The sequence below is a fragment of the Dromaius novaehollandiae genome, chromosome Z, assembly GCF_036370855.1.
Source record: "Dromaius novaehollandiae isolate bDroNov1 chromosome Z, bDroNov1.hap1, whole genome shotgun sequence".
NCBI lineage: Eukaryota > Metazoa > Chordata > Aves > Casuariiformes > Dromaiidae > Dromaius > Dromaius novaehollandiae.
The window spans coordinates 38541042-38613130 of NC_088132.1; the positions used below are offsets into that span (position 1 = coordinate 38541042).

The 72089-nt window shown below is 38.6% G+C and overlaps 1 protein-coding gene across 3 annotated transcripts; it reads right to left on the reverse strand.

The window, feature by feature from the left end:
* Positions 1-2175: 2175 nt before the first annotated feature.
* On the reverse strand, positions 2176-38212 carry LOC135324948 (sorting nexin-2). Of its 3 annotated transcripts, none has more exons than XM_064502124.1 (15): positions 38047-38212; positions 29175-29292; positions 20775-20938; positions 19427-19493; positions 19171-19214; positions 18908-19049; positions 16224-16302; positions 12924-12999; positions 11469-11582; positions 11148-11241; positions 9104-9309; positions 7942-8085; positions 5079-5159; positions 4897-4968; positions 2176-2205 (listed from the first exon to the last, which is right to left on the reverse strand). In XM_064502124.1, exons 1-15 carry the CDS (start codon positions 38152-38154, stop codon positions 2191-2193), a joined length of 1524 nt encoding a protein of 507 aa, XP_064358194.1. In that variant the 5' UTR covers positions 38155-38212; the 3' UTR covers positions 2176-2190. The 3 variants fall into 3 exon arrangements, with proteins under 3 accessions (XP_064358194.1, XP_064358193.1, XP_064358195.1); XM_064502123.1 differs by lacking the exon at positions 2176-2205 and adding an exon at positions 3711-4201; XM_064502125.1 differs by lacking the exons at positions 2176-2205; positions 20775-20938; positions 29175-29292 and adding an exon at positions 3711-4201.
* Between the last annotated feature and the right edge of the window lie 33877 nt (positions 38213-72089).

A 72089-nucleotide genomic window follows, 5' to 3' on the forward strand; every position in this document is an offset into this window, starting at 1 on the left:
CAGGCAAAGGAAATGCATATAAAAATTCTAATCAAAGTGATAAGTTAAGCACACATCAAAACATGAGCCTGGATTAAAAAAAAAGAGATAGTCTTTAATAAGAACACAGTCAACCTTGGTTTGCTGACTTTCCAACTGCTAACAGAAAGATTGGTTTTAAATAAACCAGTTTTTGTGACCTTGGTGCACTCCATTGTAATCCTACAGATACTGATTTCCTAAGTAAATAGTAGCAAAGTTCAACACACGTCATAATCCCACAGGTAAAACAACATTTGCTTATTAAGGCGTTCACCTCTTCCTCTCTCTTCTGTGAAGATTTAGCTTCAACTTTTTGGAGTGCTGTAGTTGTTTCTAAAGCAGCACAAAGCACTTTAAGCATACAGTTAGTACAACTTAGACCATCTTGTGTAAGCATGTGACTTCAGAAGATAGAAGATGGGAGAAAGACAATTCTGGAAAGGTCAGTCAGGTTTCTACATATAAGTTTTTCACGCCTTGGCTATCACAGAATCAAACATGAAGTTACTTACCTCTCTTAACAGCCACGATGTTGGAAGCTGATGAGGAAGTGGATCTCTGAAAGCAGGGGTAGTAGGTAGGTAGGTAAGCAGGTGGGTGGGTAGGTGGGTTGGCGTACATACCTGGAGGTTCCACATGGGATGTGAGGCTAAGGTGCAAGTATTTCCTTTCTCACAATTCGTGCATCTCTATTCCTGTTTTGATCATCTCTTGAACCATAGATATGGTTTATCTTTTCTCCCCTTTCCATTTTCACTGTGCATTTCTTTTACTCTAGTTTTCATGTAACTATGCTGTTAAAAGAACACCTCCAAATTCTGTCCAAGCTGCCTCCCACCTTCTTCTGAGACCCTTTTTCTAAATGATGTTACCACAGACAACAGATTTAGATTATTTTGTCTCCCCTTCATATGATGGTGGTTTCCTCACAGATTTGGGAGGAGAAAGGAAAAAAAAAGGTATTTTTAGTAGTGCAGTCAAAAGTTATTTTGCTGGTTAGCAAGTTCACCTCTCATTCAACTATGGAAGGCAGAAGAATAAAGAAACTGGAGGAACCTCTTAGTAGATAAGAAGTATGATCTTGAACAGCCCTGAAAATGCAGCTCCTTATATGTTTAATATTAAACTTGTTTTCTTTGTACAGTTATAATAGATTCACATTTTTCCAGGGGTACAAATCATTACACAGACTCTTCTACCTTGCAAATGAAAGGCCAGACAGAATAATGCCCATTTTAAGATAATCGTTTCACCATACACATAATTTTACCATATGTTTACTGTTCACTTGAATGCACAGGATATACTAATCAAAGAATGAAACAATGACTAAGATTGGCAAGGCACACACATCATTTGCTGTACCAAAAAAAGGAACGTAAATAAATCATTCATCCCAGTTTTGACCAAGATAAATACCCTAAAAAATAGCTGTGAAAACTGGAAGCCTAGAAAGAACACATGTGAAAGCGAGAATGGCAGAAGACTGCAGGTGAATGGAGAACTTCCCATTAAGAGCCAGCATGTCATTGCCACCAGAATCTGAAAGCAACTGACATATTTGGGGCATGAACTCCAGATATGTCAAAACACAAACTCCCAGCTGAGGTCTTCAGAAGGAAATAATTTGGGAGAGATACAAGAAAGAATAATTGACAGGGAAAGCAGAATATTCTGTCTTAAAAGGACAGTGACTAAAGAATAGATGAGAACACTGAATGCAATGTAAGAAAGAGGTAACAATGCCTTCAAGGAAATATTAGTCTTCAATTTGAAATACATCACCTTATCATCCAGTGGCTATACATTTTCAATTAAAAAAAAAAAAAAAAAACAATGGATGTGATACACACAAGAACAAGGATAATGTAAAATTCATGGCTGTAGATGTCTCAGGTTATTTTAACCTGAGACACTAGACTTCAATAGCACCACAACTTACCTTTTACACAGCACTACAAATGTATTACATTCCTCACCTGAACAGTAGCTCTTCATTATTTTGCCAACATTCATTTTGTTCATTCTAAGGATTCTTCTGCACTAGTAACTTGGAGTTTCAGGAAAATGACACTTACAAATATAGTATCTTGCAGTGAGCTCCACAGTGAAAACAGTTCAGCGACACCTCCATACGCTTGGTTTGAATAGTATCTGCTAGTACAGATGTTACTCCTTCTTGTACTAGGAAAGATGATTAGCAATCACTCAGTCTTTATGGTGTAAGGGAATATAAGCAAAACAAACAGGTCCTAGAAATACTCCTGTTCTATGCAAGCCAAAAGTGACAGTTCATCAGGTTGGGTGTTAAAATTAATCTTGTGATGCTAAAGACTATGAAACATTTGTATTAGTAACTCCCTGCCACTTAATTCCAGAAATGTTATCATGCTTTTGTTCTCCCACAGGTTTTGCTTTTTTAAGGAAAAAAAAAATCCTTCTACACTACTCATTCTTGTTTTTAGCCGTCTAGTATAATCAGACAGACAGAAAGTTACACTAATCCCTACTAGAAGACTAAGCAGCTCCACACCTATGTGAAAGCTACTGCTCCTTTTTTTCCCCCACTCATTACAGAGAAAAAAAATGAATCTGGAATTCATCTCAGTTCAGATCCTGATGCAAGCAAAAAGGATCAAGAACAAAGAAATCTGTAGAATATGCTTAAAGAAAAGAGATCATGAAAGCACGTTTAACCATTTTGAAACTAGTCTTTAATTCTGAAGTACCCACTCTCATCGTAACTAATTTCAGGTTTAATGATGAGCTGCCTTTCAATTTTCATTAGTGCTGAGCAAGCCAAAGTCAAGTATATTACAACACTCAGGGTGTTATGCCAAGTTCAAATTCTTCACAACAAACCTGTTATATACTTGAGCTGGTCAAGACCACTTATAGGCAAAATGACTAAGGCTGATGCACAAGTTACTACAAGCTTAAGGTTTTCGCATTTCAGTTTTTTTTTTTTTTTTTAATAGTGCTTGATGAAGACTTGATAAAGGCTTTTTCAAATTGCTTAGCTTCTGTACTAATTTCCTGGAAAATTCCTAGAAATACTGAGTCAACAGAACTCTGTGCAGAAGTAAGGGAAGGCACTGATCTCAAAAGATTAAACTAGTTTCCTTGTGTAAATCAGAGTGCGTGATCTTTCAGCTGAATCTAAGTTTCCATTTTGCTCAGAAATGGTATTGAGTGTTTCTTTATTCTTGACCAAAGCCATACAAATTCTATTCCTCCCGCGATTACCAGAATTAATGAAAGATTTTTTTTCCTTTTTGTATCCTGAGACCATTCAAGACAAGATTAAAACTGATTAAATTTATCAGTCCTATATGACATCTATATTTGACCAGCAGGTGAACTTAGCCCTTCAGGAGCTTTGTATGATATTCAGAAAAGATTTCAGCTGATGCATGTCTATTGGTCAAGCTTCAGTCTTTTGATCCTAACAGTATTAAGGCATTACAGTTTACCAAGGCAAGGTGATAACTTCACGTGAAAAGAATACCTATAGCAAAGAGAATCAAATTTAGAAAAAATAGTTTACCACAAATACTTGTTCGTGAATCTTTAGCACTGTCTTTGACATTCTTTACCAGATGGTGTGTTTCTGCCTTGGTTATAACCTCAGTTTGTTATAAATGCTACTTCTAAGAATATGCTAAACATCTGAAGAGAACAAACCAGACTTTAATATTTCACAAGGTACATCCCTTTATTATTGTAATCACAAAAACATGATTTTGTACAGGAATGTGTAAGTGAACATTAATCAATGCAATTAAATTTGTTTCATAAAGATAAGGTAAACATACTACAGAACATTGTATTGTAAAGAACAAAAATATCTGCTTTCTGGCCTTGCAGTGCACATTTTAGTGCAAGTATTAAGACACAATAGTGTTCAATTCAGCAATGTATTGCAGAACATCATGCCACAGTCCACTTTAAAGAGAGTCAGGACATGCAGCTTGTTAATAAAATGCTGTAGTATATAAAAGAGCCACATGTTAATTCATAAAATATATAGTGGTTTATTTGGATGATTTTAAAGTGATTTCACTGTGGAATTTAGTTTTTTATCCAGGACAAACATCCAGAGTGTCTTGTTATTTGGAATATTCTTCTTTTAGGCGATGGCTTTGGCTTCAGGTAGGAATGCCTCCCAATATTTTATTAGCTTGGAGAGAAGGAAAACACCTCACTGTTAAGTACTGAATGTTGGAAAAGAAAACACATACACCTTCCTCCTTGGGTGCTGAACTTGTCCCCACAGGACAAAGTAAGAACACAGATGCTTCTTATTATCCGTTAACATTGTTACATGATGCAAGAAAAAAACCACAAGTAACAAATGCACACATCTGCTCATGGTAACAGAGCTACTCTTACATATTGAGCACTGTGTCACGAGATATAGTTATACAGAATTTGTCTGCCAGCTCAGTTTGCTACTCTTACCTTTAACGGAAAGTTATTTTACTGCCGTAAAATATTCAGCACATTACTTTTTTTGATTAAAAGAAATGAAGTATTCACATCTCTTCAGTAAGTTTAAGCACACATTTAATACACTTTACTCCCATTTACAAGTGAAAATATTAATTCAATTTCAGAGGAAGAACAGAAGACACTACTCCCTCACGCTTCCCCAAGAAAGCTTCTCCTTTGCTCTCCTAAATTAGAGCTATGCAAGTAAGAACAGTAATAGCTAGGTGACAGCAATCACTACGTTCAACAATCTAGTACAGACTAGAATCAATTCTCTATGTTTTAGTAACTGCTATGCTTAAAGCCTGTCTTTTTAAATTAACCTAATATGGAACATACCAGAGTATTAGCTTGTACAAGAATTTTAAAAAAGGTTTCTCTTACCTGCTGTTGTGTTTGCACTAATGATTCTAAGTACTTGACGATAACAGTTTTAAAGTCTTTCACTCGTTCCCTCTGTTAATAGATAAAGTAAATTAATTATGGCAGATTAAACTCTAAAGCAATTTTGCTTGGAATGTTGATATTAAAGTAAAATTGTCAGTTAGTTGAACAATTATACATGCCTCAAATCTTCCCACTTCCTTGCGAATGGTTTTGGAGATCTGTTCAAAGTCTTTTTCCCCTTGTTGAACTTTTGTCTCCCACTGGCAAAGGAAAGACATGCAGAGATAAGGCTTTGTGTTCTCCATTCAGTCTATCAGTATCTGTGGTTGGTTTGTTTTTAGTATACTAGTGACAGTCATTCAAGAGCTGAAAAGCAGCTGTTTGGTTTTAGGCATACTTGAAGGAAAGTCTTAGTATAAGAATTTGTAGAGAAGGATCTGTCATCAGATCAGTTAAAGTAATGATACCACCAAAGGCAATGATGCCTACATAGCATTTATAAAAATATCTTAGGTTTGTTATCACAGAATACACAGTAAAAATATTTCAAAGATTCTGTAACAAAGAAAAAAGATTTCTAAAGCTATGTTACTTAACAAACACTACTGTAAGAGGAAGCTAAACCTGTAAGCTTTCTGTGACTATGTGTCACAATCAAATGCGAGAGTCTCCGAAAAGCAGTAAGTTCCCTGTATTTTCCTATTGACGGAAAAGGTGATTAAATCTTCATCTTTGCTTAAGGTCACATATATGCTTATCTTTGTCATAATTCTGCTGTAGATGGCAGGTGACAAACTAATGAGGATGTATTTCTTGGTTATGCAGTCAGATTGCATGTTGCTTGGGCAAGCCAAAGCACATGCTCTCTTGCTCACTGGGGACTGTTTAAAGAGACAGTGGGAGTAGAAAAGTTACTGCGAGTAAGAGCAGCACGGAAGGACAATTCAGAGGAAGAGAAGCTGCTCATAGGGTTTTGCCATACTGGGAACATGGCATTAACATATCAATACTACATAACACTAAGTCATGTTTATGAACATTCAGTTTATGGCAAAAGGGATCCAGCTACACCATTGAGAATGCATCACCAGCTATATTACCTTATCATTACTAGGCTTCTTTTTGCACCTGCTTTTTCTAAAATTGTTAAATTTAAGCCACCTGTGTAGGTATATTATAAAAAACCTATCAGTTCTCTGGAATGCCTGACACTGAGACACACATAGGCTTACAGACATTTCTAAAATGAAACTGCATCTGTTAATCTCAACAGACTGAATGACAACAGCTCATATACATGGCAACAGTTATTTTCCTAAGAAAAAGGCAGCCAGGAAGCAACGTACACCAGTACAATATATTCCTGTCAGCAGTCCAGTGATGCTGTCTATTGCCAAGAGCATTCTGTGGTGCCATGTAAGCTTATTGTTGCAATGTGCAAAGAACGTTCAAGCAAATACCTAGATATTTATATTTTTAGTTTATATTTATTCAAAATTCCCATATTGTCTCTTCAGATGTACATTTATGAAGCTGTGCAATAAGCCATAACAGGATGTGTTTCAGGGAAACACTGGTAGGCACACAGCCTAGAGAGTTAGCTAATAAATAGGACAATATAAAGCTCAGCCCAGGAAAAGGGAGATTAAGACTGCTTTGAAATAACCTGTGCCTTCCTACCACAGCAGCTATAGCTGTCTTAGGTTTCAGTTAAAGCCTCTGTAGGCCTATGCACCCAACACTCCAGTTTCATGATGTGCAAATACAAGGGTTTGCAGGAATTATCACCGCATTAGTCTGCAATCTTATAGTTTCTGAAAAAGAGAAATCTTTCCCTTGCTCAGTATGGTGTTTCTAGGACTACTCTGTTACCTTTTAGCAGCAAAAAGGAATGAGTCATGGATGAAGCTTAAGCTGCATTAGCTTCCACTTTGATTTCTCTGCCAGAAGGATTATTGTTATACATTCCCAGTTGCTGAGTTCTATTTCAATGGCAGCAATAACTCACCATCATCATATTCAAACTGTGGGTTTACTAAAAACCTTCTCTAATCACCCGAAGTAAGAAAAAGAAATCCTCCAGAAACATCATTAATTCTTTTTACATTAGGAATGAGAAACAGTCACTGAGTATTTCCTACAACTCCAAATATTCAGGAAGTATTTTTGCCAGGGAGTTTCAGCTCACTTGTTGTATGGTGGATGGATGGGTGACATCAAGAGAGCCAACCAACAAGAATGTGGTCACACAAAACTCAGGTTTTACCAGTCAACAAGGGCTTTTTTTTTTTTTTTTTAAAGTAAAAGACAGACAAATTAATGAGTAACTTTAGCACTATATGCAAAATGTACTGAAGTTCAGAAAGAACAAAGCAGCTTGTGGTTAGTGATGAATGAGGCAGCCAAATGAAATAATAGCATAATATAGCTTGAAATCTGCAATGATGTTCTCCCACTATTTAATGAGAGAATACTGATGCATAACTAGAATATGTGCATTAATGTTAAATAATTAAGTTGTCCTACCTCTTCAATTTCCTTAGTGAAGCATGATAGAAAAAGTGTATAAATTATGACACTTCAACATGTTAGATTTATTTTTACTGAAATTATACCATATATACATACACACATATATATGGGCAGAAATGCAGCATCATTAAACAAAACATGGGAACAGCTCTCCATTAGTCTTTTTAGATAGACTTTAGTTTTAGAAGCCTTGAGATGCTCCTCTGCCTACCCAAGCCACCTGTAACAGTTAAAAGCATTTTAAAGCTTGCCCATATTCCCTTCCTCCCATCTCCCAGACTCTGTAGAGACAGAATTCAACTGCCTTACAGATCTTAGAATGGATAACAACTGTGCACATTTAATATTTTAAATAAATTCCTTTTAACAATTTCAGTAAATATGGAAAACAGCAAATGAATAAGTGATTTGTAAACAAAAACCATATAAAGTAGTGCATTAATGTGGAATGAATGAACCAATGCAAAAAAGACTGGACTCCAGGATAACAGAAATGTTTGATAGTGTTACCTCTTTTATCTCATCTTTAGCTTGCTGCAATTTATCAGGTTTGTTGGCGAGCTGGAGCTTTGCTTCAGCTTCACGTTTTTTTTGTAAGGTGACCTGAGCATCTTGCCATTTCTGCCAGCATTTCATTCGATGATCAAACACACCCTGTAAAGATGGACAAAGTTATTAAGCCATTGGAATTGTTAGAGCTGTCTACATTCCTACTAAGGAAATATATTTCTGGATAAAACTGCAGCAAGTGTACTCAAAGAAACTTCACTGTGCCTACCACAAGTGGTCTTGCATTTAATTTGGCAGCATGATTACATAGCTAAATATTGCCTACAAATAAAGGAGAGCATTTAATAAGCCTCCTCACAGGAGACACCTTAGTGCCCCACACCATTTCATTTTCGTTCTGTTCCTTGTCCCATCACAACACTACCAAAGCAACCACTACAAAGTGCTGCATTATATGAACGCTTCTCTAAGCACAGATTCTATTAAACCTTTTCACTGACTATATACCTATCCAGCAATACATTTTCGTTAGCAATGGACTGAGGTAGCAGAATTAAAGTGTACGCATGCACAATTTTTTTTCCCCGAACAACCTGACAAGTTCAAAGATACTTCCAGATAAAATCTGTCAGACATCACTCCCCATGTCAAAACCAAATCATGCTGTACCACATGATTTATACCAAAACTTAATACTTTAAATGAGATGCAGATCCCCAAATGATATTTGTTGCTTACTTACTGATACTATTGGCTACCTACCTGATACAGCCAAATTATGTTCTTGAAAATATTTTATGGGGGGAAAAAAAAATCAGTTACCTGAAAAGAGTACTGCATGCTAACTAGCATGGGGTCCCTAAATACTGCACACAGTTAGCATTGCTCTGATTAGAGGAAATTCACCATTTGCATTTTGTCTGGATCCTGTTAATCCATGCCCATTTTTGATCACAACCATTTTTATTGTGGGATTGTGTGTGTGGATTATGGATTCATTCATTTTACTCAGTTGGAATTCAGGCAAAAGCTCAGCAAGTCTTAACTGCATGATCAAGTGTATAAATGCACATGGACATGCATGTACTCCAGATCTATAAATTAAGGAGCGTGTGAAGTGTGACCTTAAACAAAAGGTAGCATTTTTCCTAGTAGTACTCACTTTGACTGCAGCAATGAGACGAATGTAGTCACCAAGCAGTTCCGAGAACACATAGAAATCAGCAAAAGCTTGTTCTTGATGCAACTGATCTATCTTCTCCTCAACCTCTGCAAGCTGAGACAAAGCTCTAGACAGAGCAGTGTGGTCCTCAGAGTTACCTAACATGGCAGCACTTTTAGCAAAGGCAGCTGTGTTGGCGGAAAGCTCTGAAATACAGAAGTAACAGTCAGTATAACATAGTTAATATCTTATGTTACGCTTCAGTATAGATCAGCTTACAACCAGTTCTTGAGCAGACACCTCTGCCCAACAACAACCTTGACTTCACCAGATGAAAAAAACCTGTATTTCCCAAACCTCATGATAACACACATGGCCATGACACAAGGAGATCACAATGAAGCCATGTTTAGGAGAACACAGTGCACCCAAAACTCCCCAATAGTAGTAAATAATTTGCTGAATCTCTTATGTGATGCCTACCCTGTCTGGCAAAAGACATGGAAGAAACCGTCATTTCGGTATTATCCAACTGCCCAGTTCAGAAAAACCCATGCTCACAAAACAAAAGCCAAGTCACCTACACAGCAAGTTCAAAACACTCTTAATTGATCTGTAGGGTAGCTGCCCCATGCAGCTGAACGGGCAAAGCAGCAAAAAGCATTCAATGAGAACATCGACACCAGAGGGGAATTTGCTTCCGTTGTTCTCTTCTACTGACTAAAGCATCTTAAACAGGACTGTGTGTCCTGTAATGTAAGACATGTATGTAAGGTATGTTGTAAGGCATATTAAAAAAAAAAAAAAACAACACACCAGCACGACTGGCATCCATGAAGCCAAAGTTCTGAGCTTATTCACTAACAAATACTTAGACGATTGTCTCATCAAATCCCATCTAAGTCATCCTGTATGAAGTTGACACTTATGAAACACCTTTGAACAAAATATCATATTAATCAAACTTACTTAAGGATTGAAAATACAAATTTATTTGTAACTGTGCTGGCTTTGTAGAATTGCCGGAACACCAGAAGTGTTTGTAGAAGAAAAAAAGCTTCAGATACATAATACTCTCACGATTTAAATACAACTCTAAAAAAATCCATTTCTTCAAATCTAAGAGCAGGCATCAAATCCACAGTAATCAAACACATTTATTTTCCATGTTCCTTACCTCTTAAAATACTCTTTAACCCTGAGAACATCTGTCCAAAGATTTTTTTTTTTTTTTTTTTTTTACTACAGAGAATAACTCCTGGTAGAGATTTGAGAAAGCAGCTTAAGATACATTCATGCATTTTTGAAAGTGCAGAGTTGAAAGGTGACCCCATACTTTAAAATTAAGCAGTAATGTCAGAAGGCACATTTATAGTCTTCCATATACTACCAAATCAATGTTTGATTTTTTTTTTTAATCATCTGATGGAAAACAGTCTTTGACAAAACAGCTGCACAGGTGATTAAAACATTAATTTTATGGACATTTCCTCACTCTGAAATAAGGAAATCTAAAGCTGATATTTTAAGTCTAGTTATCTTTCCAGAAACATTTACCTCAACTGTATCTTTGATGAAATATCACTATGTGGACCAATTTAAGATCAGCAAATCCCTGATTAAGGGCTTAAACTCAGTTAACAGAACAACACTCTGCCACAAGATGTTTAAACAGATTTGTGCAGCCACTTTTTGTTTGAAAGGAAATGCCTCTTGCCATGAGATTTACAGATACATTTATGGATGTCTACTGTAGCTTCACTTGTTACTTATAATATTAAAACTCTTCAAGAAAAAAAGTTCTACACTAATCGATATAGTAACTTTCAAGTTCAACAGAATATCTGGGATATATAAAAAATACATATCAGAAATGCTAGAGTAGTTTAAAGCAAAAGGTACAGTTAGAAGATTTTTTGCATTAAAATTTCCTGTAAAACTCTGACTGTTACTTTAGAGCTCTAACATTATTAAGTTCCTGCTTCATTAAGATTTTTTAAAGCTCTGAACACTTACGTTCACACAGTCAGAAAAATAAATTTACCTTTTCTGTGGTAGACTAATGCTTCAACACTGGCATGAAGTTTCCTAAGCTGCTGATCCAGATTCTCAAATTGCTGCTGTTTTTCTTCAAACCACTGACAAAAGATGAAAGAGTCAAGCATTACAAATTAGATTACCAACAGCATTTCTTGTTTTAAAGAAGCAAATTATGCATGTACTACCAGGGTGGTCAACTGCTACAGCTAAGAATCCAAGCCAATAGGCAAATTAATATCCCATTTTCTAGTTCTACAGCTTTAAAATGCAATTGGTGAGCCTCATTAATTCATCTCATTATTCAAGTCGAAAAATCAGCTCTTACTGCATCCGATTCATTCATCTTGATTGTCATTTTGTTGACAGCGTCGGCAGCCTTGTTCACCATCCTCAATATTCCTGCTCCACTCAGAGCCTGGGTGTTAACCGCTCTCGGCAGCTAGAATTGAATGACAAATAGGGGCAAACAGACTGGTTAAAAGGCTGGCGGTTTAACCGGGCACAGGGGGGAAAGAAAAGGATATAGTGTTTTCTTTACTCCTCTGTGTTTCAATATAGTGGAATCTAATTTCTCAGATTTACTACTTTTACATTCTCAGAGGAAAACTTAAAAATACAGACTATTTACTTTTCTTCTACACCTTTACATTTAAATGGAACAAACAACCTACTTGTCAAAAGTTATTACAAACTAGCCAAAGGTCCTAGCTAGCCACCTATACATTACAGAGAACCAACTGGCACTATAGAAACAGAAAAGCTTACATTTACAGTAAGTTAAGATACAGAAATTCTGTAAATATAATGCAAGATTCATACTATGGATCATAAAAAAATATTGATGTCCTTACTTTTAAATATAGGCCAGATTTCAAAACCTACCTCCAGAATATTGTGAAAACTGTTTATTTGCAAGGTACTTAGAAATCCTCCGGGCAAGTTAACAAACTTTAAATTTAATTGATATTATTCTTTGTTAAAGTTAGTCTGAATATGCCGTATGAGATGGCCCCTACGTCAAATCATTTACCCCTCATATCTGATGTTTTCTGTGTCGGCAGCATTGATAAATCCACTTTAAGTTATCTATCAACGATGCTTTTGTCAGTAGTAAGGCCTCTGTTACTTATTAGTAGAACTAAGATATTGACATTGGCCAAAAGACAGTTCAGTATTACAGCAAATCCACTACGCACATTTATAAGATGACTGATGTTTTTAGAGAAGCATAACAGACGATCTTTTTGCAATATATTTAATGTTTGTGAAAGGTGCCAGATTGATAGCACTGGTGACTGAAGTCCTCTATCCACACAACATCTAGCATGGCCAGCAGCACTGCAAGCCTGTTCACATTATCCCACCAATAACCCTGAAGCTTGACTCCTGGAGGCAAACTGGCTTGGAAAAAAGCTCTCTTAATTCCTGACCTTACTTAACCATTAGTAGCAACAGTTATGGATTTTCACTGCGTATATGACAAGCTTTGCTCACAACTGGGCCAATCAGAACAGGACAGACCAACTAACCCACTCAGGAGAAGTCGCTGAACAGTAAGTAAGTTTTAGTCACTACCAATCTAACATTTAACAGAAGTAGAGGCAAAAGACTTCGCAGGTCATTACCTAAGTAGCCTTCTGCCATTCTGTCCCGTGAAGGGCACAATCCAATCTGATTTCATATGAATTTAGGAGATTAGGTCTCAATACAAAGAGAGCATATTATTTTGTATGTTACCATATCTGAAAACAAATAGGAGAACTTAAAAGAACTTAAATACCTCAGAACTTTCCAAGAACTGCCTTAAATCTGGATCCTGTAACAAGGTTGGGTGTTTTACTGTTCGTTGTAGATACCTATGATTTTAAAAATTAAAATATTAGATAACAAAACAGATTTAATGCGCCTGACAGCATTGGAAAGTGGTCCTTTATCTAAAGAACGGGTACAATGCAGGCAGCACGCAACCTCCCTTCATTATCTAATGGGGCTTGAGCACTCTTGTAAAGTCACCTCTAAAGGGTCAGAGGATAGTTCAGTCTCCATGCCCCTTCAATCCTTTGCCTCTCTGCTGAGTGTTCAAATCGTACTTATGCATTTTGTCACCTTCCCCCAACACACAAGTCCTGCATAGAGTCAAGAGATAGGACGAATAAGCAGTTTAAACATTCACTTAAGTCTTAAATCCGCAAGGCTATCACAAAACCAGAAACTTTTGACTAAAAATAACGCAGCCCCATGCATCACATACCACAGTATTAAAGCCACAAGTTGCTGGCCGTGGTTTCTAACCTACTTTGTTTACATCATAAACTCCTTGAGATGAGAACCATCATAACTATGTTGCATGATACTGAAATATAGTAATACATTTGATACTTCCAACACCTCAGTGACATCTTCCTGCTCTAACAACAACCAATTTAAGACAGAAAAGAGATGAGCTTGTTTAAACATTCTTGCACCGTGCAGCGAACAGGCTTTTTTGCCACAGCTAATTCTGGCTGGCCTGCTTTAGAATTACAGGAAGCTTTGGAGAAGCAAGCTGATCATGTTCTAGGTATGAACTATTTATTTGCTGGCTAGACTAAAACGTTCAACTTATATTAGTTCTGCAGACCTCATCCACCCAAAAGTTAAAGTAATGCAGCTCCTTCCTTTTTAGAGCTGAGCAAAAAACACTTAAAGTCTCAAAACTATTGTCTGAACCAATGTGAGTTGAAGAGGGAAATTTCTACAGTACTCAACCACTAAAAACTGCAGCAAGCTTATCACAACTGATTTTAATATTATGTATTCAGAAAGTGTACAGTGTTTACAAGAATGCTTTATAGAAACTAAATACCTCAAGAGATCACAGGAGCATGAGAAAGTATGCAACATTGCCAATTAAGATGCACTGACAGAACACTATCAACAGTGCTCTGCAGCTGAGGTTTGAGCAAAACTGAAGCTTTGCAAAAATTGCAGAGTACCAGAACTGCCCCATTACAGTCACAATTACATGAAAACTGCCCTGGAGTGACGCAGACTGGGTCTCTTAACTGAAACCCTGAGTATTTTGATATTGTAAACACAATATATTTTCTCCATCCCCCATTAGATATCATCACCAGATTCTTATTTTTCTTCCTAAAGGAGCTAAGAGTTGCAGTGAAACTATTTCACATATTAAATTGCTCAACTTTTCCTTGATTGTTCTGACCCTCAGTAGCAAGTAAGTACAAGTTAAAATTGACAATGCAAGCAGCCAAAGAGATTTTTCTTTCGAACACTGCTGCTAGAGACTAGCACTTTCTCCAAGGGAGATTACTAACTTTTTCACTGAAGACGACTAGAGGTATGCTTGAGGATGCCTGGAAGACTTATAGTATTTAAGTTCCCTGTTCTAAGGCATAAACTTCAGTAAACTCAACTAAAAGGGCACACTGCTTCCCTTCCCACTCAGCCCACAGCTCTGGGCCAAAGGGAGAGCAATTTTGAATTAGATCCCTTTGATCTGACTTTCTGGTACATGTAAACATGTTTTCCTCAGCTTTATGAAACAGCAACAAACCCACTGCCTCTAAACATCTTTTGAACATCTGGGTAGGTAAGAAACTTTTTTGTTTCTGAAAGGAAAAGCTAGCTAATGAAAAAGTTACCCCTTGCCAGATAAGATTTTTATGGTCTTTCTGAAAAAAGAAATGAAATACACTGTGAAGCTTTCCCAACATTGTCAAGAGTATTGAGGAGTCCATTCCCCAGTACAAGAGCTGTGCTCAGCATCCACCAGAAGTGGTATATACTTTATCACTTTAACAAAAAAATGAAATGCAGCACTTAAAGCATGCACACAAGTTTGTCAACTAGCTTTTCCTAACCCTAGTTATGTTCTTCAAATGAGCAACGAATAGGGAAACTAGTCATCTCTATCACAGAGATCTGAAGTTGTGTAAAAATGGCCGCTCGGTTAAGTCCAACGACTCCAATCTGGCTGTTATTCTGAGCCTTTATATCTCATAGTACCACTTCTTTGGCAGTAGGCTTGCTGTTTACCCAGGATGGGTTTCAGAGTTTTGCTCCAAGAGACACAATTACTTCATCAGCTTCTGGGTGCAATTTTAAGTGGCAAGCCATAATATATACCAATCTTTAGTGACAGGACAACCTATCAGTATTTTGAGCGTCAATATCAGCTCAGATGTTCAGTTGATGAGCGAGGTAACAAAAAGACAATAGCAACAGGATTCCAAAGAGATTTTTTTCAACTAAGATTATTTCTGGAACTCCAAAAGCTTGATAGCTTCACACATTATCTGTAAGACATACTCTCTGGCAATCTAAAACCTTTGATTTTTGTTAACTTTCCTGTCTAACAAACTGTTAAATGGTACGCTGTCTTCATATGATGTAATCGCATCACAATAGGCATATTATAAAAATCATACCAAAATTAGGTCTGTATACTTGACTCAGCTGTACATGACCGTAAGTTACAGAACTTTTACTAGCTGCTTTCCAGGGCCTTACTAGCCACGTCAACAGGAATGGATGAAACCATGCCTCAGTGACAGCACCCTACCACAGCAAAGATACCAGAACAATACTAGTTGTATGCCAGTGCTGGGTGACAGAGATCAGATGTCTCCTGCATCAAAGTTCAACTAGTCACATCAAAGCACTGTAAGTCCTCAGAAGGCCATCTTAGTTTCAAGTGGCTACAGGTCCCCTCTGCCCTTTGTCCTACACAACAGTTGGTTTTATATGAAACAGATCCACTGCTGAAGTCACTTAGTTGCTTAAAACCAGAATGTCTAAATAAGCTGATGAACAAAGTTCTGCTTACTAGATCCCTACAATCTCCATTTCAAGAAGTCAGCTGTTTGAAAAGGTGTAGCCATAATTCTCCTTATGCTTAAGTCAACATTTCCCATTTTTAATGGAGATTATTCTAATTCTACACAAAAATTGGGTAGCTCCACATGGCCTTCCAGAATCCACTGAAGTACAATTAGCCCACGCACCAGTTAAAGAGCCCATGCAGTATATTACAAGTCACTTTGAAGCTAAACAAGTTTTAGTTAGATACATACATTACCTTTCTAGTGCTGCTCTTCTTTTTTCTACAAATTCAGTAGACGAAGAATCTTCCTTGCCTACTTTAACCTTGGTCATGCCTTTGGAGAAAATTGCATCATATTGATTTTACATTATCATAAAGAAATCATTAACATAGCTGATATGATTACAAGATAAATCTCACCTAAGTTTACGTATTTAAGTCAAATTATAATGAAAAGCACCACAGAGGAATAGTCCCATGAATTAAGCAGTTTCCTGTAATACATCTATTGCAATTCATGTTAAAAATATTAGTTGAATTTGCTTTTATGGAGACAATCTAAAAGATCAGTGTCTTATTGGTCACCCATATTCAGAAGAGGAAAACAGTTACCCTAATAAAACAGAATAAGATAATAAATCTCAGTTTATAAGCCTATTGATTGGTATGCTCACGACCAACATTTTCATTCTAGTATCTTCTAATTTCTAAAACTAAGAGGTTTTTTTTATTATTTGTGGCAAACTAGCCAGCTCTGAAAATTCTGAAGCATATGAACAACTACAATCTGAATGGAAGAGAAAATGCGCAGAGTGTATTCAGCTTTATGTCACCTCCTCTGTCCAAGAGGAGTGGCCAAAGAACCATGACAATGAAGACAAAGTCATTCTTGATGTCTCATGGTACGGGAAATAAACTCAACAACAGAATAGCTCTAAAACTCTCAGACTACGATCACTATCTTTCATGCCAAAGACCCAAACTCACAGGGTTAGGAGCCTAAGTCCTACCAAAATGAGTGTGAAACACTGAACACTGATTCTTATTTCCTGAAGCGTGGGAGCAGTACGTTATGATACCATCCAAACATCCTTATTTCTTCCTGTAGCGGTTTCCTGCTCTATTACTTTTGTGCTTCTTCAACTAGAAGTTCTGAGTAGCAAAGTCTTAAGAAATCTGAACATGTACTCTGTGACCTGTTGGATCAGCAGTTCCCAGAATTGTTCCCCTCCCAACCCCCTTTCAGGCATTAGAAATTTTACACAGTAACACATGAACAAAAAGTATCCTTTCAAGAACAAGGAGGATCTTTACCTCTCAGTGAAGCATTAGCATTCTCCCATCTCCATAACATGATGGAAATAAATCCCATCAGCATATTTTTCAAACATATACTACACTATAACATAACTGTAAATCCATCAGTTAGTATGTTCTTAAGTATAAGGATTAAAGTATGCAAACAAAGGTGATTCATACACCTTTATCTTTTGGCATTAGTGTATTAGTGTTCCTTAATATTAAACTGTAGAAAGGATGAAATGCTGCAGTTTAATAAGATACTTCATATTTGATGGCAACAGAAGTTCATAGAGAAAAAAACTGAAAATGCCATCAAATGGCCTAGAAGAAGGAATTCCTAACTTCTGATATTGTCAGCTAATTCTAGATAACGTGTCAGGTTTCCCTGTCTGCAAATCTAAGACTATTCAAGAGCAAGTGTAAAGGCAATTTCTGTAACACAAGCACCCTAACTCCTTCACAGGAAGGAATCCATGACTTAAGCAAATATTTTCTTAAAAACAAAAACCATGACCTTCCAAAACGCAGTAACTAAGTAGTGAGGCAGTTTGGATGAACATTCAACTCTAGCTCACTGCTGACTCAGCTTAACCTACTGTTCCACAATAAGTAATTCACCATCTGAATTTGGGGCCAAGGTCTGAAATGCAGGCTCCCCCCGCCTCCCCAGCCCCCCAGAAGTTTTTTGAACTTACAACTCCCCAAAACTGAAAAACACAGTTCTTTTCCACAAAATTAAAAGCATAATTTTCCCAGGCTTTCTGCTCCCTACATCTACTCAATCCATCTTTTACTCCTTATCTGAAAAGCTGCTGCTCTGATTAGCTTTATAGACTAAACTACTGCAAGAGGAAAAAAAAATTATGGCCTCTTCTTCCCTACATATCAAACAGGATCACTTTCTGAAGTCCAATCAGTTATTTACATAGGAAGCCACAAACAAAACTGCACAAATGTAAACAAAGACTTCAACAGGTTTTATTGTTTGAAATACCTAGTCATTTTGAAAGAACCTCTATTACTTAGAGCTCAAAAATTTAGCAATTTCAAGTCACTTCAGTACCTCAGGCTTGCTCTTTAGCTTATGGAACAAATAAAGCATCTGCTCCTTCAAGGCATTTACCAAGACAGATGTCATCCAAAAACAGTTGTTGAATTAGAAGTTTGAAGAACTGAGGGTTTCAGTGTTCATGACGACCAAGAGAAATAGATTAAAGTATCAGAGATGGGCAGCACGTAGGAAGCGCTGTGTATTACAGGCAACTGATAACAGCATAAGTTAAAAATAAACTTTCATTTAACATCTTTGTTTTGATAGGCTAATCAGCTTTTGAGGGGCAACAGTGCAGAAAGAATGATAGATAAGAAACAGAAGGACACGTATTAAGACAAATGTCCTTCTTATTATCAGCACTGCTCTGAGTTAGGAAGAGGCCAGTACATAGCTTTCCAACCTAAACACAACTTTTTTAGAATACAGAATGGGAAGTATAAATAATAGTTTGAATCACCTGATAAGCAGTACATACTAGTTATGCAAAATAGTATTTATTTCACAAGCACAGTCAGTATTAAAATATTCTGTTTTTATTACAGTAATTTAATCGCATGCATACATTCAACCTTACTAGACTTACCTACAATACTTTTTTCTGGAGCAGGAGGCACGATGTAACCAACATGCATATACTTTGTTGCTAATTTGCTGTGCAACCCAAGAAAATCACTGAATCTTCTTTTAACAGAGAATTCATTTTTGTGAAACATGGAAAGGGATGTCTTAAAAAAAGGGGAGGAGGGAGAGAGAGAGAGAGAGAGAAGCAATTTTAGTTATGATTTACTAATACATCTACTCAGCTGTGATATAAAGTTATTTGCAAATATTTGTTGCACTAGTTACCTTTGTTGTTACTCTGTATGCCATATAAGCATTCATGCCATCCCCTGTAAGAAAATTAAAATACTTATCCTAGAGCAAGTTACTTTAACCCTTCCACACACTTTTTGTTCTGAAATACACATTAAGTAACTTTTCACTTAGATACTATAAATGGCCAAAAGATAACTGAATAAGAGATTATGCTAAAAAAACAGAATAGTCTTCAAGAGGTAAGACGGTCTACCATCTGACTTACTAGTTCAAGACATGAACTTACCAACTTTCTCTGGGTCTGACACATTGATTTCTATATCAAACACATCTCCATTTGCTTCCTCTTCAATCTAGAAAAAGTGTATGCCACATTTAACAAGTTAATGTGCATTCATATTATCTATCAGGACAAGGGTAGGACTAGGGTACTGGGGAAGGAAGATGAGTCAGTATGTCTGAATGATAAGAAAAAAAAACAAAAACTAGCAAAAACAAACAAACAAAAATACCCACACCACCTTCCAGGCCCACCATCTAATTTAAGTGAACAGTTTCTAATACTGCCTTTAATTTTGAGCCTTCCTGCAGAAACTTTTAGTGTGGCAACCTCTTGTTGGGACTTGCTAGCCTACGAATTTTTAGTAAATATTTATATTATGGAAATATTCACTTTATCTCTTCCAATTCCAGCAAATACTGAGGCTCAAAAATGTTCATCTGCAATGTTTCTATATGCTTCTAATCAAAAGACAGCTATTCCTTGTTATTAATGGTATCTGTAGTTGAACAGCAGGGGATGGGGAAGCAACAGCCATAGAATTTTCAGGCACTTGCCTGAGCTCTGATCACGCAGCATTTCCTATCTTTCATGCAATACACACAAGTTTAATAAAAACAGACATCTTAAAGACCATGGCAGAAAGGACTGTGGGCCAGGATCGAAGGGGAAGAAAATCAGAATAAAATGCCAGTTTGGGGCATCTGGGAAAGCAGTCATCACTGAGACTCAGGCACGTCCTGTTTGGCAAACTGATTTATCAGGGACACGGCCTAGTAAGACCATATTCTAGAAATAAGTGGTATTTGCCAATGCCCAGGCTTTGAATGGAATGCCAAACATAAATAGCAAAATATTAAAAGCGGTAAAACTATGATCAGCCTCATCTGTTTGTTAGTATACAGCACAGCGCTAACAACTGCTTCCCTCCACATCCTCATTAACAGCAGCTTTAGATTTCAAGGTAAAACCTCTAATGCGATAGTATGAGTTACCATACATCTCTAACATCTCTCCTGTCTCTAGCTCAACACTTGCTCCTACGCACACTTTCACAGTATCAGTGCTTTATTTGTCCTGTAGGAATGGATAGGAATGTAGGAATGTTATTCCTCGCAGTACAGATTGCTAGTGTAATTGCCTAAGCAACAAATCTTGATGCTATTGAAAGAGTCAAATGCACATTAAATATCCAATTCAAAATAAATGGAATAATTTCTCTTATATACTTCCCTTTATCAAAGAACGATACTGTGAGTGAAAATTTAGGAACTGCTTTTTTTTTTTTTTTGTTTAACTTCAAAAAGCCAACAAGACATTTCCATAGCAATCAACATGAAAGTTTACTCAGTACCTCTTCTCTGGATCTATCAAAAATCACAGGGGCTGTTATGCTTTTCGCTTCCATTCTGGGAGCTACTAATGTAGTAGGTGTTACAGGAGTGATAGCAGGCGTTGGTTCTGGAGAGAGGATGGGATCCCTCTCTGGACTGTCCAATGAAACTTCTTCTGTGGCTTCTAGATAAAGATTGAGTTTGCAAACAGGTTTGTTTTTTTTTGGTTTTTTTTTTGGTTTTTTTTTACAATAGAGATAAATGTGCATCATAAAGATATCACATACATTAAAAAGTGACAATATACAAGTCTAATAAGATCACCTCTAAATGGCATCCATTTGTCTCACATATAATTACTCACATATAATATGGAGCTAAACTACATGCATCATCTGAGCTTCCATTGTATCATGGGTCAAAGTAAGATTAAACTTAATTTTATATATATATTTTATTTATATATATATATATATATGTATGTATGTATGTATGTATACACACACACATACATGCACACCTCCAACAGGTAGAGAGTCTTTTAGAGTAGTCACAGTAGTGAGTCATTCATTTCTATATGAGATTATCACAAAAACTACTGAATTTTTTTCACCACGCAGACTGCTCTTTTTCAACTCCTATGCCGATTTTAGTTTTTGCATTCAATAGCTGATTAAGTCATCTAAGCTGATAATCAAGCCTACAAAGAGAAGTATGCTTTTAAGTGAAGTTACACAACCAAAATACATCCCTCCACCAAAAGCACATAACCTGCAAAATACAAGTATTAGCATATGAGGCATTCTGACTAGTAAGACTAGGTACTTATTACTTTCTTTAATCTCTTTTTTGCCTAAAACAGTTTACACTAGACTAAATACTTTCTTCAGACTGCCGACAGTTCATCTATATTTAAAGAGGATGTAGATCTCTGCTCTACGTAACTGGCATGCTTCCTTGAACTAATTGGTTTTGACGAGTGGCAAACCACGCATGTCTTGGGTATACAGAAGTTTCTGTATTTAGTTTAAGAAACTGATGCTGTGGTTCTCAATAAATGTGCATTTTAAAGAATTTAAAGCTTGGTGCATATGATGAATATAACAAATCCTTATTCTAGGGTTAAGAAAATGGCAATTTCAAAGATCAGATCTTCCTTAAAATTTGTGAGGTAAGTTATGCTATGAAAAAAAAGAAAGTCTCATTTTTGTCCCCACAGCACTGCATGCTTCTCCAGAACAGCCTGCCACTTAGCAGTCATTTAAAAACAGAACTGGAAATAACATCCTCAGCAACTGAATCCAATCATTTATTACTGCAAAAAGTGATATTACAATCATTCATAATTAATATATCAAAACCACTCAGCTTTATCCCTGTTGCTACTTAGCAATGTTCTGCTAGTCAATTCTGCTTCCCATTTTTATTTGTAACACTTTTTGTCAATCCTTGATTTTTTTCATAAGCAAAAGAACCTTTATCTATGTCAGGGACAAAAAAGATTGTGTGTTTAAATTGAGCTTCATTATCAAACAAAAAACAGATTAAAAACAAATATCAAGGTCAGTATGCCTTAACCTAGTTTGAAACAGAAGCACATTTTAGCTTGAGGCAGATAAAGTTTGCTGTCATTACTTTGTTTAGGGATATTTCACAGAACAACAGAATAGTTGAGGCTAGAAGGGACTTCTGGAGGTCATCTAGTCCAACCCAAAGTGGGGTCAACTACAGCAAGTTGCTCAGGGCTGTGTCCAGTGGAGTTTTGAACATTTCCAAGGGTAGAAACTCCACAGCTTCTCTGGGCAACCTGTGCCAGTGTTTGACCACCCTCACAGTGAAAAAGTTTCTTCTTACATTTAGATGGAGTTTCTTGTATTTCGATTTGTGACTGTTGCCTCTTCTCCTGTCACAGGCCACTGCTGAGAAGGGTCTGGTCACATCCTTTTTACTCCCCCATCAGATATTTATACACACTGACAAGATTTCCCCTGAGCCTTCTCTTCTCCAGCTCGAACTGTCCCAGCTCTCTCAGCCTCTCCTCATATGAGAGATGCTCCAGTCCATCATTCGTCTCTATGGGCCTTCACTGGATTTGCTCCAGCGTGTCTGTGTCTCTCATACCGAGAGACTCAGAACAGGGCACTGGGCTGGACGCGGCACTCCAGATGTGGTCTCACCAGTGCTGAGTAGAAGGGAAAAATTCCCTCCCTCAACCTGCTCGCAACGCTCTTCCTAGTTTCAGATGGCAGATTTCTATAGTATTTTCAAACTAAGCTTAAAAGCAAGCACCTTTTGTATTCCTCACTTTTAATACGAACAAATATTATCTAAGAAGTTTTGCTGAAAAGATTTATTTTCTCACCACACACACTGCTTTACTTCTACTGCTGAATCTTTGTGAAGAAACTTATTAATGACTTCCTACCCTCAAAGGTAGGATTTTAGACCAATAAATATATTTTAAATGTATATTTTAGATGAATAAAGAAGTTTGATTCAAAATCTCAGATCAGGTGGGAAAACATGCTGAGACAGTTGTCAAGAAAATTCTAGAATAAAATCTTGGAAGCACAAAATTTAGACATGGAAAAGAGGTAGTTGTCTCAAATGGTGGCTAAGAACATTTAGAGATGTACAAGAAGTTATACAGCTGACTATTTCACATGAAAAAAAGAAAGGTTAAAAAGCCATTTTACTCAAACTCTTCCTTTTTCTGTCACCAGCTAGTTGCCAGCACACATTTGAGACACAAACCATTAATCACATGCTCTTTGCTGTAGTATCCTCACATTCTAGACGGGCTTAATACAAGTCATGAAACAACTCAGACCACACATTTCTCACTTTCAGCTGAAAAAAAAAATCCCTTACTGGAAAAGTATAATCTATGGAAAACAGAGTCAATTCAAGGTAACAAACCAGCACTATCAGACAAAACAGTAGCACACCTTTCCCACCATCCCTCCTTTTCAGACCTGTATCTGCACATGCATTAACATCATGAACAGGTAGGTTTCAGAGTAGAAACTACGGTACTTCCAGAAACACGCGAGTTATTCACTTTACATTTCCCCCTGAAAATTTAAGTACTTGTGGGTTTTTGTTTTTTTAAACTCTTAGTATTTACATGAAAAATGAAATATAGGTTGCCTGCTTTCCTGGAAAAAGCTCAAAAGCACAAGGCTCTTGCATAGAGAAGCAACTGCTCCATCCAACTTTTAGCAGAAAAGTGTCGAGATCAACAGTCACATCAGGGATGGCAGCTATCAGCACATACGAGACACTCCCACCAACCTAATGCCATAAGACTTAAACACATTAATATCTACTTTACAGTCCATAAGCAGGCTTTGATATGAGATCACTGTCGAGATGCTTAACTCCAACAGGTCACAAAAACCTTGCAGCCTGCTGCTAGAAGACTAGTTACTCTTAATTAACATTCCATAGGCAAACTACATCAAGTTTCTGTCAACATCCTTCCGCACTTAAGCTTGTGGGTCAATCTCAGCGTTAGATGCCTATTGTTTCTTTACATCTCACCATTAGTATTCACCAACCATCATCAGCATGGAAAGTGCAAGTTTCCAATTCATCACAAGCAGCATCACTTGAATTAAGTTATTTTTACTGATCACACTTGTAAATGCCACAGACCTCTAACACACTGACATCACTCAAGCGCTTAAACTGGCTTATTATCTGTGAAGGTTTACAAAGATGGTCGCACAAATTTGGAAGTAAACTGAAGCAGACACTGTCATCCAAGACAGCAAATAAGTTATTAAAAAGGGGTCAGCTGACAGGACAGTCAGCTACTTATAAGACTTTCTTTTGACTTCAAAATTGTAGGTGCAGATGCCTTTGTGCATTTGTTTCTTCCAGAAGAGACCTCGAACTGACTAACCAGCTTGTAAAAGGCAGCCAGGCATCCGCACATGACTGCTCTGATCGGACATGTCACACGACAACAGCCTGACAGACACTATTAGCTAGAATTTTCGCTGTTCAGCTGGGCCTCACGTAAGCTTTTTGTCTGGTCCACAGAATGAGTATCTCCTTTTCTGTATGAACTCCCAGAAATAAAAGCCTAAGACAAATCTAGTAGGATCTAAAGCTTTAAAGGACAAACCAAAAACAAACAAACAAAAAAGCTGACTTTTGCCCAGGTCAAAGTAGCTCCATACCTGCACAAAAGGATCCATTCCCAAATCCCTTTAAGAGCAGAAAACACAGAAGCATGTAAAAAGTAATCTTTCAACAGGCTAGAGAAGTGGGAAAACTATTATTTTTCTGAAATTATTGACAGAGCACTCATGTAACTTCGCAGCCTGGCTCATAATCTACGAGCACCCGAGGCAGAAGACATAGCTACGTTCTGCGCAGGCAATCCATGACACATTTCTCCAGCTAACAGTTATACAGGGCACGTCAGGCCACCATTTTGGAACAGTCATTCAAGGTTTTGCTCTTATCCTCATATTAAAACCTGGCCATCCCTGAACTTCTAAGAGAGTGAACACCAGAATGGATGCTCCTATCGTATTCCCCTAACCACAAAGAGCCAAATGCCTCCAAAATGTTCCTAATATTACACGATTCGGAGCAGTGACCAATATGGTCTGCAAACATAAAAGCTCTATGAGCTAAGAAAAGCAGTCTTTTTTTTTTTCCTGCCTGAAATAATCAACACACTGACTTTTATCCTATTGGAGAAAGTGCTTAAATGCATTCAGCAACATAGTTGTCCTCATTTACTGAGCTAGGAACCACTACACTAATATGTGAGGCAACAAAGTTGCCCACTGGTCCCAAATGGTCTTCAATGACAGAAGGGAAACTCATGATCTTCCACCTTTACAGCTCAGTTTTAATAGTTCAAAGATTGTGATTCGGAGACAAGGCAAAGAATATCTAAAACTGTTTACTGCAGATGCTGTCTGATAGCTGCCACAGAAGCACAGGAGCAAAGCCTAAAAACCTCCACGCTGAGTTGCATTAAGATAGTACAGGAAATCTTCCACTTTGCTCTCCCTCACCAACTTATCCCATTAGGCTGCGTTATTAGACAGAATAATGAAAAACATTTATCAAACTTACATTTGCTAGAGAGGAACACCACCACATTTTTATGAATAGGTCTGCAAAGCTAGATTTGTTTATGCTCCCAAAAGGTCAGAGTCCCTTCTTTCAGGAGCCATATGTAGGACTTTCTTGACATGGGTTTTATAGCATCTAATAATTCAATAAGAAGGAGCAACACAAGCTAGGAAGGTGTGGGACTTCATCCTCTTCCCCTCCAGTTAACTGTTCCTACAAACTTTGTAAAGATATATGTCTTTGAAATTTCAACATGCCGGGAGGGTGGTGGTGGGGGGGAACCCAAGGGGAAAAGATACAGTTGCACTCAATTTTTTACTCAAGTCTAGCTTTCATAGAAAGCAAGACTTACGCAAACATGCTGAAAGCAAAGAAACAGAACTCATGCAACCTTCTCGCATTATTTCTGTTCATGGCAAATCAGTGTAAGAAAGCGCTGGATGAACACCACTGTCTAGCAAAACAGTCTTAAGGAAAAAAAAGTTATTCTTGAGAGTGTACAGCATGGAAACACAAATTAGACTGCTTCTGAGAACAGGTATGCTGACAGTGATACAAAGATAGAACTTCATCACTAGGATAGTGCTGCACTACGCAAACTTCCTGTTTAGGATGGGATACTGTGAAAGATGTCATGTTTCTTGCGCGTTGTCCTGGGCTGTTTTTCCCATTGAGATTGTACTAGCCTTAGTCTATATATAAAATGACCTTCTAAAAATCACTTTCACTTTTTAGACCTCCAGTATGTTACATGCTTTCAACTGAATGCTGCTTGCCTTTAAAAGAATGTCCTCTGTAGTAAAACTCACACTCATTAAATCTGTTCTGGAAGCGTGTTTTCTCACAGCATTCATTTCAGTTGCAACAATCTGGCTGCTAACATTTGTTACTTCTGTCTGGAGCCCATCAATATTTACTCTAGGCACCTTTTTTCTTAATTTAATATTTTCCAGCCAAAGGAGAATTGGCTTTCCTGAAATATCCATTCCAGATGGCTCTATGGCTACAAAAAGCCGCCTTTACATATTGAAGCTATATAACCAAATTACTACTACAAGAAAGATTCATTCCTAAAGCGCTCCCCACCTTTGTGGGTCGTAAGATCAGGTAATAAATACAAAACTACTAGGATTATCATTGAATTGTTTATTCTCCATTTCTCTTAAGACTGTTCCAGAGAATTAATAAACCAATCAACACATTCTAACAGTGTCATAATTAAATATGAGATAAAGTTCAAAACTAAGGTAATGCGCATATATATATACACACCTACCTACATAAAACAACCCAGAACTAAATGCTACAAAGTTCAGTATCAAATGATTACATCAGGGAATCAGTGAAGGTGAGACTAGGACTGTATTCAAAGTAGACTGTCAACTGACTCACTCAGTAAGTAGTAATAGTGCAAGTGTTACTATTGGAAAAAAAGCACTTAGAGCCATCTTTTGACATACATATTTCAAACATTACACTTCCTTCCTTGAACAATAAATACTTCTACAGTTGTAATTGTGACAGGAACCATAGTCCATGTTAAGGGACTGGAGCATCTCTCATACAAGGAAAGACTGAGAAAGCTGGGACAGTTCAGCCTGGAGAAGAGAAAGGCTCGGGGAGATCTTGTCAGTGCGTATAAGTATCTGACAGGAGGGTGTAAAGGGAGTGGGGCCAGACTCTTCTCAGTGGTGGCCAGTGACAGAACAAGAGGCAACAGGCACAAACTGAAGTACAAGAAATTCCACTTGAACACAAGAAAACTCTTGTTAACTGTGAAGGTGGTTGAACGCTGGCACAAGTTGCCCAGAGAAGCTGTGAAGTCTCCATCGTTGGAGATACTCATAAACCCAACTGGACACGGTCCTGGGCAACCTGCCCTGGCCATCCCTGCTTGACCAGGGGGGTTGGAGCAGATGATCTCCAGAGGTCCCTGCCAATCCTAGCTGTTCTGTGATTCTGTGACTATTCTGTGAAAAACAGATTGTAGAAAACCAACAAAGTAGTGACTAATTGATCAAGGATTAGAAATAAGTGCTGTTTATTGACTGCTAATCAAAAGTTTCATACAACTTTTTCCAAAATATCCAGTACTGTCAAGTATTAGAGACAGAATCTTACACTGGTGAAATGCTGGGCTTGATCTCATAGGCCAGTTTCTCACCTTTTTATAATAAAAAAAGCCTTGTAATAAAATGGAAATACCCTCCAGCTTGCAATACAATCATTCTACAGAATTGGAAAATGGACTGGGGCAACTTAAATAAGGCTATGAAGCAGAAAACAAGGCTTTAACTTGTCTTCATGTTTTTCAACATACAAACTTGAATATTGGTAACTACATAATGAGAAATGCTACACTGCTGTCTGAAGAACAAATTACTAACTAGACGACTATTGTGTTAGGTATGCTACACTGTGCAGGGACAGTAGATACCACAGAAAAAAACCTGTATTTGGTAAGCAAACTTAACTAAAGCTATAGAGTCCTACAAGGAAAAAAAAGAAAGAGAAAAAATCCTGTAAATCACTGTTAGAGTACTTAAGAAAATTAAATTTTACTCTTCTATCAAATAAGTTTCTCAAAGTGCCATTAATTCGGTATGCAAGACAGAATAACTCCTAAAAAGTCTGCTACAAAAATGTGTTTTGTCACGAGTGTGATAAAAAGTGTTTACTCTTGAGACAAGACACAGACTTTCTGAGGAATGTCTCAATTTTTAATTTACTATTGAAATCTAAGCAAAACTCAGCTAACCCTAAAAAGAAGTCATGTATCATTTTATTTTTGGTAATGAGCAAGATTAAGTCTTCTGCTCTACGAGTTCACAATAAAAAGGCCACACTCAAACAGTCTGGCAATAACAAACAATCAATAGTTACACATGTTAATAATGACAGAAAAGCAGCTTCGGGCAAAGAAGCAGCTCAGCTGTTTTCCCTTTGCAGTATGCTACATCTCTTGCAAATTTTCAAGTTCATAAATTTGACAGTAAACATAGAAATCATAGATCACAGAAATTTAGGTAATAGCTAAACCCAATAGTGAATGATTTGCAAAGGCTAGTGATACTCCTAATACTTAAAGAAAAACCTTTAAAGAACTTTCCAGAAAGCATATCTGAAGATTAAGCAACAGTTAAGATTTACTACTATACTGAATTGTGAAAATTTTAAATCAAAGTTTCCATTTTTAAGAGTACTGCTTCCTATTTCCTAATAACCAAGAAAATGACAGCATAAAATGTTTTCTCCCTCCTCCCCACAAAAGCACACCCCTTAATGTCTACTCAGACACATTAAAAGAAAAGAGCAGTTACCAGCAAAGAGGTCTTCTCTATCATCATCTAGCATGATTTCAGCTGGCTTTGGACCATTAGAATTTGTGCTGAGGTCTTCTGCAGGAAGGCTTGCCGGCTCTGGAGATGAAGGACTTGACTATTTAAAGGAAAAGAGGAAAAAAGTGAAATAATAATAAGCAGAGAACCAGTTGCTGCTTGTCAGTATATAAGAATTATTGCAACAAACATTCTTTCATTGCAGAGAAACAAAGCGAGATGGACAGAAAGGAAACCCTGTCAGCTATTTCCATTTCCTACTCCTAGTGAGAACAATGAACAAAGGATATGAGTTAGTCAGTCAACAGCTCTTTTCATTCCTTTGTCAGAGGAAAAAAAGTTATCCACTTCCTCACATTTAATTAACATGAAAAAAAACTGCTAGAGAAATATCTTGAATGTTTATTAGTATTTCTGAGTGCAGTTTGATTAAGTTCCTTTTGGAAAGGCCTATATTTAGATTTTGTTTAGTAAATTTTTCTGTGTATAAAAAGTTTCCAAGGGCTCCATACCAGTTTTTCAGAGATTAAGAAAACAAGTTAATTGCATTCAAAGAACAACCCAAGGCTGCCTGCAGCCACAAGAAATTTTGAAGTTAGAAAGTAGGCTGCCCAAAGTTACTTGGATAGTATCTTTGCAACAGCTCAAAGCTGGGAGTTATTGCCACAAAGGGTCACACTGTGCTGAAATGGAAGCTCGGCTTACCACCGATACAGTTCTTTGAATTAACTGAAGACTAGAACCTGTCCTGTGAAAAGAGAAATACTTGAAGACACTCAGGAAAATAAAAGCAATACTGAAGTTAGAGTGCTGAAATATAGCTTACTCACAAAAGAGGCACACACCTAACTGAAGATCAGCGCTTCAGTAAGCAAGCCTTTGTTGAACCAGTGTCAGCTCTGGTTATTTCAGACTACTTCAGAATTTGCAAGACTCATTTCCCACAACTTCACCCAAGACAGCTAGCTGAGAAATTTTCAAGAACAGCATATTTATGCAAAAACACACACACTTTAGAAGGCACATCTGTAAATCAAAAGTCACTACTGACTTCCTGGTTTTTGCATAAAATTGCCATAATTTAAGGTTAAAACCAGAATTCAGAAGAGGGAGGCTGTTCTCCAGGCCACAGTTCAACAAATGCTGTGGGCTACAGAAGGAAAAAAAAGCCTGAGAAAAAACTGAAAAGCCACTGAAGAATTCTGTCCAGACTGCATATTGCATGTTCATGAACACAGCACAGAAAACAGCCCTAAGAGGGAGGCCTTCCTTATATCGGGTTCTCCAAGAGCAGTGCATCTTCTGGCATGAAGCACAGCAGTGCTGCTCTACTTAAAGCAAGATCACGGCCTCAGCGTCAATCCAGACCTCAGTTACCTGAAATCCCAGTCAGATGAAGCAAACAAGCAAGCAGTAACAATCCTGCCCGATACAATCAGCTACAGTACAAAACAGTTTTTCAGAGGATATATGAAATTAAAACTCTTTCATCCTGGAAAGGTGTTAGTTGAGCTAAGTCTTTCCCTGCTGAAGATACAAGGAAGCTAAAAGCAGATACAAGAATACCAGAAAAATCTGTATTCCAATAAACCTAAACCAGATTAAGGTTGCAACAAGGAAATGCTCCATTCAAACACATAAAGAGCTTATACCTCATTGCATTTGCCAAAGACTGCTATTCTCTGAAAAAAAACAGATACAACATTGGAAAACCAAAAAAAAAAAAAAAAAAAGTTACGAGCCACAAAAGGCAGTAACCTCTCAAACTGCTTGTTAGATTTTGCCCTGGAACCTGCAAAAAAAGTCAGAACAGAAACACTGGAGAACTATACGTAGGTAATAGAGTTTATAAGCTTACAAGCAACAGATCCACTCATCAGATGTATACTTCTCATATTACACTAAATCAACGCCAAACTGATCCTACAGCAAGAAGTAATGAAGTTACATTTGCTCATTCTGTGAAGTATGATTTTAAGCTGTATCGCAAGATTTGCAAGTAATTTAGAAGAAGTTAAATAGGAAATTAAAAAACCCACCACTTGCCGTGCTTCATTCTTCTACAAATGATGGTATAGATAGTATGTGTCACATGTAAAGGTCAACAGCTTAAAGCCATCTGAGAACTCAGGAAGCAGCACATTTCAGAAGAAAAAGGTCCACCTTTCTGCACAGAGCTGCACAAAGCTTTGAATTCATGATTTTGTACTTCAACTGGAAGAGTAGGGCACTGGAAAACTCCCTGTGAATCTTCAAGGAGTTAAAAGTTTTATCAGCAAAAGCAGTTCTTAAAACATTATAGATCACTCATTCAGAATCCGTTTTGTTGCTGCTCAGCTTTGGTAAGAACCCACTTAGCTCCTGATAGATGCGAGTCTTGGTACATAGCGAACACCCCACACTAACACAGATTGAGGACGACATACAGCTCATGCTTCACCTCCATGAGAAACAGCTGTAACACAGCCAGGCACAGGGAATATAAGCCTTCCTGAGCACTTGTTACACACAGCAGATGGCTTTCAGTTTTATCTTGTAGTTGTGCTCTTGATTAATGAATGGTGGAGAAGAGCCCTTGGAGAGCACTCATCTTCAAGCTATACCCCCAGTCTATCTCCTCAGCTTTATCCGAGGTAGCTATCTTGGTTATTGATGCTGACTTTTGACTATACCAGGCTTCCAATCACAAAAAAGAAACCCTAACAGACACAAGATTCACCCTGCACTCTTAAACCTGATCCACATATGCCATAGTAAATAAATAAATAAAAGCCGTATTTACGTGCCTAAATCAACAAGTTAACCAGAGGACCTAAACCAGGCCAATACCAAAACATTCCCTCTTTGAAGGAAGGAACAGAGGCTTCCAAGAAAAGACGTAAATACATGGAAAGATGCTACCAAGTGTTGGCAGGATTATGAATCATTTCCTATTACTGAATTGGGAAAGATTCTGTCCATGGCACTATTCAAGAAAAACAGCACTTCTGCACTAGATATTAGGCTTCACAGCTTTAGCTAGAGTGTCAGTTACAAGGTTCTTCCACAGTATTTATTTCATATACCCTGTTCCAATGAAGTGAAACTAGAGAATACCCACAAAATGAGAGGCAAACAAACAAACCTTAGGGGCACCTCAGAAAGCTCAAGAAACATAACAGCTGCATGAACAAGCTTTAACTTGTATACAAAGCACAAGGTCCAGGGGTGACTCTTTCAGAAAGATTTCCAGTGAAACTGATACCCCATCTATCTGTTACATAAATTTATTATATATTTATATAATAAGTGTCATATACCTCAGGTTCTGTTATTATGAACAGTAGGTATTAAAGTTTTGTTTTGTGGATGATTTACCAACAAAATGTCTTTCCCTTAAAATGCACTTTCAGCTGAATAAGGTATTTCCTGGACTATTAACCTTTCAGTGGCACTTTGGTATCTTTTAACAGCTGTCATTCTCAGACAAGACAAATTAAAGATGGCGATAAATATCTTCAGTTCAATATACAGTTGGGACTTTCTTTGTAGGAAAAAGACAATTTTTTCAAAAATAATTAGAGCTTACATCAGAGTGCATAATTATCTAAAAAGCTTCTTAAAAATGATTCACGGCCTGAACAGTTATTGTAACTTTGAACAGTCTCAGCTGCTTTTTTTTTTCTTTCTAAGAGTTTTGCAACAAAGTTTAGTTGTCTATCTTCAAAACAGACAGCTGCTCTCAGTGAACTAGGAAGACCCAGAAAGCCACTCTCCTCAACATATCAGAAACTGCTGTCAGTAATTCCTAATTCTTTGATTGTTTTATATGATTGGTGGATAACAGAATGCTGTTTAGCTTCCCCAACAAAAGGGCCACCCATACAGGCATCAACATATTAAGTTATTCCAGTTACATTGTACTGCACGTGCAAGCTAAAGGGACTACCCCAATTCTGCTGCTTTAGCTCTGTGAAGGAAAGCTAATACATCTACAAAAGCTGAGCAGCTCAGAGCACCTAATAGAAACAAGGCAGTGAAAATCTGAGTATCAGACAAGAAATGAAGGGCGATCAACCATGAAAAATAACCTCGGGGCCTAGAGAGCCACACGCGTGGGAGGGCTGTTTAGAACATTTAAACTTATTTGACTCCAAGGAGTCACAAAAAGTCACAAACCTGTCCAGTTTTTGACATGTACATGGCTTGCAAAGCTTCTGCGAGACTTCTGAGCAGAAAGTAACTCAGGGGAAGCATCCAACCAAGACACCCAACGGTCAGGATGTTCATGCACGCAAGACACACAGGATCCTGCTCTACTCGTTTTCTACAAAATGAGTTACTGAACACACATGGGAAGACTAAGGGCCTGTTCCAGTCTGCACTGGCAATAACAGGCACTCACTTTTCCTCTTATATTGTGCATTACAATTGGTGGCAATAACTGAGTATTCTAATAGCTATGACTTATGAAGGCACAAGAACAAGTTCACGCACCTTTTGTTGGCTGAAATTATAGCCCTAGCTGTTTGGACATCATCCCTTCTCTTAATAGTACAGCTCCCTCGCCCCAGCCAGTTCAACTACACGTCTGAACTGCTCCTAGCCTCTTCCGGTCAGCACAGGGTAGGCTGACAAAAAGCAGGCTATTCCAGCTACCTGAGCCAACCGGGCTCCTTTGGACTGAAACAGGGTACAAAGGCCCACAAACCACTGCATGGGCAGAGAGAATAAGGCTTCAATAGTAGAACAATAACCTTTTCAGCAGAAGGTAAGAGGACGCAAGCAATCTCAACAGGACCAATTACTTAATGTGTCTGCTACCGCCTGCATTTAACACTGAAGACGGGGATGCATGCTTTCAACAGAATTACACCAATTAATCATGGACACAGACTTAGTTTTCTGCAAAGTTATAATACAGCGTTCAAAGACTTACTGTTTTAATCCCAGAAATTCTGATAGGGTCATTAACACTTCCCCTATAACTTTCAATTTTCATGTTAAATTCAATTTAGATACCTATAAAGACATCTGGACTTCTATAACAGTCTATCTAATGTCTTGCCTTCTGTGCACTAAACAAGATTATATTTTAGCCATCTACAGGTCAATGACATAAGCTGTTACACTTGTAATGAGATTATATACACACCCTGCCCTAAATGATAGTTCTTGATAAATTACCACATCTATTGCTTACTCATTGTTTTCAAATGCCTCCATGTATTCTTCCATTGGGGGGAAAAAAAATCAAGAGTATAAAAACCACTGGAAATGAGTAGCTGGCAGCTCAGCGACATGTTCATAAGGCAGCTGCTTTAACGAACAGGGAAACATGCAATAATGAAACGTGTAAAAAGTATTTATGGAAAGATGAAGCAAGAAGTGGCACAACAGAGGCAACAGATAAGCAAGGAAACAGGTGGCAGAAAACCATAGGCAGAAAAGTAGCAGGGAATGAAACAGACTGGACAAGGAGGAAGAAGGAGAGGGACTTGATGAAATGAGAACACCACTACACATACTGGTTTTCAGAAAAACTTAAAAAATGCTTTTTTCATACATGTCACAAAAAAGGGACTTTCACTAGTTGTTTGCTGTCTCTTCTAATAGTGGCAGAGGACACAGCTAAGCAGCAATTTGTTGACAAGAACTTGTAACAGGAGATGAGTCTTCTCATAATACATAGTTAGCCTGCAGAACTTGTGGCCTGCAGCTTGGTTTTTTTTTGTTGTTTTTATTATAAACACCTAGTTGCTAAATTTTCAGGTAAGTCCATGAAAGACTATTAATATTAGAATGCTACCTACAGCTCAGCAAGCCCTTGAACTACAAAATGCTGGTAGCTGGGAGAGTAATCCACGCGAGTTCCAGTTCACATGGCATCCACTGTTGACTTCCGTTGAGAACAAGATCTCAGCCCAGAGAGACGACTTGTCTGACCGCGTCTGGCTGTTCTTATCTATGAAAGCAAATGCGGCAGCTGCCGAAGATCGTTCTGGGACCGCAAATCTAAGGGGAGGCGCTCCATGAGACATTACAATACAGCTGACGCGATGAAAACCTGAGAATCATTCTACTACTTATAGGCACTGTGGGTATCTGAAGAGGAAACGAACACCCTACTAGCTCAGACGGGCTATTCCACGCGCCGAGTTTTCAAAGCCTATATTCTCAGAAGAGGAAGGTCCAGTTGTCTCCATCCCTGGCAGCTTTTACATTCTCAGACCCCTTCCCACTGCATCTCAGAAATTCCAGAAGCTACAGGGAACAGCACCAAATCTTAACATTTTATATTCTAGAATTAAGAGGGCTTAATTCAAGACATTAACTTCTAATATGTGCTCAAAGAAAGAATCTGGAGCTTTAACTTTCTCTTCACGTGCAGAGAATTCAGCTTGAAATAAGTAATATTCTTCTTGTGATATACAAAGATGAACAACTGAAGTCAGTGACCTTCCTTATAAACCATACTTAAATATCTCATTTATTTTTATTGTTCATAATATACATGAAATTTATGTTTTGCTGGAACAAACTTAGATGAGTTAGCATTTGTTTTATAAGGGGAGACTTCATTAACATTGAAGCTATTTGGAAGAACTATTAGCAGTCTTACAGTTTTTCCAGTGCTTTGCCAAATTATAGGTAAGAAAGGAACAGCATGTCTTTTCTGAGGTGCAAAGAGAATGAAAGCAAGGAAAAGAAATGGGGGGGGGGGAGCAAGAACAGAAATTAATCACACAAAAAGCAAAGGAACAGCTCCAAGTTCAAAACTCTTTCCAAGTACCAGAACCTTCACAAAAGCTGGCTTTGGATCTCACTGTCTTCTGCCATGCCCTTCTCTCTGTTATCAGGCTAACATATACAATCAACTATGAAGAGCACTAAGCTCTCTCTGTTTTTATTTTAATAGAACTTCAATTGCTATTTAGAAACAGGTACTTCATGAATATTTGTAGGCTACAAGAACACTTAAATACAGAGTTTAATTAGGCCCACACCATGACATAATTTTTCTCTGGACTAAGGTGCCCAGTGAACTTAAGTACAGTACACCTGAGTTAAACAATCTAGCTTCAACCTAGGGAGAAGTTCAAACTCAATTTTCATCATCTCTTCTTTCCAAATTCGCTGGAAATTCCAAAGAGCAAGGCTCTTTCCTAAGCACTCTTGTTGATTAAAAGTCAGGAAAAGCTTCATTGACAAAAGTTCTTCAAAGTTCCCCTTTAAGTGTAGTGGCTTTCCCTTTCTGCTCTCTTCCAACTGTACGACTACAAAAACAAAGCAGAACAGAACTGTCAACCAAGCCATTTAATACAGAGAAAGTGCATTTCTTTGCCAGTTTCTCCAGTTATAAAGTCTTCAGTAACTATTTTTAAAACATTAAGAGAAGGATTTTTCATTGTTAGATTGTGGTTCAGGCAATAATTCTATTGTATCTCTTGAGGTTTTAATTCTAGACCACACCAGTAAAGAAATTACTCATGTTTTACTGCAGTTTTTCTTAAGAGTACAAAACAAGACTCCAATAATACACACTGCACTACACATAGATGTACAGAGATCTATTAAAGCAGTTGTCAACTGCACGTTCATAAATCACATCATCTATTATTCCATCACTGTATTTTTCCATTTTTTTTTCTAGCATTGAACAGATTATGTACCTATAAAAAGAAGAAAAAAAATCTTCTAAGTGATTGCAGAGGAGGCAAGTGCCTTTAAAATACATTTAAGAGCCTCTTTATTTACTGACCTTTTTTTGTTAAAGACAGGCAACAATCAGAGCAAAACAAAGAAACATGCACTGATCCTATTACTGTAAAGGTCAGGGACAGGAAACTCTTCAGGAAAAGGAGAATAGGAACGATTTTCTTTTTAAATGGATCACTGTGTACAGGGAGAATGCAGTTTTTCCATATGGGACCGACATAGGTGAAATGCGACCACAACTTAGACAGAAAAGCTTCCACTGTAATGAGCGTGAGCATTTCCAGAACTAGGAAGTATTTACACATTCAGCTGTGGTGGTTTTTTTATTACACGCCCAACACAGAAAGCAGGAGTGGTTTATAGATTTTTGCAGTATAAGTTTTTAGATCTTTCAGACTGATTCCTCCAAATAACTACAGGTTTCACAGCCTCTTGCAGGAATGCCCCTCTTGAACTACCCATAGTTACCACTTGTTCACGAAAAGAGTGATGTTACAGTTCCCCAACAAAAAGAAACAGTCTGGAAAGGCGAAAAGTCCTAACAGCTGCTCAACAGCAATATGCTACGTTATCATAGCTGAGCATCGCACTAACCATGACAGAAAAAGATTCAAGGAGAAATAAGTTTTTAGAAGTTTTAGCAAACTGGAATGGGATGAAGCCTTGAACCAAACAAAGAAAATGAGTTACGACCCCGCGATACGTCTAAGGGGAGAAGGTGTCTTGCAGAGAGGGAAGGTGCAAGCGCATTTCACCCCGGCGGCAGGGAGGACGGGATGACAGCGAAGAGCGGCTCTCCGGGACAGGGAAGTGAGCGGCGTCCGCAGAGGGACCTCTCCGGGGCTCCGCGCCGGGAGAGGGATTTCGGGGGCAGGACCCGGCCCTGGCGGCCCCAATGGCCCGGAGGGCGGCGGGGGAGGCGGCTCGCCCCGGCGGGAGCGGCGGGCCCGGGAGCCGCCGCCCGCAGAGGAGGCCCGGCAGGAGCGGAGCGGGGCGGCGCGGCGCGGCCGGGCCGGGCGCCGCTGCGGGAAGGCGGCGCGGGGCTCCGCGGCGGGGGCAGGGCGGGGGGGGGGGGAAGGAGGGCGCGGCGGGGGGCCGGGGCAACGGCCGGGGCAACGGCGGTGACAGGCAGCGCGGCGGCGGGCCGGGCGCTCACCTCGAGGGTGGACACGGTGCTGGTGAACAAGTCCTCGCCGTCCTCCGGGTCCTCCAGCTCGCCGTGCCGCGCCTCCCCCAGCGGCGGGGGCTCCCTCTCCGCCGCCATCTTCCCTCCGGCCCGGGCCGCCAGCACCGCCCCCCCGCTCTCACGTGACGCGACGGCCCGGCCCCGCCCCCGCCCGGCACGTGACTGGAGGGGCCGGACGGCGCCGGTGGAGGGGGCGCGCGGGAGCGTGCGCGCGCATGCCGTCGCCCCGCCCCCCTCCCACCGACCGTTGGGGGGCAACGGTTGGAAACGGCCGGTTTTGTCTAAGCCCGGCAAGGTGCGTGTCCCCGGCGGCTTGCCTCTTCCCAGCCCCCGCCGCGCGCCTGAGGCGCGTTATCCTGAGCGGCCTCAGCCCCGGGAGCCGCCCCGGCGCGGGGGCCGGTCCGCTCCCCGCCTGGCGGTTCGGCAGGGCCGAGCCCGCATGCCCCAGCGGCGGCCGGGGACAGCTGCCTGCCACCCCTTCCTCTCCCCGCCAGTCCTCCGTTTCCTGCTTTAATCGCCTTCTCTTCCTCGTACCCGCAGTCGGTGAAGCGACTGCAAGGCCGACACGCCATTGAAACCCTTTGAAGCGTGTCTTGCATTTCAGCGTTTGGAAAACCTGAATGGAAGTTCATATCACTTTGTATCAGCCTTTGAATTATGAACTTTTTTTTTCTATGAGTAGACCCCATTCATTACACTGCTTAAGATCACATCTTTCTTAGGGACTGAGGAGCAAAAGTATTACATCTTGCAGAGTAGTCATTTAATCAGGTGCTGTAATAATCACAATCGCTAACGTAGTATATCTCACATAAATGAAGCATTTGCAGGCCCTCTCCATAAGTTACTGTTTCTAAATTGCTTTTCTTCTTCTCCTTGTGACTTAGCTTTCAAATTCTTAAAATCTTCCAAAAATTTAAGATATAATACTCATCTAAAAGAGATGAAGTCAAATATCAATATTGTCTAGCTAGTGAGCATGAGCTAATATACCAATATCTGATCTGAACTGTTATTGTTGTTTCTGGTATATTGAAGGAAAGTTTTTAAAAGTATCTTTAGAGTTTCAGTTTGGTCAAAGTACAGCTTTCATTCACTCAGCATGCTCGAGCTTTGTGAAGACTTTGTTAATATTGGCTGTATTAAAGTTAATTTCTAAACGGTGTCCCATGGAGAATAGGAAGAATGAGTTGTCTTCCACAGACTGTAATCTCTTCTGGGGCAAGAGCTGCGTCTCTCCAGTGTTCGCATAGTGCCCAATAAAGACTAAAAGGAAAGGATAGTTGTACATGTTGTTTTCTTTCAGCCTCTTCCGATCACATCATGAGAAAGTCGTAAATATATAAATAGAAATCCATGTTATCTTGAAAATGTGGAAATGCCATGCAAAATTGTATCTGAACTGCTGAGGTCTGAGGTGTAAGAAATGGTTAGGGAGAGCTCTCCCCCAGGCGAGGCTGACGGCTGATTCAGAGACCATGTCCTTCATTCATCCTGCAGCCCCCCCGGGGAAAGATCAGGGCCCAGAGCTTAGCAGAATGGCTTTAAGTGGGAACTCACAAATCTGCTGCTGAAGACAGCTACATTTGTGCTGAAGTTTGGGAACTCTGAATTACCAATTGCAAATAACAAGTTACCTAATAAGGAAGAATTATGATGCTGAAAGTTCCAACAAAAGGGATAATATATCTTCTTAGACTACAAGATGTAGATGGACAAGAAACAGGGAAGCTTTGGGGTGTTTCCTCAGGTCGAAAAAGTTGTCCAATACTGTAACAAAAGACTTATCTTGAGAAGTTGTTACAATAACACTGCTACTGGAAGATCTAATACCTTGCTTGTCATTTATCAGGTTTGATAGCACTTTTTGGTTTCATGGGAATGGGACATCTTCCAGCATGCCTGTGTTTCCTTTTTCTTCACAAGATAGGAATAGTAGTGAAGCTTAGGTTGTTCATAGTAGATATGACATGAATTAAACTCTACTCACATTTTTACTCTATTCCTAAACACAGCCCATTGCTCTTCATTATACCTCTCAATAATTTTCAGAGCTCTTTTTATAATTGAAAAAGAAGAAAAAGAAAGAAACTGAAAAAACCCCCAATCCTATTCTGAATACTCAAACATTTTTCATCTAGAAGCATAGTTCTATGGCCTCTACATTTTTTGTTGGTGGCATCCTTACCACTTTTCCAACTTTTTGTGGTATTCCTGTTTTACTATTCTGCTTCTGGAAGCTTCTCAAATAACTAGTACATGCACATTTTATCTAGAAATTATGATTCAACCACTTTGGGAATAATTCTGTACCCTTTGACATTAAACCATTAAAATATTTCCCCATAATTTTATTTGCTATGATCAGGAAGATCATATAATATATATTCTATTCTTTAAATGTCTGGCAAGTGTACTCATTTAGCATAGTACTTAGACGTTTAACGGTTTTCATCTGGCTATAACAAACTAATACGAGGCTAACTAGTTTTCTGGCTTCATCAAGATTCACACCCATATCTTTAATGTTCATATGGTTAGACTATTAATCAGCCCTCTGAAATACCTTGAAGTAGTCATCTATCACAGCTACTGAGTGTGCTACAGAAGTAGAATGAAGTGAAAAGCAGACAAGATTTCAATTGCAGTATTATTTTGTCACTCATTAATAAAAGTATCTAAGGAGTCTAACATCTCTGATTTCAAAGCAGAATTACATTTATAGTTTATTTTTTACTTACTTTTCCAGTGCTTTTGAGATCTGCGGCCATACCCTGGTGCCACAGAAATCCATTACGGACATTTTTATGACAAAGAGGATAAGAAATTAGTACAGAGGTAACTACAGGACCTGGATTTTTAACAAACTGGCAGTCAGTTCTGAAAAGTGTGGATTAGTAAAATCTGGATGGAAAAATAATCCAAAACAGACAAAAGCAATCAGGGGGGAAAAAATCGGAAAACATAAATTCTGAAAGAAAACTTAGGATGATTGCAAAACCAGTTATATATGAGATTGTGATGTGTTATTGCAAAAACCAAAAAATAAAGCCTCATCCCTATCACTGTGGGTGTTAGTGTGTGTACCACACAACAAAAATGTAATAGGTGTCAGCTGTACCTCATACGACAAAGTCAGGATCTAAAGGAGAGGAGACAAAGCTATCACGTATGCTAATGGAAACTGCAGTCACCCCTTCCTTTGCATCCCGTAGATCCACCTCTGTAATACTACGTGAAAAGAATATTAAGCTTGCAAAGCCAGGAACTAAAACACTAGGAAATGACAACACCAAATTTATCCATGCAACTTTATGCAACCCTTTGTGTATACAGGTTGTACCTGCTTTAATTACATGGTTACATATTAACTTCTAGAGGAGCCTTCTTCCCAAGGAGCGTTGATTGAACAGCTATTGACTTTTTTTTTCCTTATTATACAACATCTAGCTCCATACTTTATTTACTGTATGCTGTTCCAGTCCTACTCTGAAGACAAAATGATTCATTTCCTCACAAGCTTTTCTCTGATGCTCATCACTACAGAATCTAAGAATTTCCCCGACACTAATGAATTTATCTTCAGAATATTCCTGTGGGAGTATGTTGCCCATTTTACAGGCACTGAGCAGAGGCTGAGTGATTAAAAAAAGTAGTAGTTACTAATTTGGGTGCCCAGCTTGAGGTAGCTAGGATCTGGCTTTTTCTAGAATATCTAACATTTGAGCAGCCTCTTCACCTAAGCAGCCAGCCTCAATACAACAGTACTAGCCTTACCCACACTTCAAGACTTTTCTTCCTATATTTCTCCGTTGTCTCCCTCCCCTCATCTTGTCAGCCCTTGTCAGGTCCCATACTTCTTGATGGGCCTGGAGAGAAACTGAGAACCCTCAAAAAAAAGGTGCTTTCTGGTTTTGGCCTACAGCCAGTTCTTCTTCCAAGCCAATAGCATCGACAGCAGAAAACTTACACTGTACCTCTCCTGCTGCTGCCTAGAGCATCTGAGGGCTCTGTCCAGCCACTCAGAGGAGATATGGAAGGCAAAAATGTGTTCTGCTTAAACACTCTTGGGAGTTGTTACGCACTAAAAAAATTCCTTTTATCATGCAGAAAGATTTCACCAAGGATTATAATCGTGTCACTTTCAAACAGCTTTACACAGGACCAGCAAAACGAACAAAACAGCAGTATCAAGGTTATGTTTCAGTTCCCTAGTTCAGGCCATAGAGCTGCTGAAGCGTTCAAATAGTCATAAAATTTTTTTTGGACATGGGCAAAATACTGTTTAGATGCAAAGTAAAGCTGACACAGTTCTAAGCAACTTGAATCAAGGTTTTATCATCAAATGTACCAGACCTGTAGAACTGCTTACATATGAGAAACTTCCCTGATTCCACCTTAGCATTGTACCAGTACAATAGCTGCTGGAATATCACATCTCTTGGTAGCCTTTTTAGCCAACTGAAAGATCAGTAAAACTGAAAGAAACTCAAAGACTGTGGAGTGATAAGGAGTTATACAAGTCTGAAGCTGGTCCCTGTAGTTTAGGCCTAGAGGAGACCACAGGAGGTCATCTAGTCCCATTGCTGCTGAATGTTTGTAAAGCCTTCTCTTAAGCACCTCCAATGATGAAGGCCCTGCCATTTCTCCAGGCAATCTGGTTTTAGTGCTTTCCTATCTACCATCAGAAAATGTTTTCCCAATGTCTAACCTCCATTGCTGTCCTCATATTTACACATCCCTGTATGACTTTGTAGCAATAAGGCACCGTTGGGACTCATGTTTAGCTTGTGATCATCTTCAGAACTGATACTGGCCTCATTTTGTACCCGTGGGGAAGGGCACCCTTTTTACCAAAGTTTACAAGGTTTTACCAAGGGTAGCCTTGGCTTACTCAGACTTTCGAGTAAAATCACACATGTTCCTTGCTGAATTTTATCTTTCTTTTTTCAGACATTCGCTCCAATCTGTTATGACCATTTTGAATTCTTCTGCTATGCTACAGCTGTTTGGTATCACTTGCAAATATAATACACATTCTCTCCATTCCATCATTAATGAGAACATTAAATCTTATCAGAACTACAAGAGACAACTGTTAACTTCCATTCAGTACATCCTTCCATTTAAATGGTAATCGATGACAGATAGTCTTGGAGTTTGTTTTCTAACCAGTTTTGTACCTACTCTATTTTAGATTACTATACAGTATTTTATTAGTTTGCTTTTGAAAACATCACAAAAGATAAATGTTTAAGGAATATTGAAGGCATATTTCCTTACTAAGAAATACTGCAAAAAAATAGGCAAGTGCAGTGAGGCAACAACCACTAGAATGCTTAGAATTAGAGCAGATGAATTTTAGAGATTTGATTTTTCCCATTTAGAAAATACTAAAAAAGGAATAATATGCTATTGCATAGTGCCTATGCTTGCATACAGCAATAAAGCTCTGCGGTGAGTCAGCCTTTCTAAGAAAAAGTACAAAACACAAATATTTACAAAATCTGTGTATTTGACACATGCACCCACTCATCCAGTCAGCCAGATGAATGTTACACTGATGATGACTGTTCTATGAAACATATGCCATCTTTCCCTAAAAGCCTCTGAGTATCTAATTGCATATTGTACACAAAGATAATTTGTTCTGGAACCTTTAGTTTGTTCTTTGCTAGTGAGTGGTCAGTGTTTTTCATTTATTAGAGTCTAACACTTTTTTTTATATATATACACACATGAGAGAGAGCTATTCTTTCACAAGTTCTGTTTCATTCATCTTTGCAGTAGTGTCAGGTACTGCCCTTAATCAATTAATGCAATGGGAATTTCTGTTCCCCAGTTCATTTAATGTTGCAGTAGATTAAAATGTAAAGCTCTAGGAATATTAGCTGGGAAATTTTTAATTTTTTAAACAGTAAAATGATGTAGAAGAATAGTAAGTTTTTCTCTATCTGAATATACACCATTACACACCAATATATACCATTGGGTAGTGGAGAACTAAGCAAAAAATGTTGGTTACTGTGATATGCATTTATCTGCTGCCATGACTGTCTCTCCACTGCCTACACTTTACAAAAGTGAGAATGCCTTCCAGCAGAGATTTCTTTTCCTTTTGGCACAACTAGCCATAAATCTGACACTTGCAAACACACAGCAACCTCTTAGATACCCCAACTTGCTCTAGGGCTTCATTCACCCGTTCATTGGCCTCTCCTGATGCAAGAAAAGGGGGCATGACATAAAGCTAGTAAGGAGTGATGCTGAAAGCAAATAAAAAGATGTTCTTCATACAATAAGTAGTAGAGCTGAGGCATTCCTTGACAAAGAGCGTCATGGATGCTATAAGTTTATACAGGCCCGAAGGAAGTCTAGACAAGTTGCTAGAAGAAAAATCCATGGAGGGCTACTACACAGGAAGAAGCCATGCAGGGAAAATGTCCCAGGATGGTTAGAGGTGTGACAGTATTTGGGAGAAGCATCACATGTGCTTGCCTGAACCTCTTACCCTTCTCCAAGCATCTGCTCAAGGTCACTGCTGGAGACATATTACTTCTGCAGTGCATGTTACTGCTGCCTAATTGCTGACTAGTTATTAGTTATCGTGTAGTTACTGGTTCAGCTACAGCCCACTAAAATATCTGGATTGTGTGACCACAAGCTGATGGTCTATGACTGAGTCTGTTTCATATATTTCTACAGTATACAGCTGTCTCAACCTGCTTTCCTACTTTCAGAAAATGTAAAGAAAACATGTAAGGTCTGCAATTGTAGCAATTTAATAATCAATTTTAAAACATTTCATATATGATTTTCACAATAAATCAATAAAGTGAACATCTGTATTTTACTGTTCTCTAAATTGTTAGGACTTTCATTAAAGAGGTAGAACCAATAGAAGTGGTCAGTCTAATTAAAGATTCATATGTAATCGTAGCTGCTTGGTGGTATTTCTGGCAGTCCATTTTAGTGCATATTCTTTGACACTTTTTATATAGCTATCTGTTCATATTGATTTATTGAATTATCTTCATTCTTTCATCCAAAACCAGGCGGTACAAAGGTCCCTAAAAAAACAGAACAGTGAGGGGAAGGAGACGGAAGCTTTGTCAGAGAGTGTTAGGGAAGAATAAATGTGCAGTCTACACCAGTCCCATCTCTGTGTGAAACATCAGAAGTTACCATTTGAAAATCCTTCTACTGAGAGGCTAGGTTTCACCTAGCTATTATCTGATTTTTCCTTAATGGATTCCAAGTTTCCTCAACTGTGGAGCCTCTTACCATTTTCTTTTCCTCAACTGGCAGTTGGGGTTAGAGGTGATTCTCTTTTTCTACAGCTAGTTTCTGGTTCTGCAGCAATCTACCAGGCAATGCAGGAATTGCTCAGAAATGCCTCCTAACACTTACCATCACTTCTGCACCAGAGGAGAATATAACGCTACCATTTACTTGTATCTCATTTCTCCCTAGAAAATTTAATCTAGTGAGAACGTTAGGGTAGAACCCTAATGAAAACAGTTTCAGGGAAAAAAGAAAATCCATTTTCAAGTGTCTGTTCTTAGGAGAAAAAAAAGAATCACTTGCTGAAAGCACACACTTCATTAAAAAAATCATGTAATCAGAGCTGCATCTCAATGTACGTTTTTCAGCTAGCAATACTATTTCCATCTAGCCTAGCACTTTGTAAGATGAGAGCTCAAATAGTGTTGTTTGCATTATCACTTGGTAGATGAATAAGGTTTATACTGTCTTTCCTCTTTCAAAGAGATACACTTCTGGAGCAAATTTTGTTTTAAAAGCTTTGAGGAAGGAATACAATATAAGGAGTATAAGAAAGAATATAAATGAAGAGCAAATTATTTTCCATATGTGAGAACCTTAAGAATAATCATGGCAAAAGCCTGAAGGTAGAGAAAATGGCAGCATAGAAGAAAATGAGTGACATGCTGCAAAAATAGATGTAAACACCCCTCCGGCCCATCACCACGAACATAAGCCTTGGCAGCACTGTGTTGTTCTGCCAAGTCACAAGCCTTTGGAAGACGCTTATTCTCCTGCTTACTTGGCACAAAATGCAGGCTGTGATAGACACGTAGAGCAGCCCCCTCCCCTGCTGAGGGATCACAGTGGTGGTGGCCTTGCCACAGCCTAAGGTGGCTGAGAGTTTTCAGTTGTTACCATAGAAACAAAACTAGGTTTTACTTACCCCTCGATTTTTCCAGAAGCAGCTCCACATCATTAAAACCCTAAACTGTATTGCTGACTAATTAATCCATTTATGAATGTTCGTAAACAGCAAGGGTGAAATTGCAGCTAGTTCTTTGGGATAGATAAGGAGCAGAGTTTGTTACTTGCGTTCATTCAGATGCTAGAGATGATGTATTTTATGTGTTCTCAGGAGTGAAAAGACTTTGAAGCTGCTGCTGCGGCTGTTGCCAAAAGGGTTTCTGAAGGGCTGGTGGAGGGGGATATTTATGGCTTCCAGTGGCTCCTCTGCTAGAATTATGCATACACTGAAGGAAAAAGGTGTTGCACCTGCTCCTATATAGGTATTCAGTGCTTTAAAATACTTCCCCTCTGAGCTAGTTATGGGAGATTTGAAGTAATTTGCTTTGATTTAAAAGCAAAAACTAAGAAAACAGAAATCTATTCTCTGACACTATTGTTGACGTTTTAAGGATGCATATATCCAACATACAGCTCCAAAACCCTGCATTTCAATTCTCAATTAGCATTTTCATATATACTTGGGGTACAATTTAACTCACTTAACCTTTGCTGTCTAACACACAGGAATCTAATCTAAGCTATTCAGCTCGGTTTATAGGCTACAGAAAGAGGGAATCAAAGGAAAAGATGATTCCTCTAGAAGCCTATCTGTCTTAAACTTCGGCGCTAGAACAAATTACCCCGTGAGTATTTCCGCTGCCCAGAGAGGATGCTAATACAAATGCATAGATAAATGATTAACTTTTGAACAACCACGGCTAGGTGAGACAATCCCTTTCAGCAAAGCATATGCATATATCCTAAACTGTAAGCCCTCTAAGTTACTGAGCCTTAATCCTAAATGTATGCTTTTGAGGAATCAAGGCCTAACTGTTCGCTGGTTGGCTGATTAAAGTATCTATCATCATAAACATTATAAATTGACTGCAGAATTAATCTGACTCCAAATACTATTAATAATACTCAATCCAAAATTAGTCTGAGGAAAAAAGACTTCCCTCCCCTCCAGACACACTGGCTCACATACCGTTGTTGTTTTAAAAAACTCAGAACCCTAAAATTAAACAAAACAAAAAACACACTCTAATTTAAAAATATCTCTCAAAATGTTTGCATTTGCATAGATTAAGAGAGCTTGGAGCCAGAAAAAAATTGTTGCAAATGTTTCCAGTCATTTTTTCAGAGCATAAATTTAATCCATTGAGATTTTTGTCCCACTTTGTGAACATGTAAGATAAGCATGTGAAGATTGCATGTGAAAGCAATTTCTCACTGAAAATTGCACACTGAGTATGCATGAACCAGTATTTGCTTTATTTCAAAGTTCTACAGCCCAAATGCAGCTGTAATTTGCATCATTTACAATTCAGCTGTAAATTGACTTGGGGCATCTGTCTACATTATAGCCAGATCGGGCAAAAGATAAGTAGGAAAAATGAAAAGCTTCTAATATAATTGATTTCCACCAAATAGCACTGTTTCTGGCTGTTACAACAATTAGTTTATCAATTTAATATTAGTTACAAATTTCCCAATAAGTAACAGGAAAACTTGGAAATATCCACTGAACAGCAGTGCAAAAGGAGAAGCTGCCACTATGGCCAGTAGAGCATCTAATACATATATTTGATTTTCCAAGTTATTTTCAGACATGCTAAGCCAAAATCTGTTTTCACAACATTGCCCTTCTTTGAAAACTTTATTTCAGTGTGCTCCAGCTAAATTTATCCTGTGGAGGAGTAAGTTTGGGCTTGGAAAAGCTATTTCCTCCAAGTTTGTGCTTCAAGTGATAACAGATGCTAAACACATAGAAAGTAAAAAAGAAGCATCTCTTGAGAGCATTGAAAAAGCAATTAACATATTGTCTAAATAAACTAATAATCACATTTCCAAATTTCTCAGTAAGAAAACAGCTTAAAGAGCTAAGGGAAGTCCTTAAAGCAACATGCAGGTCTACGATAATGAGGAATCCATTGATGAAGAGGTGGGAGCTTCACAAACACATTGTTGTGCTTCACTTCATGTCTTCGAAAGAATTTTTTAAGTGCTTGACCTGCATGAGCTAGAAATTCAGTTACGAAAAAGTGAATGCACTTTTCTAATCCTGTTTGTCCAGCACATGTTGTATCCCACAATACATTTCTTTGCTTTGATTAATCTAGTGTTGTATATGTAAAAAAATAGGGCTTCAAGCACCTCACTTTAATAGTACAGTTAAAAATATAGTTCTGTCAGTATGTTTTTTAGTTGAATCACTGATTCTTTTCAGAAGGAATTTAATCTGAAATTAAAATGACACTACTAAAATTCTGTATAAGCATTCCAGCGTGGCACACGGTGTTATTTTCTTAACTTCATTTAACCAGTCCTCCTTAAATTCCCAGCGCTACCGTAAGTGGTTAGCTTATATCCTAGACACATTTTCCCTTTCAGATAATGACAAATTATAGAGAGATTTATCTTACCTAATTTTAGGCATATTGTTAAATTGCCTATAACATAAGCATCATCATTCTATGTTCCCTAGTTAGTTGGTGGAAAGAGATACACCCCTTTAGAGAGCAATTCAGATTTACTCCAGAATTGCCTCCCGGAGTGATCAGCCCCACTTATCCCCTGTATCTTTTTCTACTGACAATAGAAGACAGTACAGGAAACCTGCAGCAGCTAGGCTTTTACCTTGGCACCTCGGGTAGATATCCTCATGGACCCAAGGTATCTTCCCTTAGCTTTGTATATCTTCCAGACTGCACAAAATATGTAGCTCCGCACAGAAATAGCCCCTGTGAACCAATGCATAGAGAACGGGAGGGTGGGGAGATAGACTACAAAAGATCAGTCAAAAGTTTGGGAAGCAAATTGCTTAGCATGTAACAAAAATAGTTTGTTTTTCCTTGAGGTCACTGAGTTCTTTTCCTGTGCCTGCTAGTAAATTGATACATTAATAAAATGATAGTGGACTGGTATCTCAGTTCCTCCTCCTTGTTTACAGTTCTATAGATTAAAATGGAAGAAGGAAGAGAACCCTTTTACTTCCTGCCCAGCGATAAGAACACAGACCATTAATAGCTGACAAACTGTTCATCCAAAACAACTAACATAACCAGTCTACGGGATTAATTATTTCCAGATATTATTTGAGCTGTTTGAATTTTTTTTGAATAATTTCTCCAACAAACATAGCCTCCTTTCTGTTTGTAAATCAACCTGGTTTCTACTACGTATGTGTTATTTAGAAGCAATCGTTTTCAAAAGATTTTTGGAGGTGTTCACAAGCTGCTTTTTTTCCACCTCTTCCCCTGGCTGTTCATAGCAGCTGACTGTTTGTCACAGCACATCTGACCGTAGTGCTGGTGGAAATTGTCACTTGCGGAATTGCCGTTTCTTATGGGAGGTCCAACAGACCAGCCAGAGCGAGCGGTTAGAAGTGATTTTGCCAGTCCAGGCAAAATCCAGCACTTTAAAGTCTGAACTAGCTTGGCTGATCTTTTTCATAAAGTGCTCTGAAAAGAGCTCCCACGTGCTTGGCGACAGAAACACATGACTAAAAATCTTGACTAGATATTACATGACAAATAAGTAACGAATAGCACGTGTGAGAACTGGTGAAGAAAACCATGGTGCTTTTGGAACAACAGTTAAGAATTAATATTCACCTTTAGAGAATATTTTTGCTGTCAAATCCAGTGATTACACTATTGTTCTGTTGCAATACTTTTTGATATATAAAAATTAAATTATAAATACGGGCCAGTACAAGAATCTGAATGTAGACATGATAGCTGAAAACTTAAAAAAGGCTTACTAGGCATTCGTATGATTTAGTGTCATCCATAGTTAAACTACGTTAAATATTTATGACATTAATCAACTTTTCACATTTTAAAATACAAATTATGTATTTCATGAGATTTGGAAGATTTACACTATATTCGTATTATTAAGTGGTAGGAGAATTTTTTTAGCGGTTGGGAAAGGAACATACCTCTGTTCCTGCATTTGGCTGCCTTTTGTCAGCAGCATAGCAAGGAGGGAAGCGCACCCAAACCTCTGACTGGCGCAGGCAGAGCTAGGCAGGCAGGTGCCTGAATGCCTTTAGTTACAAATTTTACCTCGCATCCCCAAGATCGTTCAGGTACCAGTTTCCTAATGAGATCAGAGGGGTTGGACACTTACACACCTGCATGGACTAAGCTCTCCTTATCGTCTGGCTTTCACCTAGATGCTCCAGTGACTTTCTAACAGCGAGCCCTGCTGCGCTAGCAACTGGTACCTGCTGACGAGGTGCCGGCTGCCAGCGCTGAAAAAATACACTTGGGGCTCTTGCTGCAGCAGGAGCCATGACCAGAGTGAGAAGCTGCCTCCTTCATGCTATTTTGAGGGGAGGAGAGCCCACCTCTTCCCCTCCGTAAAGGTGCACTGAAAAGGGGAAAGACAGAGCACAGCGCAGGCAGCGACCCAGTGCAGTCCCTGTGCCCCGAGGGCATGGCCACGTAGCCACCTCGGGGCAGCCCGCGTGCACCCGGGCTGCGGCTCCTTCGAGGGAGGTGCGGCACTGCATGAAGAGGAATATCTCCACTGGCCATTACTGTTTAGTCAGTTCCCGACCCCGCCACACGTCCCAGGATTTACCATCGCCGAGCCAGCCCACACGCCAGGCTGGCTTCTGTATTTGTCTCAGTCAAGAAAGGATTGAAAAACTGGCACCAATGCTTTGTGCAGGCATTCAAGGCAGCCTGAACCTGTGGGGCCAATGTTTGCTGTCCTCTGCGTTAGAGGTGGCCAGGTCCAGGCGCTGGTTTATACACCCTGGGTCATGATCATTGCTAGTGTAACTGCTTTGAATATTACATGGGATAAATTCCTTTAAGTTTTTTCAGGGGCTTAAATATTTTGACTTAAGCCTTTTAAAACTTCAGAAACGAAAGTCTCCCCTGAGGTTCTGATGGATGAAAACCTTAAATGCCGACATTGTGCTGTTTATTAGTTCCAGGCATTAGAATATCCAAATGGAAAAAGTAAGTAGGTTTGTAGTGATGACTTCAGTATGCTGGGAATGCATTGTGGGTTTTCTGGGTTGGAGAGCAAATATTATTTAGAAGCCACTTCTCTTAAAAAGTCATGAACATAAACCATCAGCCTTAGGAAATTCCCATACTGCTATTTAACCAGAAGTATAAAATAAATGAAGCAAACACTATTTTGGACTGGTGAGCTTTTTGTTCTCCTATAACAGCTCTAAGCTATTGCCAAGAATATTTTTCTCTCTTCTTCCTTTGCTAAGTCAGTATGTTGACATGGAACCTATTATTTTAGATAGGCATGTTACTTCTGGAAAAATTCATCGGTCTCAGTCAAAGAATTTTGTATTTTTTCTTCCTCAAAGAAAAAAAATATATTGGATTTTATCTTCCAAGACATTTATGTCAAAGCTAGCATACACAGCAAGTTACTTTATGAAGTCAGTAAATAAAGAGACTTCCTTTTCAAAGATAGGTGTTTAAACTATGCTTGGAAACAGATACTACCCACAGCCTACTTGATACTACCCACAACAACATGAGTTGCCACTCATGTCTGCATATTTTGTAGATGCAATCTCAGACTTTCTTTTTAAATTTATAGTCTGAAATGGTCGTTATTTTTCTTCTGAGATTGCAAAATATTTTGTGTTACATTTGGAACTATGTAAACTCCCTCTGGTGGCTAGCTTGAAACCTAGACTATCCAATGACTATCATTATTTTTCTGGGTTGATTAAGTAGCCACATTGGTAAAGAACTAGATTTTGTGTGTCAAGACTTACTGTATGGAAGGTAATGTCACTGGAGCCTGTCTTCACACTCCTTCACACACATAAGATGGATATCAAATTCAGTCACACAAGCCATGGAAATGTACACCAGAAAAGCACCATAAAATTGTGCACCAAATAGCCAGATAAAAAACATTTCACACGTGGTCCATCCAAGAGGATGAGGAATGCAAGAGAGAGCAAAGGAATGCAACATGGCTTGAAGTACTGAGAAATGCTGAATGAAATCTTTTGCACATCACTGGCTGGCAATGCTAAATATTTCTTTCTATTTAGAAAAAACATTCCACTTGAGAGCTGTGAGTAAATATCATAATACCTGTCTTCAAAGACACATTTGCTTCCCAGAGAAACCATCTGAACCTGACGGAAAGTGGCTGCAGGTTGTTGTCTCACCCGTCTACCACAACGAGGAGTCAAAAAGCTATATTCAAAAGGAATTGTCCATGCTTCACAGCCAAACTGAAAAGACACTGCAAGCTGACACTACAGTATCTATTTGGGGTGCTATCCTAGTCAGCACTTCAATTCATGATTTGGTTGATGAAACAGAACCAGAATTACAGACGACAATATGTGGGAAGAGCTGAAAGAGGACCACATTTCTAAAATTATTTTAATGAATTTGAGAACTCCCAAGTATGAACAAATGATATTTAATAAAAGCAAATATCACATTCAGTAAGCAAATATCAAATGCACAAGCACAAAACAAGGACTAACTGGTGAGGCAAGAAAACTGCATTAGAAAACTGGGAGTGCAGAGCAGGCCACAAATTGAGGGGATTATGTGCAAAACAAGTAATTCTCATTCTGGGGTGTATTAACAGAAGCATTTTATAGAAGACATAAGAGACAGATTTTTTTTTTTAAATTCAGCTCAGTGCTCATGCCTCAGATCAAGAATACTGTGTCTGCAGCACACTATAAGATGCAGACAAACTAAAAAGACTTCAAAAGGAGAGCAACATGAGAGACAAGAAATTGGATAACATGATCAGGGAGGAAAAGCTGAGAAAACAAGGGGGGACATCATACTAGTTTCTTAAGATGTAAAAAGTTGTAAAGAGGGTGATAGTCAACCATTCTTCATTTCCCCATATATAGGACAAGAAGTAAAAGGCTTAGTTCTCATGTGAGAAGATTTGGGATGGACAATAAGAAAACTTTCTAATGCATGCAGAACTGAATGCTCTCTGGCAATCATCTCTTTAATGAGACACTTTAGACAGTAGCAGTATCTTTCAAGAATGGTCTGGGTATACATGGTCTTAGTCAGAGAGGGGAGAAGGTTGGGGCACTTTCTTTCTTCTAGATTACCAGATGGGATCTGTTACCTCTGGATCTATGGAGCTCCTGTAGGCTAACTGCTGTTGTTCAGTTTTAGACTCTGGCCATAAATGCAAGAACAAGCATTAGATTCCCTCACTGTATTTGAGATACCCATGTTTTATGGATTTTTCAAAAGTGTTTATCAAGTGGGCACAGATTTCAGTGCTCATTTTTTCTTACCTCACAGTTTTCTTGAAAAAGGTGATTAGTGCTTAAAGCTTGTTGTGTAACTTATTTGTTATGTTTGGCATCTGCTACCACTGAATGGTACCAGGGAGTCTGGATCTGTTGTTTTTCCTCCTTCATCCACACTTCACATTTTTTTCGACTTTATTTATATCTGAAAAAGAAGCCACAGGGGAATTTTTAAAAGGGAAGCATCCAACACAAACAAGTGTTCCAATTCATGTGAAGCAAGATAGTAATTCTACAACATAAACCAAAATCACTTACATCATTCTGTCACAATATAAATCCTATATACAGTATTTTCTTAAGAATTCTTTAAAAAATGATCTTATGTCTTACATTTGTTCAACAGATCAGTTATTTTTGTCAGTTATGTACCTGCCTGTGATAACTTTCTGCCTTATCACAGAATTGTAGGAGACAGAGTTGGAAACAACCTCAAGAAATCTGTAGTCCATTCCACTGCCTTATACCAATTTGTTTCCTATCAGACAAAATACACAGATTCCATTTTTAGAACATACAGTCTTTTTCTTTTCATTCTGACTTTTGGAACCATCTGAGATAGGCTTTTCAAAATAGAAAAATATAACATGCCTAAAAAGAACCTGGGACAATATGGTGAACTCCCTTACCTGCCTAAATTAGTTTTTTGTTTTCCCTTTCCTCCTTATATTATTTTCAAGCTTATTTTTCTAACATCATTGTTTTCTAGCTTCTCTCTTTCCTTTGCCCTTATTTCCACTGTTATCTTCACAGATGATGGTGCTAACTAGATGAAATGACTTGCTATAGATCCAGCAACATCAGATCTTGCCACTGAAGAAAATAGAAATGTAATGGGCACGGAAATTATATCAGTAATTGCTGATAGTCATCTCGAGATTTCATGCTGTACTCTGGACAGGCCACATAAAAACACTGATTACTTTATATTTGAGTATTTATATCTTATTTATATAAGAGTCCAAGCGGCTCTTTCCCGCTCTTGGTTCTCTGACAGCTGCTTGTTTTCTCTGCTGGACGAGAGGTTCCCTTCCCTGTTCCTTCAGCACAGACCCAACTCCAGCAGCGGGACAGAAAGCCAAGCCAAAGTAGGACCTTACTTCCCATCTGGGTACTTCCTGTGGGAAGCTGATCTGTCAGAAAGAGCCTCCCAGTTAAAAATCTGCCGTAAGGTCCTTGGAGGTGCTCACACACTCAATATATTTCAAAAAGCAGGAAATAATTTTGGGCTGTAAAGTGGAAAAGTGGCTGGAAAATAGAATCCCATTTCTCTAACCTCCATGATCATACTACGGGCTACTTATGTGTTACCAAAACTGTTTAGATATGCAAAAAATTTATTTAGGTAACGTGAGATCTTGCAGATCTTTGTAATCACTTTCCAACCTCCTTTATGAGATTTTCTTCTCTTTCACTCTCTTTCAGTAACTACAGCTACATCTGTGTTGTTCTGCAGCTAGTGCCACTGTCATGTTAGGGACCAGCTGGAAGAGCCAATGACAACTTATGCTCCAAATGACCTGTCACTCTTTACTGCTGGTCTGGAATGAATCCCCAAGGCTAGCAACTGGATTGTAAAACTCCAGCTTATAAATCATGACCTAAAACAAACAAAAAAAAAAAAAAAAAAAAAAAAAAGAAGAAAAGGTATGTGTGCAACAGAGGAATGTCAAGTACTTAGTCATTTATAATGTAATTCATTAGGCTTGGGCCTCTGTGTTTAATTTTTTACTCTTTAATTGCAAGAAAAAAGAACTAAACTAATTGAGAAGCATTTTGTATTTCTGGATGTCTGATAGCAGAGAAACAATTCCCTTGAATATAGGGAAGAAGAGAGAGCTTAGTGCATATGTAGTAACTTCCAACATAGTGTTTATTTGTATAACGGGAAGATTTATGTTGAACTGACCTGAGCAACTGTCTGGGAGACACCCATCCATTTCAGTGAGAATGAAGTCCTGGAGATCCCCAAAGAGCTCCTCTTTGGGTCTCAGAGCTCCTGAGGAATCTTTGCTTTCTGTAGGCAAGAAAAGCAAGCTGCAGTCAGAGGACTCCAACAGTTACAAGCAAGAAAGCCTGGAGGTATTTGAAGACAGACTGAAAGTAACCAAAATCTTTTGTATTTTCGTGATTTTAAAAATTCACAGGAATAATCTTTGAGTACAGAGGCTCCCATTATTCCTGGGAGATGGATCTATTCTGGAGCTGTTAGCCAACTGATGCTAGGAAAGGATTCTTAGCAGCTTTATGCTGTCTCCACAACATCCATCCCCAAAGACGTACTAGCGTATGTGATAAGAGAGAAAGGAAGTGGAGGAATACAGGCATCTAAGGCTTCACTGATGAAGGCACTGAGCTAGTCCATCAGGGAGCTGCTAGAAATACAACTTTTAGGGAGCTTTTCTCTAAGAACCACTGTGACTCTGAGCTGACATGGAGTATAGTCAGGACATCTACACCAGTGGTGCCCATGACTCAGGATTTAGTTCTTAGATGTTAGAATTAAAGAGTTCAGTTAGGAGAATGAGTGCCTCACCCTCCCATTAGACTTCATGGGAAAGCAGATAAACTTGATATACTTTATGCTATACAAATAGTAACAGTCTCCAAGAATTCATTAAATAACGGCCCAAAGGCTATGAAGAAAAACCTTAAACTATAATTCCCAGAGCAACTGCTGAGGTTGTTATCGTGTAAAAAAAATAAATACAACAAAGTCCAAAAATAATGTAAGATTTGGCTGATTTTCCTTAGCCACATTTACCATCAATTTGGGAATATTTGTCCAGCTCTTTGTGCATGACATCTCTCTGCATGGCTTTAAATGTTAGGATACACAGAAGGGACTCAGGAGGGACCTACAGACTGTATTCTGCTTCATCTGTCGTGTGGAATCTGGGAGAACCCTTTCTAAAACTGCTGGGATCTCAACTTTCTAAGGAATTCAGAAGTGCCCGGTTGCTGCTACAAATATTGAAACTTGTGTGCATTCATTCTTGTAAGACCATCATAAGGTGACAGAATCTGCCGCTGCTTATTATTGTTCAACCGCATCCCAAGTGCCTAGGAATAACGGTTAATAAGGTTGGGGCCATACATGACTTCTTCCTTACGTTACCTGCCTTTGCATTGTGTGGCTTTAACCTTGACTGTTAGTGCTTCCTGTAAACTTCTTTAATGAGAGAGAATCCTAAATCCCTTACTTATTAGCTTGTAAAAGCACTGCAGAGCTGAATATTATACTTCCACTTCATTTATGAGGGCAAAGGGTTGGACTGCATTTTGCACTATCAAATTTTGCGGCCTCAGATCAAGAGACAAAGCAAACAAACGTAAACCATATTAATGCCCTCTAAAACACAAAGAGAAAAGAGTACACTAACGAATGGGGAAGATCAGTTCAGGCAAAATTAAATAACGCACTGCTTTCCTAAGAGAACAATAGTGAGCACTTTCTGAACATTAACTAGCAGAACTAAGCAAAAGATTTCCAGATATACTGTAACTAAGGGATATTTGCCACAGTACTGCAAGGCCTGCCTAATGAATATATATAAAGTGCTTCCTGACTCTAAGTTAAGGCTGCCATGCATATTAAGCATTATTTACTTTCTGCAGGTAAGCTTTTTAAGTACATGTGTTTACTGCATGTAGCATACAGATTCCATGAGAACAGATCCCTGAATTCTCCTATCTATGTAACCTACACTATGAGTTAGAATAAAGCAGCACATATGGTTGTTTTGATGGCACTTGGCATGAAAACAGCACATTCATCACGTTATTAAACGGTCAGCTGCCAACAGTTGGCCATGTCCTGTTTTCTGTTTGTGTGTCAATAATATACTTATCCTGGTTGTCTACAGGTAAACGAAACCAGTCAAGTTTCCAGGGCGTAAAGCACTTTTCATATGCTGTGAGAAGACTCAAAGGGCGTTTGGGAGCAGTGATAGGAGGTGAATGCATCCCTTTTAAGCTCTCTGATTTAAGCCTTCCTAGCCTTCAGATTCAATAACATCAACAAAACTAATTATTTAAACACAAGAAGCCTGCCGATAAGAGAAGAGCTGGGGATGCTGGGAACATCTAAAGGCTGGACACTGCGGAAAATCTAAAATAGGGAGCTGCCTTACAAGATTAGTGTTTTTTATGCATGTTCCATCTTACTCTAAACAAATATCTTAAACTCGGTAATGTTGCCTGCCATGAAAACATGAACCAGTCAAGTAACCCTCCCTAAGGTCTGCAATTGCACGGATTTATTTAATATTGATTATTCATTCTAGTAGTGAAAAACTCACAGTGATACCATAAGATCTCCCCAAACTGGCATTCAACAAAATCTCAAAATTATTTTTCTGGCTGTCCAGGCTGGGAAGTGGATGCACCATGCAAGGACGAGTCCTATTTCCAAGTGCTATGGGAGGAGTTCTGGCAGTTGCCCTGTTGCTGCTCTCCAGTGCAGGCAAGGTCACCAAGGCAGGGCCCCTGCGGTGTCTGGAAAGCACTGAGATACTGGATTATGTTCTGGACAGATTTTTGCAGGGAGCAATTGAGATGGGTCAGTGTAAACACCTGCACAATATCTGAGCTGCTAACTTCTGAAGGGGAATTTCTCCTAATTGGTCTTCATAAAAAGAAAAAAACTAGTGTGTGTGGGGGGGGAAAAAAAGCATATATTGGTCAGAGAGTGGATAAGAACCTCAGTCTGACCCAGATGTGTCTTGTCTCTGACAAAGAAAAGTGAAATAAATTGCAGGGTCATTGCACCCAGCTCGTATCAGACTGCCTTTCATATTCAATAAATGATGTGCGATTACAGTAAGCAGCTAGCTTTTAGGGAGTATATTTTGGCAGGGCTTCTCCCCTCTCTCTTCAGCACTGGCACTATGGCTTTGTGCCACGGTATCCTCCTACCTGTCAAAAGACGTCAGTTTGGATGCACTGACTGCTACTGAGTGAGGACTAAACCAAGCCTTACCCAGCCATGTCTGGAATGTGTCTCCCAACGGGAAGGGAACTGGGCAGAGGCCGTTTCCCCCTCGATGCGCACGAGGATCCTTCTGCTATCAACAGGAGCTCCCTCTCCAGACCACAGAGAGCTGGTTTGAGGAACTAGCCGGCTATTTCGTCTGGTTCTGTTTGTATAGCATGCAGCAAGGTGACTGCCTCCCGTATCTGTTTTTCCCCTCTCCCAAATGAGTCTGTCAAGGTTATTTTTTTTTTAATATTTAAGGGTTGTTTTTTTCTCATTGTTTTCCCTGGGAAGCTCAGCATTTGAATTTGTTTCTTTTATAGGTAGCATAAACTGAAGACAGATTTTGTGTTTGCTTGCCTTTACTGAACTTCTCTTGTTAAAAATGACTGATACTTGTTTATCTCCTCTTTTGTACTTCGAACAGATATCAAACCCCATGTGTTGAAAAGGGAATATAGAAGGGGATCATGGATTCATCATCATTCATCATGCACTTCGATGTGCATGTGTGTGCCTGCACTGCAAACTGAGACCACAGATACATCCATTTGTCTGCTTACAGCGGGCTGTAATTAGACTTCTCTGGACTGTAGCGGGAAAGTAACTCTTTGCTACATTGCAACACTGACAGAGCTAGACTACTTTTTTTTAGGCTTTTCAAAAGCAAATGGCAAAAGAAATCTTCCAAACCTGTGCTGTATGTAGCGGATGCAAATCCTTATTCCTCAGTCTGCAAACAGCTTGGAACAGTTCTTCTGAGACAGATAAACTCCCTAACAGCCTTGATCTAGAAAGGTATTTTTCCCCTGTAACAATATCAAATTCTCACCATTTAGGCTGAAATATGCTTTTCTCTAATGAAAAGTCAATCTTTCCTGGATGTTTGAACAAAATCAATGTATGTACTTTTGAGACAAATAAAATAAAGTTGTATTGCTGCCACTATTGTGGAGGAAACACTGAAGTATTCTTTCTTATCAGCTTCAACACTGACACCTGAGAGGCCAGAAAATATACATCTGGCATAGGACTATCTTTAAAACTACACCCGTCTCTTTCAATAGTCAGATAAAATTCTATTTTGATTCAGTAGAGCTATTTTATTTAAAAATTACTGTGTACATATGAATCACAACTCTCGGGGACTTTTATTTAATGATGATTTCATAGTGTTCTAATGGCCCTGTGCTTGTTTATTCAATGATTTTTGAATCATACTTAACATCAATACAAGGAAGTTCTGGTTCTCAGTGTTTAAGAATGTGTGTCTATATCTGCGTGTGAATGATTTAAGGTATGTAGAGAATAAATCAGGTTTCCTGACAGAAGGGAAGCTAGTGGCTGCAGCTACATTAGCTTAAATAAAGCCTCAGGTTTAAAAAAGTCTAAAGTCTAAGTCTGAGTCTTCCTCAGAACTGACTCTTTACTATTTTCTAGCCAGGATCTGCATATACTGCAACACCGGCCCTTGACACCAGCCAGAGATTTTTTGATGTCTCCAGGACCTTCATAAAAATGTTTTTTTAATGTTGCTGCCAAATCACATCCAGAAGTTTTACTGTACCACTTCATCAGACTTTCCCTTTCATTTATTTCAGTTACGTACTGTTTCTTGCCTTAAAGTATAAATGTCTACGGGTAGTAGATGCTCTTTTTTGGTGTATGTGCTCATCCAGCATCAAAAGACCTGTGACTCTTTTTATACATGACAAGGGAGCCGAGGTACTATCAGGTACCTTTCTGGAAGATTTGCTGTAACTCAAATAGAAGATACGTGCTTGTTACAGAATCTACTCTCCAAGAGATTGCTGTACTACACTGTCACAATGATTCCTTCTAACCTTAAAAAATAAAGGAACAATTCAGTCTAATTTGCTGCTAACTTTAGGATTTGTAATATAAACTTAAAACCCAGTTAGAAAATTTTATAGACGCTGTTAATTCTACTCAGTAAGAAGAATTTGCCACATTACGCTTACATTTCTGTTGTTAAGTAAAGGAAGGAAACCAGACCCCTCTGACACATAATAGGTCACGAAACCTGACTGGAGAAAGACCTTTTAATGAAAGGTCCTTAGGGAGGGTGGGTTTTGTAGAGAGTCTAGAAATATCCTTATCCTTTTGAGATTTTTGCCATACTGGAGAAGAACATGGGATGTACTCACATGGCCTAGAGGAAGGAGAATCAGCAGGAAAGAGCATGCTGAGGAGCAAGCAGACACATCAGGAGAAGTTACCTGCCTGTCTCCTAGGACCTTCAAAATGAAATGTGCTACTGAAGTTAATAGCAGAGGTTTCCCAGGCTGCAGAAAGAGCAGCTGCAGCAGAGAAGTGTGGTGGGAACCTGCAAGGGAGCAGGAGAATCTGCAGGAGACCAAAAGCCAGGAAGCTGTGAGAAAGACTATCTACAGGTGCTATTAAAGAGCTCTCCTGCGTGATGGCATGTAAATGCCTCACAGATGCTTATGGGAACAGCAATCTGGAAAATACTGCTTGTTTCATGGAGTTTCCCCAAAATATATATATATGATTAAATATTTGTAAAGCAGAAGTCAGAAACTGAAACACGTAATGCTTCAGGTGTTACAGATAGAACAGGTGATTGTTTGCATTACAACTGGGGTTAGACAAGCCTAATCCTGCTTATCAACTCATTTCGAATAAGAAATGTAATCAGACCTGAATTTTATTTGTAGATGGCAGGGATAGGAGGGCTTTATAAGTCTTTTTTTAGTAAGTCTTCTCTCTATTTCCTTTGTTGTAACAGGTCAAGTATATAAAAAGTTTAAAGTTTGGTATCTATCCATTTTTTACAAAGCTTCTAATGGGAACAGGTTCTTTCTTCTTAATTTTGCCATTACTAATGACTTATTCTGTAGTTAGATTTCACACGTCACGTAAGGTAATTTTACTCCATGGCATTACAGCAGCAGAGGTGCCATTCACTCCATTCCCTTGAAGACAGCGCTAGCTGTGCAGCTGCAACCTAACATGCTCAGTCCCACAGGATCTGCTAATCTGATACATCTGCATTCGTGGTTTAAACCCATACCCTTGCACCGCAATGGGGTAGAAGCACAAGCACGCTAAGATGGTGTTCAGGGAGAGCACAGGGAGCCTTTTTTGCCACCTATCAGCTGCTAACAAGAGTCTGCAGCCTGGCAGCTCTGCGCTGGGAACCGGAGGTCTGCCAGCCCCGAGCCCTTTGCACTCTCGCAGTGAAAATTGCAGGTTTGGTTTCACAACTGGAGCTCTAATTTTTATCCTTTTCTTTGTACAGCTTTACTGAGGCTTAACTACAGCTTAAATGCATACAGATCTGTTAATGTTAAATATAAGGCTTGCAAATGTATTTTGTACCATCTCCAGACCACACTAACTGCTCACATAGCCATATCCTTAGCAGACCAAGGAACCGGTACTTTAAATAAAGTCGTGCAGTTTAAGGATCTCAGTGAGTGTGCTCTACTGGTACAATGTTCCCTGTCGTTATTCTGCTTCAGCAGCCCCAGAGAAATCTCTGTATGTTCAGAGAGGAATACTAAATAGCCTCTATCAAAACCAAAAGGTAATCAATTTGCTGCACAGTTAATTAAAGCTTTTTGTTTGTTTGTTCATTGGAGTTTATTGTGTATCAAATTCTTCTCATCGTATTTACACAAGATTGAAGTCTGGAAATGGCATATATGCCAAGAGGGTCCTGCTTTGGGATAGGGTACAAAGTATGATATGAATGTGAATAACAGAGATCTCATCTATGCACTCTTTTTCATAGATAATGTCATTTTTCCTATTCCTGTCTTACAAATTATGAGCATATCTGTCACTTTGTAAGAGGTAGTAGAAAATACCTTGAAGATTGAACATCCCTTCCATAAATAGCCACAATTCAGTAGGAAAACACAGTGCTGAAACCACAATTGACTTTGATGTCTGAATACAGCTTGTGCACACACTGAGAGCTTAAATTTTTGCATGACTCCTAGATTACACTGTGCTGAATGAAAACATTACTTCTACTACTTCTTTAGATCTGAAGATTACTTCAGATCTAAACACATGACACTTTGCTAGGCATTTATATATTTGATTTCAGGGGATTTTTTATCCTTGGGCCTTTGAAATACCAGCTGATGTAAAGGAAAAAGATCAGGCCTTAAGATCAGATGTTAAAATCCTCAAAATCTTATGCATATATAAATGCATACTTGTAAACCTAATCTATGTATTTAGCTATTCCAGTTGCAAGTGAAATCAGGTATTCATATGAACAAAAGACCAGAAGAGCAGACAATCTCGGCCACAGTTTTTAACTTAACCTTTAAAAATCCCAAAGTCTTTCCTACCCCTAACATTCCTACATACTAACCTAAATCCGCCCCCCCCCAAATTTTTGGGGGGGAGCTAATTTAGATAGCAATCTCTTTTTTGAAGAGACTTTGTCTTCTTCAGGTTCATCTATACAACAAAACGAAGGTATGACTGTAAGACGTGACAGTTTATCCATGCCAGCCTCCAAGAGCAAGCCCTGATAACAGTAGCAGTCAACGCGGCCGCACAGTCTTAGTGTGCGCTATCAGAAGACAAACTCTCCAGGGACCCGTGATTAAATCAGAAGGGGTATACTAGGACGTGGGACAATTACACTTTCCTAGGCAGACATATCTTTACCTTCTCATCAAAACCACCAAGGGAGTTAGGAGCACAAATCTTTATTGACTTTCAGTAAAATTTGTTATACTAACTCACTAAGGCACTTCATAAGTCTTCTGCTAACTTATCTTTACAGGATATACATATACTATATATTGTTCTTCTATCTGTCTGTCTATCAATCAATCAACCAATTGGGCTGTTTGAACTGATGGTAAACTAATGATATACTAACAGTTCTCTCCAGATTAACAAAGCACGCTTCAGCTTTGTAAAAAAATAGTAATTCCTTTCCTGCTATGAGTCTGATAAATAGATAAAATATACTACAGGATGCCACACACTAAGAAAAACATCATTAACTACTTCAGTATTAGTAGATAAGGTTGGTATCAAGGCTCATCTGCAGTCATCTCTTGCTACATTCCATTCTGCTTTTACAAGAGCCAGTTTAAGTAAGTATGGGATATCCTGACAGCAGCCTATCCGCTAATGTGACTTTTTGGTGCTACTCACCGTAGTCCACAGCCATTTTTTTTTTATTTATGGAGACTTTGTTGATGTATGGTTTTGACTTTGTGGTATTAACTTTAGCATAACTTATCTAAGTCAATCCAGTTTGCCTTCTTTCATGTATAAATAGCAATGGTGCTGAGTATGCTGAGTACTGTTCTGCACTGTTTTACAATATAATAAGAAGGTGTTAATTCCCCTTCCTTCTAAAGACTTACAACAGCTTTCAAAGCCTGACATGAAAATATTATAAATGCCCAATAACTGTTGGTCTAAGGTCCAGAGAGGTTGAGTGGCTTTCTTGTAGGAATCCTGTATTACCAAGGAACTGTAATGTAGAAATCCTTCAAATGAAAAAAAGTAATATTTTGGTACTTAAAAATATCTCTAGGTATAATGCACAGGCTGCAGGGATGCAGAATAATACTTAGAGGAGCTAGCGAGTAACATTTTAAACTACACACTTAAATGAAATAGGATTTCACATTCTATTTTCAGAGCTGACTTAAGAGCTGATGGGCTTGTCTAGAACATGCAGGAAAATCAATCTGAATTAACTTTTAAAATGGATTGGCTAAACCACATTAAATTTCTGTGTAGCCGACTTTCATTTAGAATGTATTAATTTACTTTGGAAGTAAATTTAGTTAAAATGAATTAGGGCCACTTTAATTTTGAATGAGAATGTGCACATAATGCAGTTCAAGTAATCACAACTTTAAATTCACACCTTTAGTTAATTTGAATTAATTTTCTTGAGCGTTCACAGGCATATAAACTCTAAACCTCATTGAAGTCAATAATCATTTCTTCAGATGTGAATTCTTACGTAGCCAGATAAAACAGCCTAAAGGAGCGTGTCCTGACAGCTAGTAATGCTGCAGACACGGGATGAGGGTGTAGTTCCCTATCCAGGAAAAGCCACGGCAGAGGTTATCTCTCTGAATGGTGTCAGGCAGTACCTGAACACTGAAAACATTTAAAACTGTTGCCTGTTGTCAACATTTGATGGCATCCGCGATAGCCAAATTTTTGGTGGGGAAATAATGTTATCAAAATTGATTGCAGTGGGTTGCTGCCACTTGAAAGGCTGCAACCCCTAGAACGACCAAGAAGCTTTTAATGAAGTGTGGGTGTTGATTACACAACGCCAAGTCGCCCGTTCTCCCTGCGGACTGTGAATCTCAATGACCTGCGTGGCTGTCTACCTGATGGCCACCCACTGCCGAACGTAGTCGGGCTACGTACAGCTTGCCGTTTCTTTGAGGGGCGGCAAGCAGACGAGGCCAAAAGAGCATTTATTTGAGCTATTGCAAAAAAAGTGGGAGATGTGGAGGAAGGAGACGGGGTAATACAGCCCGTAACAAGGCCACCTTTACTCTAACAGTGCAGATTAAAACCCACAGGACAATAATCAATGCCTCAGGTGAACTGCAGGATTTCTGCCCAGAAGAAAAGCTATGTGATTTCTGTTCAAAAGCAACACAGTGCAATGGCTACATGACAGAGTAAAAGCCAAGGTAGGAGTCTGGAGCAAATCACTCACTAATAGCTGCATACGGATGAGCAGACCATAGTGCAAAGTGTGAGAAACAGGGAGTCTGGGCATCACAGTTTAGTTCTGATTGAAATTTGCTTCTGTGCAGGTAGAACTAAAACACTTTGGGACTGTGAAACTCAAAATTTTAACAACAGGGCTGCATGGCTTGCAATTAATTTAAATATCTGTGGTATGAAAAATTACCAAGTTGCAAACATTGCCATCACAGATCTTTTGGAGCAAAGAAATTAAATTTCTGAGTAACTCTAACCAATAAAATTTTGAGTAAGGATAATTTGCTTCAATTTTGCATTACCTTTAAATGGTAATAATAACCATTATTGTGGTTATTATTAACCCTAATAATAATCTTAAATTTTAAAATTTGCCTTGAAATGGTCACAAAGACCATTTTCCAACTCATACATCAGATTTATAGCCAAGATTAATTTTTTAAACTGTATTAGCTTCTGTGTTAATTTTACATAATGTGAAACACCAATCCTAAAGTTTCACATTTTTTAAGATATACAAGCTACCTTACTGTTTTGACTTAATGTGAAATTGGGCACCTATGGTTACATGAAAATTTATGGCAACTTCACATATAGACAAAGGATAAGACCCTAAATTAATATTTAGACATTTAAATGTGTAATGGTCTTGTCTTAGAAGGGCAACCTTATTATAATCACTAAAAATAATCAAACTGCTTGGTACTGCCCTATGGGTGACCTGTCTTAAGCAAATCTGGCTTGCTCATGTAGAGAAGTTATTGGTGAAAGCCAGGAAAAGAAAAAATAGTTGATTGATAGAAAATAGAGAGAGTGCATATGTATACTGCTATTGGATGATAGACTACATTTTTATGTTTGTTGTCACAGTTTTCATAAAACTAAGGTCTCATTTCAGGCATGCTTGGAGTCTAACAAAAGGCAAGCCAATAACGATTTTCTCTAATTAGCATGAAATAGATTCAGAATATAGACTATAGACAGTTTGATGCTGTTGCTGCTGAAAGTTTCAGATGATCCTATTTTACAGCTCTAACACAGCTAAAAACTCCTAATGAGTCACCAGGAGTTTTGTGTACATAAGAACATGTATGGCCAACAGCATTGAGCCCACCACCGCTTTTTACAGCTGTGTCTCTCACTGTCTTCTATGAGACCTGGCCAGCACAGTTGACCTCCTGAATTTCAGTTGACCTGTGGAACTGAAAAAAGTCATCGTAGAGATTTCCCCTGGTTTGACTAAATGTTATTTATCACAGTATCAGGCAGTTTATTAAAAGAAAAGGCTCAGCAATCTTTTAATTCAGATTCTATGCCTCAAAGTAAAGGAATTTCCATGTGCTCCTAGGCTAATCATAATGAAAATTCCAGGTTTAACAACATCATTTTAATGGCAAAATACTTATTTTATCCTTCTCAATTGCATTTAAACCTCAGGCTCTCTTTTACGATTATTTATAGTTATCATTTTGGCTGCTCTGAGCAGCAGTGTCTGGGCTTAGTTGTCCTCTCCCCGCAGAATGAAAAATGAAGTTTGAAAGAATGTTCATTACCTTCACGGCATGTGTTGACTGCACTGATTCTTCATCTGCCAAGCTGCGTATGCTGGCTTCTGTCTCATCTAGAGACCTCTGGAACTAAAAGTAATCGATCAAATTAATTCTAATATAATCCCACATAGACCCTGCTACCACTGCAGCTTGTTAACCTTACATACAAACAGTTTATTTAAACTATCTGGATGACATCATGAAAACTACCTTCAATACATCAAAAAAAGTATGAAACGAAAGCCTGTTTCAACATTTTCCAAGATACGATTTGGTTTTTGCTACTTTTTTCTAAAAGATAAAATTTGGAGCCTCGATACTTACTGAATTAATTTCAATTCAGTTGGCCATACCTCCCAAATAACTGGAAAATTTCCCACTATTTTAAAACGAGACAACTTTCAAAACATCAAATTCCCCCCAGTAGCTTTGTATGTAGTACAGAGGAGCAATTGAAGGATCTTAGTAGCCATTTTCTGAAGGGTATGTTCTCTTTTCTTCTGTGCTGATGATTCTCACTCCTGCATTTTGTGGACCATGGCTTTACACCTCAAACAACTCGCTGACAGACTTCCACCATTCTTTATGGACTCCAGTCCACGCATGCTACAGCAGCTAGAGCTTTGGTTGTGCAAAATATTCTAACACTACTAATTAACTGCCCCTTTGCAGATAGTTCCACCTTCCTGTGTACTTTCAACTGCTGTGCTGGCTGTCCATGGTAGGACGCTATTAATGCCATTAATAAATGTTGCCCTGGGCAATGACCTTGCTGAACGTGTGAAAGAGAAAAAATCTCTGATGGTGATGCCACATTAGAACATTTCATTTGGTATAAAAATAACTACTCATAAAGCACCAGAAATGCCCAGGCTTCTTAAAACAGCAGAAAGTGATTCTCATAACAAAATAAGAGTGAGGACATAAGTGCTTGCATGACTGGTAGTGATTTATAGATACAGAATGTTCCCCACTGCTCCGAGGTCCCAGCTGTAACTAGACACAACGCGGTGAATTAAAGATAGCATAGCAGTCTCAACTTCAAAATTTCCTATAATTTTTCATCTTAGTCCAAACACTTCACCACGATGATGTCATATATATATTCAATTACTTTGTATAATATTGCATAAAACACAATTTAAAGGTTAGAAACCTGTAACCGTGATCACAGTAATATAAAATAGTATTTCCCAATCATTTGACCTTATCACTAGTGCTTAGCTGCCTAGTGGCTAAGAGCTGTTAGACTTCCTGGTATTGATTAGCTCAAGCAAAATATTTAATATTATTACACATGGCTTCTGAATGGGAAGGATGAAGACTCTCCGATGAGCACTCCTAAAAGGACAATGCATTGTCATCATGTCTTGTGATTATTATGTTATTTAATAAGCACGAGTGTCCTTTTCAGGTAAAGTGGGCTGCTTCTCATAGGCTTTCATGACAGCTTTATAAATTCTCTCAGCTCTAATCTAGTAGGAAGTTTTCCCAAAACACTGCAGTTGTAGAAAGGATATAACCCTCATTAAAATCTACTTCTTCTAGAGTTGCTCTATGATATATACTATATTCGGTATTCTGGTTAGGGCTAATTGGCAACATTTCAGTAAAAGCTTTTCCTAAAGGCAGATACTGAGATGTGAACTTTTTCAATAACATAATTTTCTCAGATTTAGGATAAATTTTACAGTCAAAATGAGAGAGACAATTCTGAAACTATGCTGTTCTTCTGGGACATAGGAGCCCCAGGTTCAAGTCCATACTTTACATCATTTCTCTTGCAGTAATTTAGGAGACTAGTTCCACCATTTTGACAAGAAGAGAACACTATCCTTGTTAAAAAAAAATATAAATTGTTTAAAACCCACAAAATTGGCATGTATTTGAAGTTATTCATGCAAATAGCTGCAAAAGGAACATGGATATCTGGCAATAATGCTATAAACAATGTTCTAGGCAATTTCTGAGGATAATGTGATGTGAAATGAGATGCATGGCAGTTGTTTTTTAGCTTATATTAAACAAATACAAACTCTGGAGAGAGATGGCTATGTTTCATGCATCAGAATTCCCAGATCTGGTTTATGTACAAGAAAGCTACTCTATTTTTTTTCTGGTTGCATCAGTGTATGTAGTAAAACAATATCACCTCTCCCCACAGACCTCCCTCCAAATACAGATACGCAGAGTAGCCCAATGAGCCTTTACATTTCTAAACAGGAACATTCAAGGGAAAGTTCCCTAAGACAATATCTGAAACTCAAAATGTCATCAAGCACAGCTGACTTCCTTCTTCTAAGCCCTTAATAATTACTAACTATAATCTGTTAACTAAAGATGGAAGGGTAATTGGGGCTCATAAGCAAGGCCAGTTATGAGGATTAGAAAAAAACATCCCTAAGCTACGCACCTGAAGCCTGAGAGGGAAGAGTTATACCAGTGGCAAAATTATATGTAGGAACCATAGATTCCCTCAGAAGGCCAAACCATGGGTCCTTACAATGACAGGAGTAAAGCAGGCTGATACGGAAAGTACTGAGCACACAATAACTAACCAGTCTGTAGGAGAAACAAACCCAAGTATTTTTCAGCCTGATTAAGTCAATGGGTCACTGTATCTGTTTTTCAGCTTAGCACATGCACAGGCTGGCAAAGTTCCCTACTCCTCCAATTCTTCTTGATTTCTTTGCACACAGCCCGTAATTCTATATTAGTCTTTCATAAACAGTTCATGGTAGGAACAGGCACTTTCTGTTTATAACTAGTGATGCTTTAATGCCATATGTGTATGTATAAATTCCTCTCGCTTTTATAAATTAAGTACTAATTTTGAGAGGAAAACTAATCCCAATAAAAATTATTACTGCAATAAAAAAGTAACAGAAGAGCATATTTATGGGCACATCAGTTTCAAGTTCTTCATGGATTAAGACAGTTAATCAAGAAAAATGTTTACAAGAACTGCAAGAAACAAAGAAATAAAAATATATTTTAATTTTTTTCTTTGGGAAACAGAAGCAGTATAGACTTCTCTTTCTAGAAGTGCCACTGCTTTATGAATCATTGCAGTTAATAAGTTATTCAAGGTATTAAATCTGTCACATTCCTTTGACTTAGACTAGAATTGAAGAATTTATAGCCAGAGACCCAAATCTGACCCAGCAATTTGAAAGCATAACAGAGATATGAATCCAATTATTCTCTGTCCAAACACTGACACACATACCTTGTATCAGAGAGACATCTGAACAAGTCATATTTAATATCAGACTGAAATGATTACAGAAATGAGAGCATGAGGATTATTAAACACTCATTTGTTGAAGAGACTTCACTCCTGAAAAGAGACCATCAACTGGCTTTAATTGATAATGTTAAAAGTCTCTTCAAAGACCAATAAATTTGGTCCACTCCTATTTCCCACATTTCACGCCCTCACATTTTTAAAAAACACCTGTTTTTTCAAGTTCATTAAAAAATATCCTCATCTTTGCAGATAGCTTTGTGACACCAGCAATATTAACAACCTATTAGTAAGATTCAAAGGATTACTCCCAAGTTTAGGAAATTTTTTTTTAAAATGTAGCTAAGAGAATTGTGTAATTAAAAAAGTGCAAGCACAACTACGGAAATCTCCTTTTGCACTATTTTCTCAAAAGAATTACAGAACAGCTTCTCTCTTGCTGTGTTATCACAAATTTTGCCAGTTGCAAGAATGTCTTTGGTATTTTAAATTACTGAGTGTTGGTGACTCCTCTTGAATATGATAAACAGGCTTTATTGTGCTTCTGCCAACACAGAAGGAAGGATTTTCTTGCATTATAATACCAAGAAGAGGTGAAATTAGCCATTTATGAAATGGTAATGAGGGGTGGGGAACAACCTACCTAACAGTCTTTTGAGCGTCTGTGCTTGAACAGGTAGGAAGACAATGACCCAAATAAGTGTGATGGAAGAATACGCGCGTGGGGTGGAAAGCCTAGTAAGCCTTTGAAGTTAGGAGCTTATTTTTCAACCTTTTTCTCAGGTTAGAACTTCCACTCAAGAAGGTGGAAATGCCCTCATAATAATAAATACAGGGTTAGGCCCTCACCTCCTTAACAGCAAGGAGAGATATGGGAATGGCAGTAGCTGGGAGCATCTCCTCCCACTGCATACTTGCTTCATACATCTCTGAGCCACCCGTCCTGGCTAGGCCATTATCTCCTTCCTCATGACATCTGCACCATCCTGCAGTGTTTATCTTCCCCTGGGCCCAGTACCACCCAGCGCACCGAATGGTGCTGCAGAACGGGTGAGTGAGGACTCAAAATCAGACCGCCCCAGAAACAGCACCAGCACGGGGCTGTGTGGGGAGGCAGATGAGGGGGCTGCTCCTAGAAGAACGCTCTCCACAGCTGGAGTTGGCTGAAATGCTTGGGACTGCGTGAGAAATGAGCCCTCTGAAAAAGGACAGAACCTGAAGACTTCGACATGTTTCAATCCCATTTAGTTTCTATTTCTTTGAAGCTCAGATGGGTATATCTAATCTCTTCGGATGCCTGCACATTTTCTCCAGCAGTCAGATGCTTGCAAACTAATACCGGATCTCCTGTCAGAGCAGGGATGTCAGAAGTACAAAGGGTGACAGCTTTCTCAGTCTTCACAGGCTCATATTACAATATCTCTTTATAAAAGCTTCACTACAGCACTGGGAATGGAGCAGTTTGCTCTTCAGACATTCAGATTATACCATGCACCAAAGACATACAGTGAAAAATTCTTGATATTGCCTAAGCAGTGAGAAAATCCTTGCCTTTCAAGATTAAGACTCAACTCCAGTTACAAGAGTATGGATTAAACTCAGAGAGGGGCAGCTCTTAGATTACCTGAAAGCAGGAAAATGATTTGATGTCTACATATCCAACTTGACTTCCAGTAACAAAGAAGAGTGAAGAACAGCCAAAACAACTGCCAGTGGCAATCCCAAAGCAATGAACAGTAGAAAACTCCTCGTGGCTCAGAGCAAGCCATTTCAGCTGCAAAGTACAACAGAAGGAAAGAAGTTGAATGGCAGATCGCAAACATATGCATAGAATATAAATCACTGGGCTTCTAATACATTATTATTGATACAAGTGCAAGGCAAACAAGTCAGATTTGATACTCTTTTATATTCTCTGTGTTCGGGTGAAAAATGGGTGAAAAA

Coding starts and splice junctions, on each gene's coding strand:
- LOC135324948 (XM_064502123.1), bottom strand. CDS start 38,154: ATGGCGGCGGAGAGGGAGCCCCCGCCGCTGGGGGAGGCGCGGCACGGC. Junction 11,583..12,923: donor AGTTCTTGGAAAGTTCTGAG/GTATTTAAGTTC, acceptor ATTCAATTCTAG/CTGCCGAGAGCGGTTAACAC. Junction 9,310..11,147: donor ATTAGTCTACCACAGAAAAG/GTAAATTTATTT, acceptor TCTGTATTTCAG/AGCTTTCCGCCAACACAGCT.